General features: G+C 42.0%; 1 protein-coding gene and 1 pseudogene across 2 annotated transcripts; both read right to left on the bottom strand.

The window, feature by feature from the left end:
* Positions 1-1,957: 1,957 nt before the first annotated feature.
* On the bottom strand, positions 1,958-33,516 carry slc13a1 (solute carrier family 13 member 1). Its single transcript, XM_084186091.1, has 15 exons — positions 33,396-33,516; positions 33,172-33,300; positions 32,094-32,230; positions 8,214-8,398; positions 8,074-8,113; positions 7,789-7,852; positions 7,020-7,177; positions 6,348-6,467; positions 5,121-5,219; positions 4,874-4,978; positions 4,642-4,748; positions 4,336-4,430; positions 3,684-3,845; positions 3,224-3,361; positions 1,958-2,989 (listed from the first exon to the last, which is right to left on the bottom strand). Exons 2-15 carry the CDS (start codon positions 33,268-33,270, stop codon positions 2,846-2,848), a joined length of 1,653 nt encoding a protein of 550 aa, XP_084042217.1. The 5' UTR covers positions 33,271-33,300; positions 33,396-33,516; the 3' UTR covers positions 1,958-2,845.
* A 2,234-nt stretch (positions 33,517-35,750) lies between these two features.
* Positions 35,751-55,961, bottom strand: LOC311148757 (IQ motif and ubiquitin-like domain-containing protein; annotated as a pseudogene). The gene is made up of 13 exons: positions 55,940-55,961; positions 55,322-55,456; positions 55,074-55,236; positions 54,863-55,038; positions 54,603-54,750; positions 54,208-54,403; positions 52,067-52,196; positions 51,792-51,836; positions 51,443-51,623; positions 51,161-51,179; positions 50,704-50,915; positions 50,469-50,648; positions 35,751-35,834 (listed from the first exon to the last, which is right to left on the bottom strand). The product of its transcript is annotated as an IQ motif and ubiquitin-like domain-containing protein (transcript).
* Between the last annotated feature and the right edge of the window lie 4,987 nt (positions 55,962-60,948).

Raw genomic sequence — 60,948 nt, 5'->3', positions numbered from 1 at the left:
GTAGGATTTGAGTCCCTGGCGGCGTAGTGTGTTACTGATGGTAGGCTTTGTTACTTTGGTCCCAGCTCTCTGCAGGTCATTCACTAGGTCCCCCCGTGTGGTTCTGGGATTTTTGCTCACCGTTCTTGTGATCATTTTGACCCCACGGGGTGAGATCTTGCGTGGAGCCCCAGATCGAGGGAGATTATCAGTGGTCTTGTATGTCTTCCATTTCCTAATAATTGCTCCCACAGTTGATTTCTTCAAACCAAGCTGCTTACCTATTGCAGATTCAGTCTTCCCAGCCTGGTGCAGGTCTACAATTTCGTTTCTGGTGTCCTTTGACAGCTCTTTGGTCTTGGCCATAGTGGAGTTTGGAGTGTGACTGTTTGAGGTTGTGGACAGGTGTCTTTTATACAGATAACAAGTTCAAACAGGTGCCATTAATACAGGTAACGAGTGGAGGACAGAGGAGCCTCTTAAAGAAAAAGTTACAGGTCTGTGAGAGCCAGAAATCTTGCTTGTTTGTAGGTGACCAAATACTTAATTTCCACCATAATTTGCAAATAAATTCATAAAAAATCCTACAATGTGATTTTCTGGATTTTTTTTCTTCAATTTGTCTGTCATAGTTGACGTGTACCTATGATGAAAATTACAGGCCTCTCTCATCTTTTTAAGTGGAAGAACTTGCACAATTGGTGGCTGACTAAATACTTTTTTTCCCCACTGTATCTAGAAAAATCTTAAGTTCCAAAGACTGGACCTAAAATTGTGTATAAGCGTTCATAGAAGACGGGGGAGGTTTGTCACTGGGCTAACAAAGGGAAGGGGCCCTTCACAAAAACATACTATTGTTCTTCTCTAGGTTAAGACCTCTAGAGACTAAAGTGTCTAAGGAATGGATCCAGATGGTGTCTCTCGACCTTCAGTGTTTGTCAATGCAGCTTTTAATATCATTGATCGTTGCTGAAAAAATGTAGGTGTTATGGATTTACATCCTCTGCCTTATCATGGATTGAGAGATACCGTAAAGGTTTTCTTTAATGGAAGCCTCTCTAATGTGCGGTGTACTGCAGGGCAGTTGGCTTGGGCCATTATTGTGTTCTGTTTTTACTAATGACCATCTGACCTTGAATAAAGCCTGTGTGTCTATGTACGCTGAAGACTCAACCGTGTACACGTCAGCTAAGACAGTGAACTAAATAACTGACACCCTTAACATAAAGCGTCAGTTATTTTTATAATGGGTAACTAGCAATAGGCTGGCGTTAAATATCTCAAACTAAAAGCATTGTTTTTGGGACAAATCACTCACTCAGCCCTAAACCTCCTCTAGATCTATTACTGACTAATGTGGTGATTGAGCAAGTTGAGGAGACTAAACTGCTGGGTGTAATCCTAGATAGCAAGCTGTCATGGTCAAAACATATAAACTCAATGGTTGGTCAAATAGGAAGCGGTCTATCCATGATAAGGCGTTGCTCTGCTTTCTTGACATTTAAATCAACCAGGCAGGTCCTATAGACCCTAGTTCTGTCGCACCTGGACTACTGCGCAGTTGTGTGGTCATGTGCGACAAAGAAGGACATAGGAAAATTGCAGTTGGTCCAAAACAGAGCAGCACATATTGCACTTAGATGTACACGGAGGGTGAATGTCACTAACATGCATGTCAGCCTCTCTTGGCTCAAAGTTGAGGAGAGATGGACTGCATCACTATTGGTCTTTGTGCGAGGTGTTGATGGGTTAAAGGTACCAAACTGTATTTTCAAGCAGTTGGCACACAGTTCAACACTCATCGGTACCACACAAGACATGCAGCCAGAGGTCTCTTCACAGTCCCCAGGTCCAGAACAGAGGCTGGAAAAATGCACAGTATTTAATAGAGCCATGACTGCAAGGGACACTCTGCCACCCGAGGTAACGCAAGCTAGCAATAAAACCAGATAAAAGACATCTTCAGCACGACAGGGATTGTGAAGAGACAGACATTTTTATAGATTTTGTATTGTGCATCATTATGTACTGTTATGTATATTATGTATTTTATTTGTTGTGTTTTGTTTCCTGTTTGGACCCCAGGAAGAGCCTTGGTAGTGGCTTGTTGGGGATCATAATAAAATACTAAACAAACATCGATTCAGAGCATTGCAATTCCATGTTATTGTTGTCAAAAATAGCTTCTCACTGCCTTGCTCTGTCGTTGGGGTAATCAGGAGCTCATGATCTCTGTCACGCTTCAGCATTGAAAATAAAAGACATTGTGCACAAATGAACTGAAATCAATTCGTCCTTGGAGCAACAATGTCCTGTATTCATAATACAAAATTATATTTCCTATACAAAAACAATGATACATGTCGATTAATTTATTGTAAATATTTCCTGCAGAAGTTGATTTCTTTCTAAATGGTCTCCCCTGCTATTGTGTTAAAGGATCAGTGAGACGTCCAATAAATTAAACATTCTGGCACATGAAGAATCCTCACCTTTAGCCCCAACTCCCTATTAGAATGGATCCTAACATAGAACCCGAGAGGGAGGATGGTTGGGGCTGAGCTTGAGGTGAGGTTTAGGAGTGCAACTAAAGGATACATTCTGCCATTGACCATTTTAAGTATTTTCCTGACAGTAATGCTGTTATCATCTGTTATTGGACATTTTGTAATTTCTCCTGGAAAGCTCCATCCAACTTCACTTATCAGCTTCCATGTTGGAAATTCAATTGGGGAACATTGTGGTAATATGGTTGTACCTTGACTTTCCTTGTCAGATAGTACAGTGTCCAACTTCTGAAGAGTGCATGAACGCAGCATTAGACAAACACTCTACGGCACCGTATTTAGTGTTTTCCTGACTGACTTCACCATCCAGTGATGTTTGACGTGGGTGGAGTAGGTGCCCAATCAGGGTAGGTATCCATGTCAAACAGTGGAATTCCCCATGTTGTCACAGCCAATAACACTGCAAGGACACTGATTACATTCACACCAATCCCCGCCTTCACCTGAAATGACAATAATCAAGCAGCATTAGACAAGCATAAAGCCATGGTTAGCATTCATTAGCCTGGGCGCCAGACCTAGTGGTAGGTCAACAGGCTTTGACCTGTGTACTAATGAGGGTTTGTGTTGTATACCGGGTAAACTAAACCAGAACTAGCCCTTCTGGATTAATTCAACCTGGTTCTTTGAAACTGGCCTATGTGTAGTGCATATACTTTGAGGCGATGTGCACTCACCATATCCATGGTGGTGAGGTGGCCATAGGCAAACACAATGGCATTGGAAGGGTTGGATGAGGGAAGCAGGAAGGCAAAGGATGTGCAGAGGGTTGTGGGTATCAATATGTAGAGCGGGTTCACACGGATAGTTTCGGCCTGCCATTCATGGAGCATGGGAAAGAAGAGGCATTCAGATACACGTCAAAACAAGAAACCGTTTTTTGTTTTGTTTTTTGTATGTCTATTATAGTAGCAGAATAAGTTATTTTTGCAACATGTTCATATTGCAGCTAATGATCCCCCAACTGCAGTATCCGTTCCATTACATTAATGGTTTTTAGCCACTGAGAAATTATATTGCATAACATTTCTGTCATTTAGCAGACAATTTACAGTGGAACAAAGGGATAAACAGGAAATAAATAATATTGCAATCAAATAATTCATAACTCAGAGGAAAATATATCTCTGAACGCACCAGAGGGGCAAGGATGGGGAGGAAGATGGTGATGGTGGCTGCATTGCTGGCCAGCTCTGTGACTGAGGTGACAAGGACACAGGCAATGGTGACTGTTGCTATGATGGGGAGGCTCCCCATAGGAGATAGCAGGTTTGCCACCCAGGAGGACAGACCAGACACCTGCAGTTGGGACAGACAGACTGTAGGAATGCTGTAGATACGTTTTATTATTAGCGAGCGTCATGGGACATTTCCCCATACATTGACAGCGTGTGGATGTCTAGCCTTCGTCCTAGTATACATTCATCTATATTCATACAAATGACACAAAGAAATGTGACAGTAGCGTCAGACAACATCAGTGCGATAGCTACAAACCTTTGGCTGTATAAGTAGGGCATGGTCTATACGGCTGCGTTTAGTCAGGCAGTCCAATTCTGATATTTTTTCTACTAATTGGTCTTTTAACCAATCACATCAGATCTTTTCACATCAGATCTTTTTCAGATACTGATCTGATTGGTCAAAAAAGATCAGAATTGGGCTTCCTGTCTAAATAGCCTAAGAAGCTTGGAATACTTTTAACACAGGGGTGACTAATTTCCTTGACACATTGAAGCACTGAGATTATGATATGGCTGGAGCGTAAAGGTTTTAGACTAGATGGTACCTGGGTGCCCTCAGCAAGTGCAAAGCCCCCACCAACAAGTAGGGTGACTTCCCATGGCATACAGGCCTGGAACTCTTTCCACGAGATCATGGCCTCTAGAAACAGAGAAACCGAAAGTTGAACCATCATGAAGCCTGTGTTACGCTGCCACAGAAACACAATCTGTGCAATAGTTTATGCGACGACAAGAAAAATTGTGGGTGCACTGGGGAAACGCTTTACTGTTAAATTGTAGCCAGTTATCATTCTTATGAGTGACCATCTCTGTGAGTATGCCCAGGTGTAATGCTATTCGGGGTACCGTACCATATTTGATACCGTGTTTATCTGCAGAAGGCTTGTGTGCTGGCATGATGAAGAACACGAGCCCCAGCAGTAGGGCCACAGTGGCGTCACTGATATAGCCCGCATATCTATATGAAGAGAATGAGGACATGTGCCTTTTTAGTCCCATTTCACAAAACCTTTTTAAAACATGAGTTGCTGGGGAGTGGCGCTGCGCTGCAAAAGTTATAGTAGAAGAGGGTATTGAACTCACTGAGGGAGGAAGGTTGAGGCCCAGCCTGGCATAAATCCAGGGTCTCTGAAGACCCACAGCGCCACCATCAGGATGAACATCACCCCGGTCACAACCTCCTGGGGACTGAAACAAGGGGGAAGAAAACAGGTTGTTAGGATCGGATGTCCTGCAATACACAGACACTCTCAAACAAAAGTATGCGTGAACTTTCTAATCAACACAGATATTCAAACAAGAAAAGAGGGGGTAAAGCTTTAAGGGTCACCTCGTAGGCCCCAGCTTGTTGTAGTCCTCCTCTATGACCCTGGCTGTTGCAGTCTCTCTCTCGGAGCGCTCTCCACTAGGACGGAACAGCACCCTGAAGCTGCATGGGTTTATTGAACACATTACATTGTTGAAGGAAGACATGCCTGCAATGCAATTCATTTTTCAAAGCATACAAACATAGTTGTGCCATTCAGGGAAAACAACTGCTTCAAACAGGACAATTAACATGACAGTCAGCAATGCGTTAATGGGGCTTCCCCCAATTATGTAGACCAAGGGTTTCAAATAATTTTTGCCCACGGGCCACATTCGGTCGTGACCAAGGTCCGGAGTAGCCTCATCCTGATCTCATGAGCTCACATTCTGTTTCGCTATCCGTGTAGCGAAACATAATGTGAGCTCGCGAGATCAGGATGGTGTGTACGAGGCTAGGTCCGGAAGGCCGCACTTAAAATTGATTATATTTCCTCAAAATTTGCAAAACATTGTTCTTTATCCATCGCTTTTGGAATTTTCTATGCTCCCTGACTTTCTAGCTTTTGTTTAGATGAATGTTACCAATTTTCTATGCTCCCTGACTTTCTAGCTTTTGTTTAGATGGCTGTTACCAATTGTCGATGCTCCCTGACTTTCTAGCTTTTGTTTAGATGACTGTTACCAATTGTCGATGCTTCCTGACTTTCTAGCGTTTGCTTCGATGACTGTTGGCAAGCTGGACCGAGTGAAGAAACTATAAATGTACGTCCATTATGATTTCTACACAGTTTCAAATTGGTTTTAGTAATTTTAATGATCGTTTTTTCCAGAAAAAAAACAACGAATGTTGCCGCGGGCAGGATTAAATGGGCTCTTGAGTTTGACACGTGCTGTACAGATGATTAACCCATTCTCTCTTGTTGTATCATGAGTAAGCCTTTCAGTTAATAAATTACTCATGCAGGCCAGTCTGCCCTGTGGGACTGGTGGTTACCTTTACAGTGACAGGCAGAGAGCCCTGGTGTAAAATAGTGTTTGAGTGAGAAGTTAAGACATAAAAGAGAGAGTGATGGGAGGGAGGAATGGCAAGGAAAGAACACCGAACGGATAAGGTGTGATACTTAGGGTCAAGGATGAGGCCGATTTAGGTTAACGACAACAGTGATCTGATGAGACAAGCGAGAAACTGGAGTATTGAGTGAAGAAATGGTGAAATGCTCATTAACGCCTTGAAATGGTGTTTACTCACTCTGAGCCGATGAACATCCAGTGCAGCCATATCCATGACAACAGCAAAGCAATGATGCTGATTGGCAGACACAAGACGATCCAGTTTCCAAAGTTTACGGAGGTGCATTCTGGGTAAAACCTGTCATTGAATGGAGATGTTTCAAGTTTTATTAGTTGTATGTACAAGATACATGGTATACACCGTCCAACAAAATGCTTACTAAGAGGTTCCTACTCGACAATGCAACAACAAGAAATAATGAAATATAATAATACGAACATGAAGTAAATGGCTCAGTAGAATATAATAAACATTTTAGCATGTTCAAGTATACAGCAGTATTGCACCGTACAGAGTGCAACCCTTTCTATCATACTCTATGAATCATTGACCAAGCCACTTGTATTCCTCTGTTACGATGCATTCTCAAGATTTCTATTGCATACAGTATAGGGATATGTCACAGGAGGTTGGTGGCACCTTAATTGGAGAGAACGGGCTTGTGGTAATGATAGGAGCGGAATAGGTGGAATGGTATCAATACATCAAACACATGGTTTCGAAGTGTTTGATGCCATTCACTCCGTTCCAGCCATTATTATGAGCCGTTCTCCCCTCAGCTGCTTCCTGTGATATGCATTGTGTATATAAAGTCTGACCACCACTAGATATAGCTGATTAAGAACTCACTGATGGATGTACTCTGAAAAGATGAGATTGGGAGAGGTCCCAGTCAGGGTGGAAATCCCTCCTATAGAGGAAGCGTATGCGATGCTTAGGCACAGCCCCTTGCACATCATGTGTTCTCTCTTAGTCCGGTAGCGCCCCTCTATCTTTTGCCCAATCGCCTTTAAGAAGACAAAATAGATAGTAGTGTGTAATTTACTGTCTTTACCTTGTTAGCCCATTGTGATACAGTGATATGGCAGTGTTATAAGCTTTTGATAAGTGAGCCATCTACAGGTAACTGCCAAAATAAAGGAAACACTTAGGTAAACGAGGGATACAAATTATATTGAAAACAGATGTTAATTTTTTTTTTTGAAGAAAAACAAACAATTAACACCCCATCATGCTTAGAGTCATGTATAAAAATGCCCAGTTGCCCATTAATTTGGCTACCAGGGCTAGAAGAAGAGATCTGTGACTTTTGAAATGGGGGTCTCAAAAGAGCATAGGGGGTTTAAACCAGATCACCAGATCTCAACCCAATTGAACACTTATGGGAGAATCTGGAACGGCGCCTGAGACAGCGTTTTCCATCACCATCAACAAAACACCAAATTATGGAATTTCTTATGGAAGAATGGTGTCGTATCCCATCCTATAGAGTTCCAGACACTTGTAGAATCTATGCCAAGGCACATTGAAGATGTTCTGGCAGCTCATGGTGGCCCAACGCCCTAAGACACTTTACGTAGGTGTTTCCTTTATTTTGGCAGTTACCTGTACAACGTACATTGGTCTGAGAGGGTGCTTCCTCTGGAGTAGTGTACTCCGTTTCATCTGGTTCCTTATTTGCTCTACCAGAGGTAAAAAAGAGAATTACAAATGTGAAATTAAAGCAGGACAAGGTATGAGGACAATTGATACAATGCTAAAGAAAATGTTTACGTTATCAAACAGTTGTTGACAGTGTAAACAAATCAAAATCTTGGATTGCGGTCTCTCCTTCTTCATTGACTGCTTTTAAGGTAAGGACATTTTGAAGTAATTAAATATATGCAGAGGAATTCCAAAATACCTTATTGGTTCTTCATTTTTCTCACACGGTTCCTCAGTCTCTGTAGGAATAATGTGGAGTTCTGAATCTTCCAAATCTTAAATTCCTACCAATAACTAAGTTATGTGGGTAATGTATGGATCATTATTGTGCTTCCTCACCTTCCAGTTCTAGGCCAAGGTTGCTGGTGCCTGTCATTGCTCGCTGGCGCTGCTCACCTTCTCCCTCTGCATTCAAGATCTGCTGAATGATTGCCTCAACGATGGGCATCACCATGGCAACGGCGGATGTGTTTTGGACCCACATGGAGAGGAAGGCACAGCTGTTCATGAAGCCCAACATTAGCCTGCAAAGAGACATCCACATGGGCGCTAACCAATGAAAATGGGTGGTTCGCCAAATTACCCTTAGGCTGCGTTTACACAGGGTGCCCAATTCTGATTTTTTTTCTCCTAATTGGTCTTTTGACTAATCACATCAGATATTTTTCAGAGCTCATCTGATTGGTCCAAATACAAATTAGAAAAAAAATCAGAATTGCTCTGCCTGTGGTAGTGCCACTGCCATAGTGATTCAGATGATTCTAGAACTTGAGAAACAGCTCCTCTGCTGTGTTTAGTGTTGATATCTTTAAAACACATGGTCCTCCAAGATGGTGACACATTTGGTATTTTGGGTATTTTATTAGCATCCCCATTAGTTGTTGTGAAAGCAGCAGCTCCTCTTCCTGGGGTAACACACAACGTGAAACATGACATAATACAGAACATTAACAGACAAGAAAAGCTCAAGGACGGAACTACATAAATGTAAAACATCACACATAGCCTACATACCAGTACATACACACAAAACATCTAGGTCAAATAGGGGAGAGGCGTTGTGCCATGAGGTGTTGCTTTATCTGTTTTTTTAAACCAGGTTGGCTGTTCACTTGAGCAATCTGAGATGGAAGGGAGTTCCATACAATCATGGCTCGATATAATACTGTACATTTTTTAAAATTTGTTCTGGATTTGGGGACTGTGAAAAGACCCCTGGTGGCATGTCTGGTGGGGTAAATGTGTGTCAGAATTGTGTGTAAGCTGACTATGCAAACAATTGTGATGCAGTCAGTCTCTATTCTACATTTAGCCAAGAGAGATTGGCATGCATAGTATTGATATTAGCCCTCTGATTACAGTGAAGAGCAAGACGTGCCGCTCTGTTCTGGGCCAGCTGCAGTTTTTCTAGGTCCTTTTTTGCATCACCTGACCATATGACTGGGCGATAATCAAAATAAGATAAAACTAGAGCCTGCAGGAATGGCTTTGTGGTGTGTGGTTTAAAAAAAGCAAAGCATCTCTTTATCACAGACAGACCTCTCCCCATCTTTACAACCATTGAATCAATATGTTTTGACTGAATCGAATGTATTGGTCGCGTACACATACAGTGGGGGAAAAAAGTATTTAGTCAGCCACCAATTGTGCAAGTTCTCCCACTTAAAAAGATGAGAGAGGCCAGTAATTTTCATCATAGGTACACGTCAACTATGACAGACAAATTGAGGGAAAAAAATCCAGAAAATCACATTGTAGGATTTTTAATGCATTTATTTGCAAATTATGGTGGAAAATAAGTATTTGGTCACATACAAACAAGCAAGATTTCTGGCTCTCACAGACCTGTAACTTCTTCTTTAAGAGGCTCCTCTGTCCTTCACTCGTTACCTGTATTAATGGCACCTGTTTGAACTTGTTATCAGTATAAAAGACACCTGTCCACAACCTCAAACAGTCACACTCCAAACTCCACTATGGCCAAGACCAAAGAGCTGTCAAAGGACACCAGAAACAAAATTGTAGACCTGCACCAGGCTGGGAAGACTGAATCTGCAATAGGTAAGCAGCTTGGTTTGAAGAAATCAACTGTGGGAGCAATTATTAGGAAATGGAAGACATACAAGACCACTGATAATCTCCCTCGATCTGGGGCTCCACGCAAGATCTCACCCCGTGGGGTCAAAATGATCACAAGAACAGTGAGCAAAAATCCCAGAACCACATGGGGGGACCTAGTGAATGACCTGCAGAGAGCTGGGACCAAAGTAACAAAGCCTACCATCAGTAACACACTACGCCGCCAGGGACTCAAATCCTGCAGTGCCAGACGTGTCCCCCTGCTTAAGCCAGTACATGTCCAGGCCCGTCTGAAGTTTGCTAGAGTGCATTTGGATGATCCAGAAGAGGATTGGGAGAATGTCATATGGTCAGATGAAACCAAAATAGAACTTTTTGGTAAAAACTCAACTCGTCGTGTTTGGAGGACAAAGAATGCTGAGTTGCATCCAAAGAACACCATACCTACTGTGAAGCATGGGGGTGGAAACATCATGCTTTAAAGGGACCAGGACGACTGATCCGTTTAAAGGAAAGAATGAATGGGGCCATGTATCGTGAGATTTTGCGTGAAAACCTCATTCCATCAGCAAGGGCATTGAAGATGAAACGTGGCTGGGTCTTTCAGCATGACAATGATCCCAAACACACCGCCCGGGCAACGAAGGAGTGGCTTCGTAAGAATCATTTCAAGGTCCTGGAGTGGCCTAGCCAGTCTCCAGATCTCAACCCCATAGAAAATCTTTGGAGGGAGTTGAAAGTCCGTGTTGCCCAGCGACAGCCCCAAAACATCACTGCTCTAGAGGAGATCTGCATGGAGGAATGGGCCAAAATACCAGCAACAGTGTGTGAAAACCTTGTGAAGACTTACAGAAAACGTTTGACCTGTGTCATTGCCAACAAAGGGTATATAACAAAGTATTGAGAAACATTTGTTATTGACCAAATACTTATTTTCCACCATAATTTGCAAATAAATTCATTAAAAATCCTACAATGTGATTTTCTGGATTTCTTTTTCTCATTTTGTCTGTCATAGTTGATGTGTACCTATGATGAAAATTACAGGCCTCTCTCATCTTTTTAAGTGGCAGAACTTGCACAATTGGTGGCTGACTAAATACTTTTTTCCCCCACTGTATTTTGCAGATGTTATCGCGGGTCTAGTGAAATGCTTATGTTCCTATCTCCAACAGTGCAGTAATACCTAACAATACAAACAATACACGCAAATCCAAAAAATTAAAATAGAGGAATTAAGAAATATATAAATATTAGAACGAGGAATGGCAGAGTCTCGAATATATATGTACAGTTGAAGTCGGAAGTTTACATACACTTGGGTTGGAGTCATTAAAACTCATTTTTCAACCACTCCACGAATTTCTTGTTAACAAACTATAGTTTTGGCAAGTCGGTTAGGACATCTACTTTGTGCATGACACAAGTAATTTTCCCAACAATTGTTTACAGACAGATTATTTCACTTATAATTCACTGTATCACAATTCCAGTGGGTCAGAAGTTTACATACACTAAGTTGACTGTGCCTTTAAACAGCTTGGAAAATTCCAGAAAATGATGTCATGGCTTTAGAAGCTTCTGATAGGCTAATTGACATCATTTGAGTCAATTGGAGGTGTACCTGTGGATGTATTTCAAGGCCTACCTTCAAACTCAGTGCCTCTTTGCCTGACATCATGAGAAAATCAAAAGAAATCAGCCAAGACCTCCGAAAAAAATTGTAGACCTCCACAAGTCTGGTTCATCCTTGGGAGCAATTTCCAAACGCCTGAAGGTACCACGTTCATCTGTACAAACAATAGTATGCAAGTATAAACACCATGGGACCACGCAGCCATCATACCACTCAGGAAGGAGACTCATTCTATCTCCTAGAGATGAACGTACTTTGGTGTGAAAAGTGCAAATCAATCCCAGAACAACAGCAAAGGACCTTGTGAAGATGCTGGAGGAAACAGGTACAAAAGGATCTATATCCACAATAAAACGAGTCCTATATCGACATAACCTGAAAGGCCGCTCAGCAAGGAAGAAGCCACTGCTCCAAAACCGCCATAAAAAAGCCAGACTACGGTTTGCAACTGCACATGGGGACAAAGATCGTACTTTTTGGAGAAATGTCCTCTGGTCTGATGAAACAAAAATAGAACTGTTTGGCCATAATGACCATCGTTATGTTTTTAGAAAAAAGGGGGTCGCTTGCAAGCCGAAGAACACCATCCCAACCGTGAAGCACGGGGGTAGCAGCATCATGCTGTGGGGGTGCTTTGCTGCAGGAGGGACTGGTGCACTTCACAAAATAGATGGCATCATGAGGAAGGAAAATGATGTGGATATATTGAAGCAACAACATCAGTCAGGAAGTTAAAGCTTGGTCGCAAATGGGTCTTCCAAATGGACAATGATCCCAAGCATACTTCCAAAGTTGCAAAGGACAACAAAGTCAAGGTATTGGAGTGGCCATCACAAAGCCCTGATGTCAATCCTATAGAAAATGTGTGGGCAGAACTGAAAAAGCATGTGCGAGCAAGGAGGCCTACAAACCTGACTCAGTTACACCAGCTCTGTCAGGAGGAATGGGCCAAAATTCACCCAATTTATTGTGGGAAGCTTGTGGATGGCTACCCAAAACGTTTGACCCAAGTGAATCAATTTAAAGGCAATGATACCAAATACTAATTGAGCGCATGTAAACTTCTGACCCACTGGGAATGTGATGAAATAAATAAATAATTCTCTCTACTATTATTCTGACATTTCACATTCTTAAAATAAAGTGGTGATCCTAACTGACCTAAGACAGGGAATGTTTACTAGGACTAAATGTCAGGAATTGTGAAATACTGAGATTAAATGTATTTGGCTAAGGTGTATGTCAACTTCCGACTTCAACTGTATATGATGGTGTGCATAGACAGTATGAATAGTATATGAATAGAAAAGGCGTGTACAGCCGTAGTTTATATAGGATGAGCCTTGACTAGAATACAGTATATAGATATGAAGTGGGTAAAACAGTATGTAAACATTATTAAAGTGACCAGAGTTCAATGACTATGTACATAGGGCAGCAGTTTCTAAGGTGCAGGGTTGAGTACCGAGTGGTAGCCGGCTAGTAACAGTGACTAAAGTTCAGGGCAGGGTACTGGGTGGAGGCCGGCTAGTGGTGAATATTTAACAGTCTGATGGCCAGGAGATAGAAGCTGTTTTTCAGTCTCTCGGTCCCAGATTTGATGCATCTTTATTGTCTCCACCTTACATTTACATTTTAGTCATTTAGCAGACGCTCTTATCCAGAGCGACTTACAGTTAGTGAGTGCATACATTATTTTAAAAAAAATCGATTTTTTTTTATATTTTATTTAATTTTTTATACTTGCCCCCCGTGGGAATCGAACCCACAACCCTGGCGTTGCAAACGCCATGCTCTACCAACTGAGCTACCTCCCTGCCAGCCATTCCCTCCCCTACCCTGGACGACGCTGGGCCAATTGTGCGCCGCCCCATGGGTCTCCCGGTCACGGCCGACTACGACAGAGCCTGGATTCGAACCAGGATCTCTAGTGGCACAGCTAACACTGCGATGCAGTGCCTTAGACCACTGCGCCACTCGGGAGACGATGTCACCTTCTAGATGGTAGCGGGGTAAATAGGCCATGGCTCGGGTAGCGGAGGTCCTTGATGATTTTCTTGGCCTTCCTGTGACACTGGGTGCTGTAAATGTCCTGGAGGGCAGGCAGTGTGCCCGTGGTGATGCGTTGGGCTGACCACACCACCCTCTGGAGAGCCCTGCGGTAGCGGATGGTGCAGTTGCCGTACCGAGCGTCTGCTAAATGACTAAAATGTAAAAATGTCCGTGGAGCTCCGAGACAGGATTGCGTTGAGGCACAGATCTGGGGAAGGGCACCAAAACATTTCTGCAGCTTTGAAGGTCCCCAAGAACACAGTGGCCTCCATCATTCTTAAATGGAAATAATTTGGAACCACCAAGACTCTTCCTGGAGCTGGCTGAGCGGCCAAACTGAGCAATCGGCGGAGAGAAGGGCCTTAGTCAGGCAGGTGACCAAGAACACGATGGTCACTCTGACAGAGATCCAGAGTTCCTCTATGGAGATGGGAGAACCTTCCAGAAGAACAACCATCTCTGCAGCACTCCACTAATCAGGCCTTTATGGTAGAGTGGCCAGACGGAAGCCACTCCTCAGTAAAAGGCACATGATTGCTTGCTTGGAGTTTGCCAAAAGGCACCTAAAGAACTCTCAGACCATGAGAAACAAGATGCTCTGGTCTGATGAAACCAAGATTGAAGTCTTTGGCCTGAATGCCAAGCGTCACGTCTGCAGGAAACCAGGCACCATCCCTACGGTGAAACATGGTGGTGGCAGCATCATGCTGTGGGGATGTTTTTCAGTGGCAGGGACTGGGAGACTAGTCAGGATCGAGACAAAGATGAACGGAGCAAAGTACAGAGATATCCTTGATGAAAACCTGCTCCAGAGTGGTCAGGACCTCAGACTGGGGCGAAGGATCACCTTCCAACAGGACAATGACCCTAAGCATACAGCCAAGACAACGCAGGAGTAGCTTCGAGACAAGTCTCTGAATGTCCTTGAGTGGCCCAGCCAGAGCCTGGACTTGTACCCGATCTAACATCTCTGGAGAGACCTGAAAATAGCTGTGCAGCGACACTCCCCATCCAACCTGACAGAGCTTGAGAGGATCTGCAGAGAAGAATGAGAGAAACTCCCCAAATACAGGTGTGCCAAGCTTGTAGCAGCATACCCAAGAAGACTCGAGGCTGTAATCGCTGCCAAAGGTGCTTCAACAAAGTACTGAGTAAAGGGTCTGAATACTTATGGAAATGCTGTATTTAAGTTTTTTATCTTTAATACATTTGCAGAAATTTCTAAAAACGTGTTTTTGCTTTGTCATTATGGGTATTGTGTGTAGATTGGTGAGGGGGGAAAAAATATCTCATCCATTTTAGAATATACATCCATTTTAGAATATGGCTGTAATGTAACAAAATATGGGAAAAATTAAGGGGTCTGAATACTTTTTTTAAATTTTTTATTGGGGGGGTAGATCAGCTTAATATTGCAGATAGATTGTAACTTCCATCAATGTAATTGTCTGCATCACTTCCAATCCCCCATGTTATTTATATACAGTGGGGGAAAAAAGTATTTAGTCAGCCACCAATTGTGCAAGTTCTCCCACTTAAAAAGATGAGAGAGGCCTGTAATTTTCATCATAGGTACACGTCAACTATGACAGACAAATTGAGATTTTTTTTCTCCAGAAAATCACATTGTATGATTTTTTATGAATTTATTTGCAAATTATGGTGGAAAATAAGTATTTGGTCACCTACAAACAAGCAAGATTTCTGGCTCTCACAGACCTGTAACTTCTTCTTTAAGAGGCTCCTCTGTCCTCCACTCGTTACCTGTATTAATGGCACCTGTTTGAACTTGTTATCAGCATAAAAGACACCTGTCCACAACCTCAAACAGTCACACTCCAAACTCCACTATGGCCAAGACCAAAGAGCTGTCAAAGGACACCAGAAACAAAATTGTAGACCTGCACCAGGCTGGAAAGACTGCATCTGCAATAGGTAAGCAGCTTGGTTTGAAGAAATCAACTGTGGGATCAATTATTAGGAAATGGAAGACATACAAGACCACTGATAATCTCCCTCGATCTGGGGCTCCACGCAAGTTCTCACCCCGTGGGGTCAAAATGATCACAAGAACGGTGAGCAAAAATCCCAGAACCACACGGGGGGACCTAGTGAATGACCTGCAGAGAGCTGGGACCAAAGTAACAAAGCCTACCATCAGTAACACACTACGCCGCCAGGGACTCAAATCCTGCAGTGCCAGACGTGTCCCCCTGCTTAAGCTAGTACATGTCCAGGCCAGTCTGAAGTTTGCTAGAGTGCATTTGGATGATCCAGAAGAGGATTGGGAGAATGTCATATGGTCAGATGAAACCAAAATAGAACTTTTTGGTAAAAACTCAACTCGTCGTGTTTGGAGGACAAAGAATGCTGAGTTGCATCCAAAGAACACCATACCTACTGTGAAGCATGGGGGTGGAAACATCATGCTTTGGGGCTGTTTTTCTACAAAGGGACCAGGACGACTGATCCGTGTAAAGGAAAGAATGAATGGGGCCATGTATCGTGAGATTTTGAGTGAAAACCTCCTTCCATCAGCAAGGGCATTGAAGATGAAACGTGGCTGGGTCTTTCAGCATGACAATGATCCCAAACACACCGCCCGGGCAACGAAGGAGTGGCTTCGTAAGAAGCATTTCAAGGTCCTGGAGTGGCCTAGCCAGTCTCCAGATCTCAACCCCATAGAAAATCTTTGGAGGGAGTTGAAAGTCTGTGTTGCCCAGCGACAGCCCCAAAACATCACTGCTCTAGAGGAGATCTGCATGGAGGAATGGGCCAAAATACCAGCAACAGTGTGGGAAAACCTTGTGAAGACTTACAGAAAACGTTTGACCTGTGTCATTGCCAACAAAGGGTATATAACAAAGTATTGAGAAACTTTTGTTATTGACCAAATACTTATTTTCCACCATATTTTGCAAATAAATTCATAAAAAATCCTACAATGTGATTTTCTGGATTTTTTTTTCTAATTTTGTCTGTCATAGTTGACGTGTACCTATGATGAAAATTACAGGCCTCTCTCATCTTTTTAAGTGGGAGAACTTGCACAATTGGTGGCTGACTAAATACTTTTTTCCCCCACTGTATATACTAACCTTTATTACTTTTCAACCCCGCCATCCTTTCCCTACTTGGGGTAAATTAGTGAACAACAATGCCCAGGCCTCTACACCTTATGGACATAGTCAATTTTACAATAATTCTATTTTATTTGTTTTTGCTCCTGAACTTCTTCTACTCTCAACCTCTCCGATCATTTTCATGATGTCCATCCGGTTTGCTTCTATATGCCATATCTTTCTAACTGTGCTCTTTCCCAAAAGCTCCCAACATACAACCTATATACTTATTATGGACACAGTATGCTTACATTATTAGTTATCTTGTTATTATTTGTTGTTATTTGTTATTAGTCCCATCCTTCAACTCCATTCAACACCTCCCATCTATCTCTTAACACCATCCATATAGGATTTCTATTTGCCATATATATTTCAACCGTACTGGGATGTTTTACAAAAGTTCTGAACCTTTCTATTCTCATTGCTTCTACAGATTGTGAATTTAAAAAAAATTGTTTTGCTAAAAGTATTATTATATTATTGATCGATTGACTATGACTTTTCAGATCACCCAGTAATGCTATCTGCAGGGTTAGCTCCAGGTAAATATTGCAATCCTTTAGCCATTCCTGGACCTGTGTCCAAAAACAAGCTACAAATGGACAGAACCAAAACAAGTGATCTAATGATTCTGTCTCTTCACAGCAAAATCTGCAGAGCTGGGAAGATTGTATCCCCCATATAAATAATGTTCTATTGGTAGCAAGAATTTTATATAATAATTTAAATTGAAAGATTCTAATTTTTGAATCCGTTGTCGTTTTGCGTGTCAGTTCATAAACACTATGCCATGGAATTGGTACGTCAAAAATCTCTTCCCAACTATTTTGCAATCTATATGTGATGGCTGTCAATTCTTTGGTCCTTAAGTGAAACTGATATACTTTTTTATTTATCACAGTTTTCCTTAACCAATTATGTTCTTTAATGCAAGGCTGACAGACAAGTTCCTTACTTTCTCCCCCTTCCACTTTCCTCTTCCACTTTTGCGGTAAGGCTGCAATTATTTGGTTGTAATTTTGTGTAGAGCAGACATTTCCATATGTTTTTGTTAGCTGCATGTGCGACATAACTCCACCAGTCCTACCGATGATATCATTTACGAAGATTATACCTTTTTTAAACATTCTGTCAAAAAAATAAAGTTTTTTTGTCAATTAGTATATTTGAATTTAACCACAATATTTGTTGCATTATTTATTCTGTCGTTTCTGGAGGATTCAATTGAAATTGCAACCAACTTTCTATGGCTTGTTTTAGAAATAGTGATATTTGGGAGATGATTTCCTTTTCAAATAACTGAAAATGAGTGGTTGTAATCTGAATAAAGGGAAAAAGGCCATTCTTGAACATTGGGTGAGACAATCTTACTAGTTTGCTTGAGAACCAGTTCGGATTTAAGTATAACTTTTGTATGACTGAAGCTTTTAGTGATAGGTCTAATTCTTTAATATTTAATAATTTCTGTCCTCCTAATTCATATTCATTATATAAATAGGCCCTTTTAATTTTGTCTGGCTTGCCGATCCAAATAAAATTGAATATTTTTTTCTCATATAATTTAAAAAACTGTTCGCTAGGTGTAGACAAGACCATAAGCAAATAGGTAAACTGGGATAATACTAAAGAGTTAATCAGGTTGATTTTCCCACAAATTGACAGGTATTTACCTTTCCATGGTAGCAAGATCTTATCTATTTTTACTAACTTTCTATTAAAATGTATTGAAGTGAGATCATTTATTTCCTTTGGGATATGTATTCCGAGTATATCCACATCACCATCAGACCATTTTATTGGTAAACTACATGGTAATGTAAAAATTGTATTTTTTTTTGATCCAATACGTAATATAGTACATTTGTCATAATTTGGTTGTAATCCAGAGAGGTTAGAAAATGTATCTAGATCCTCTATGAGGCTGTGGAGGGATTCTAGTTGTGGATTTAAAAGAAAACATGAATCATCAGCGTACAATGACACCTTTGTTTTTAAGCCCTGTATTTCTAATCCTCTGATATTATTATTGGATCTGATTTTAATAGCTAACATGTCGATGGCCACAAGAAATAGATATGCCGATTGTGGACAACCTTGTTTCACTCCTCTTGACAGTTTAAAACTTTCTGAGAAATAGCCAATATTTACTATTTTACAGCTAGGGTTACTATACATGATTTTGACCCATTTTATAAGAGATTCTCCAAAATTGAAATGCTCCAGGCATTTATATATAAACCCCAGTCGTACTTTATCAAATGCCTTTTCGAAGTCTGCTATGAATAGCAGGCCTGGTTTCCCATATTTTCCATAGTGTTCTTTTGTTTCCAATACTTGCCTTATATTATCTCCAATGTATCTTCCATGTAAAAAATCATGTCTGATTAGAATGAATAATATCCGACAATACCTTTTTAATTCTATGCGCTATACATTTTGCTAGAATTTTTGCATCACAACACTGAAGTGTAAGGGGCCTCCAATTTTTTTAATGGACTGGATCTTTATATTTTCCACTTGTATCCTGTTTCAGTAATAATGAGATCAGACCTTCTTCTTGAGTGTCAGATAATCTACCATTTATATAGGAGTGGTTAAAACATGTAAATAACGGTCTTCTTAGTATATCAAAAAAGGTTTGGTATACCTCGACTGGTATGCCATCCAAACCTGGAGTTTTCCCGGACTTAAAGTCTTTAATTGCATCCAGAAGTTCCTCCTCTGTAATTTCCCCTTCACATGAGTCTTTCTGTATGGCTGTTAATTTTACATTATCAATAGAAAAAAATCTCTACAATTAGCTTCAGTTAGAGGAGATGGAGGCGACTGAAAAGAAAACATGCTTAAAGTACTTTGTTTCCTCCTTCAAAATATAATTTGGTGAATCATGGGTGACTCCGTCAATTGTAACCAGTTTCATTAAGTTATTTTTGGTAGCATTCATATGTTGAAGATAAAAAAGAATTTTGTGCATTTTTCCACATATTCCATCCAGTTTGCTTTGTTTTTATAATATATTACACTTGATCTTTCTTGAATAAATTTCTCCATTTCTTTTTGTTTTTCCTCTAATTTATTCTGAGCCTCTATGTTACAGTTTTTATTGCCATCTATCTGTTCTGTTAGACTTTCTATTTCCTTTGTTAGTATAAACTCTTTTGACCTAAATTGCTTTTGTTTTCGAGATGAGTACTGAATTGCATGGCCTCTAAAGGCACATTTAAAGGTGTCCCATACAATAAGGGGATTTGCTGTACCTATGTTATGTCGGAAAACGTCAGTTATAAATTCCTTTGTTCTAATTATAAATAAATTATCATCCAATAGGCTTTGATTAAATTTCCAATATCCTCGCCCACGTGGAAATTCAGTAAGAGTAATGTACAGTGGGGGAAAAAAGTATTTAGTCAGCCACCAATTGTGCAAGTTCTCACACTTAAAAAGATGAGAGAGGCCTGTAATTTTCATCATAGGTACACGACAACTATTTCAGACAAAATGAGAATTTTTTTTCCAGAAAATCACATTGTAGGATTTTTTATGAATTTATTTGCAAACTATGGTGGAAAATAAGTATTTGGTCAATAACAAGTTTCTCAATACTTTGTTATATACCCTTTGTTGGCAATGACACAGGTCAAACGTTTTCTGTAAGTCTTCACAAGGTTTTCACACACTGTTGCTGGTATTTTGGCCCATTCCTCCATGCAGATCTCCTCTAGAGCAGTGATGTTTTGGGGCTGTCGCTGGGCAACACAGACTTTCAACTCCCTCCAAAGATTTTCTATGGGGTTGAGATCTGGAGACTGGCTAGGCCACTCCAGGACCTTGAAATGCTTCTTACGAAGCCACTCCTTCGTTGCCCGGGCGGTGTGTTTGGGATCATTGTCATGCTGAAAGACCCAACCACGTTTCATCTTCAATGTCCTTGCTGATGGAAGGAGGTTTTCACTCAAAATCTCACGATACATGGCCCCATTCATTCTCTCCTTTACACGGATCAGTCGTCCTGGTCCCTTTGCAGAAAAACAGCCCCAAAGTATGATGTTTCCACCCCCATGCTTCACAGTAGGTATGGTGTTCTTTGGATGCAACTCAGCATTCTTTGTCCTCCAAACACGACGAGTTGAGTTTTTACCAAAAAGTTATATTTTGGTTTCATCTGACCATATGACATTCTCCCAATCCTCTTCTGGATCATCCAAATGCACTCTAGCAAACTTCAGACGGGCCTGGACATGTACTGGCTTAAGCAGGGGGACACGTCTGGCACTGCAGGATTTGAGTCCCTGGCGGCGTAGTGTGTTACTGATGGTAGGCTTTGTTACTTTGGTCCCAGCTCTCTGCAGGTCATTCACTAGGTCCCCCCGTGTGGTTCTGGGATTTTTGCTCACCGTTCTTGTGATCATTTTGACCCCACGGGGTGAGATCTTGCGTGGAGCCCCAGATCGAGGGAGATTATCAGTGGTCTTGTATGTCTTCCATTTCCTAATAATTGCTCCCACAGTTGATTTCTTCAAACCAAGCTGCTTACCTATTGCAGATGCAGTCTTCCCAGCCTGGTGCAGGTCTACAATTTTGTTTCTGGTGTCCTTTGACAGCTCTTTGGTCTTCGCCATAGTGGAGTTTGGAGTGTGACTGTTTGAGGTTGTGGACAGGTGTCTTTTATGCTGATAACAAGTTCAAACAGGTGCCATTAATACAGGTAACAAGTGGAGGACAGAGGAGCCTCTTAAAGAAGAAGTTACAGGTCTGTGAGAGCCAGAAATCTTGCTTGTTTGTAGGTGACCAAATACTTATTTTCCACCATAATTTGCAAATAAATTCATTAAAAATCCTAAAATGTGATTTTCTGGAGAAAAAAAATCTCAATTTGTCTGTCATAGTTGACGTGTACCTATGATGAAAATTACAGGCCTCTCTCATCTTTTTAAGTGGGAGAACTTGCACAATTGGTGGCTGACTAAATACTTTTTTCCCCCACTGTAGCTGTACCGTGATATTTGCATTGCTACTGAGTAACCCTTCAATTGTTCTCCACTAATTCCCCCGCTAAAGCCCCTCCCCATCCCAAGTTGAGCCGTCATCCCATTGATCGGCATCCCACCCACGTCCCTCCGGATCCCTAAGGCCCCGAGAGGCCAGGACCCATCCATCGAAAACAGCACACAGTGCCACCCACAAAACAGGTATATAACTGTATATATATGTATATAACTATTTAAAAAAAAAATGCATATCCTATTTTCCATCATTATCTTTTAATATGCGTAATAATGTCGGCAATTCATGCGTAGGATTTTAACATATAACCCGGATTGCCATTGTATTACATTTAATTTATTGACAAGCAATTATTATCCTAGCAAATAATTCCCGTGGTCCATCCCATAACAACATGTGAGATTTGATTAATCTACTTAATCTATGTCAAGTCCTAGGTGATGGAGATCAGATCCACCCTCTTCACCTGAGACACAAACACTCTGATCCCCTGTTGTAACCATTTTCCCAAGCATCTCCGTACAGCCAGACCTTTGATTATTTTGTGCCACCTGGGCCACAATGATAAACCCCCTCTCTGATTGTCTGAGTGTGACCCCCTCCCCATGGGTTACTGCAGCCAGTGTTGCCAGCACTGCCACTACCTGGGTGGGGGTACCCCACCGGAATCCCCACCGGCTAGGTAAAAGGTCGTCAAGGTTCTCATTAGCAGCTTTGAGAATTTCCTTGTATATAATGCTCTCCCATCAGGGGGCTCTGGCTTTGTAGAACCAACCCTGCCAGGCAGGCTCAGAATCTTGAGGGGGCAGTGCTGCTCAAGTAGGTCTCTGACCGCATTTATTTATCTGTTTAGGCTGCATACTCACAGCAGGTCCATAAAAGAGATGGGAACTTCTCTTTGGTGTATGGGTCGCTCAGGTGGGTGTCCAGGATATAGGGTTAGGGATCTTTCCATCATGATAGGACAATAAAAAATTAGATTAGATGTATACTATATTTAAAAATGTATATCCCTCATCTACACAAAATTGAAAGCTCTCTCTCACTACCCCTGCTCATAGACCCCCGTCGGCTCTGGGATATGCAACCATTTCCCCTCTCACTCACTTAACGCCGCACCTTTTCAAACACAAAAATGCACACCACATGGTTGACTGCGGAAGAAATGGGCCGAGCGTGCAAACGCACCCGCATCCACACCTGCCGCAAGGGGGAAAGGACGCCAGAGAGAACACAGGACCAACCACAACAACCATCCGCCAAAACAACAACCGCCCGCCAAAAAAGCCATGTTCTAATTATTTGTATTTAAAGATGTATTATTCTGCTTGTTATCTTTTCTTGTTATATCGTTTCAACACGTTTCCCTTTTAATCTGTTTTCCTTGAAGATTGGATACAGAACTTTGCGCCTTTCTGCAATCTCCCTCGGGAACTGATCATTCATGCCTATTTTCGTGCCAGCAAGTCTTTTCCCTAGGCTTTTAACCATTGCTTTATCCTTAAAAAATGCAAATTTGGCAACGATTGGGCGCTCGTATTTCTGTCCTCTTTTTCCGAAACGATGTACACGTTCGAGTTGGATTTTATCGACAGCCTCGAGTGGGATTTGTAGCACTGTATGCAGGAAGTCCTTCATAATATTCTCTGTTATTTCTCCCTCCTTTTCCTGAATACCCGTAAGTACTAGATTTTCTCTCATCGATCTAGTTTGGATGTCTAGTAAGGCTTCTCTCAGAAGGTTGTTCTCCTTTTTAAGTTCCCTAACATCCGTTTCCATCTTAGAGACTGTCACTTTTAATTTTTTGGTTTCTTTCTCCATTACCAAAGTTTTTTCGTCACTCATTTGAAGACTCGCTTTCAACTCTTTTACGTCTGAATACTTTCTGAATACACTGTATGTCTTGTGTCTTATCCGTTGAATTGCGACTCCACTTTGTCTCTGTACTGACGTTTTGCCTGTTTGATGCCATACGGAGGGCATAGCTGGACTGTTTGTACTCGTCCATGTTCCCAGTCACCTTGCCATGGTTAAATGCGGTGGTTCGCACTTTCAGTTTTTTGTGAATGCTGCCATCTATCCACAGATTTTGGATAAGTTCTAATCGTCACAGTGGGAACAACATCCTCTATGCACTTCCGGATTAACTTGGTCACCGAGTCAGTGTATACGTCAATGTTATTCTCAGAGGCAACCCAGAACACATATATATTTTGAAGCATAGATTCCGATTGGTTAGATCAACGATGAACAGTCCTTACCACGGGTACTTCCTGTTTGAAGTTTCTGCCAATAGGAAGGGAGGAGTAGAATGGAGGTGTGATCTGATATGCGGGGGGGGGGGGGGGGGGGGGGGGGGGGGGGATGGGTAATACCAAGTAATTTAGTCTCCTCAACTTGCTCAACAGCCACATTATTCATTATCAGATTCAGCTGAGGTCTAGATCTTAGAGAATGATTTGTACCAAATACAATGCTCTTAGTTTTAGAGATGTTCAGGACTAGCTTATCACAGGCTACCCATTCTAAACTGACTGCAAATCTTTGTTTAGGGTTGCAGGGGTTGTTTAGGATATAGGGTTGAATCATCGGCATATATGAACACACAGGCTTTGTTTAATGCCAGTGGCAGGTCATTAGTAAAAATAGAAAAAGGGCAGTTGGCCAAGAGAGCTGCCCTGTGGTACACCACACTTTACATGTTTAACATTAGATAAGATTCCATTAAAGCCCTCTGTGTTCTATTAGATAGATGGCTCTAAATCCATGATATGGCTGAAAAGCCAAAACCCATACTGTACGTTTTTTTCAACAACAGGTTATGGTCAATAATATCAAAGGCTGCACTAAAATCTAACAGTACAGCACCCACAATCTTTTGATCAATTTCTTTCAATCAATCATTAGTGTCAGTGCAGTACATGTTGAGTGCCCTTCTTAATAAGCACGTTGAAAGTCTGTTGTTAATTAGTTTACAGAGAAATAGCATTTTATCTGGTCAAACAAAATGTTTTCCCAAAGTTTAAGAATCTGCAGCAAGCTGATTGGTCGGCTGTTAAAACAAGTAAAGGGTTCTTTACCATTCTTTGGTAGCAGAATGACAAATAGGAGTGGCAATATAGTCCGCTACCATCCTCAGTAGCTTTCCATCTAAGTTGTCAATAGCAGGTGGTTTCTCATTATGGATGGACAACAATAATTTTTCCACCTCACCCACACAAACTTTACAGAATTCAAAATTACAATGCTTTTCTTTCATTATTTGGTATTTTCTGCATGAATATGAAGGCTCACAGTTTGTGGGCATTTCATGCTTAAGTTTGCCTACTTTGCTAATGAAATAGTAATTAAGGTAATTGGCAACATCAAAAGGTTTTGTAATAAAGTAACCATCTGATTCAATAAAAGATGGAGTCTTTGCCCACAATTTCATTTAAAGTATTCCAAAGCTTTTTTTCCATAATACTTTGTAATTTATCTTAGTTTCATAATACCATTTCTTATTTTCTCAATTTACAGTAAGTCTGCCAATCTGATGTGCAGCCAGACTTATTCACCACTCCTTCTGCCTCCTCCCTCTCAACCAAACAGTTTTCAATTCCTCATCAATCCACAGGGCCTTAACAGTTCTAACAGTCAGTTTCTTAATAGGTGCATGGTTATCAATAACTGGAAGAAACTATTTCATAAATGCATCATGTGCAGCATCTGGATGCTCCTCATTACACACATCAGACCAAATATGTTTTTTATCTTCAACATAGGAATCAGTACAAAAAACGTTTTGTATGATATTTTAAGCCCGACCTTTGGAACTTTGGCTTTTCTAGATATGGCTACTATATTATGGTCATTACATCCAATAGGTATGTATACAGTTTTAGAGCGGAGTTCTGCAGCATTGGTAAACATGTGATCAATACATGTTGATGATATAGTTCCTGTACTGTTTGTAAACACCCTGGTAGGTTGATTAATAACCTGAACCAGATTACAGGCACTGGTTAGTGAACAGTTCCCTCTTGAGCGGACAGCTTGATGAAAACCATTCTATATTCAGGTCACCCAGAAAATAGACCTCTTAACATTGCACACATTATCAAGCATTGCACACATAGTATCCAGAAAATGTTAGCACTTGGTGGCCTATAGCAGCAACTCAAAAGAAGAGGCTTTAGATGAGGCAAGTGAACATGCAACCACGACACCTCCACCGTAGGCATTCCTGTCTCTTCTGTAGATGTTATATCCCTGTGTTGCTACTGCTGTATGATCAAAGGAATTATGTAAGTCTCAGAGATGGCCAACATATGAATGTTATCTGATTTTAGCAAGTTATTGATAATAACAACTAACAACAAATAATAACAAGATAACTAATAATGTAAGCATACTGTGTCCATAATAAGTATATAGGTTGTATGTTGGGAGCTTTTGGGAAAGAGCACAGTTAGAAAGATATGGCATATAGAAGCAAACCGGATGGACATCATGAAAATGATCGGAGAGGTTGAGAGTAGAAGAAGTTCAGGAGAAAAAACAAACAAAATATAATTATTGTAAAATTGACTGTGTCCATAAAATGTAGATAGTAAGTATAAGCTGGAAGTAGAGGCCTAAGCATTGTTGTTCACTAATTTACCCCAAGTAGGGAAAGGATGGCGGGGTTGAAAAGTAATAAAGGGGAGTATATATATAAAAAACATGGGGGATTGGAAGTGATACAGACAATTACATTGATGGAAGTTACAATCTATCTGCAATATTAAGCTGATCATGACAAGAACATTGTTTTGCTGAGAGTCATTCAATGAGTGTGTGTGTGTGTGTGTGTGTGTGTATGATGTGGGGATGAAGCTACTGACCCGGAAGCTAGGCTTTCTCACTCCTCCCAGTCTTTTGGGAAGAAGGGTGGACAGTGGCCGTGTCCGAATACCCAGACTTGCGTCCTAAATAGTAGGCCGTTTGAGTATGCGAATTAATTTAGTTTAATAGTATGCGACATTTCGAAAATCGAGTATACTTTAAATGCCAGGATGTCATACTCATTTCGGCTTTGACAACAACAGCTGATCAATTAAATATGGGGATGCGCTACCGAAATCAACGAATAGCGGGAAACCACGCAATCACGCATGATGCAATCTCAGTATGCAAAAGTAAAATGTTTAATAGTATACTAATTTTGGCTCTTCATCTAGTAGAATTCAATGCACACTTTTCCACAATGCATTGGAAGAGGTGGGCTGCGAGTGTTGGGCCCTAATTCTCTTCAAGTAGCCAAACAACAAAACTAAGCTACTTAATTGGGAAGATGCCCGAAGCTCCTGCGGTGGTGTTCAAATGTAGACTAAGTTCTCCTTAAAATCTTGGCAAATATTTTTATATTGTTTTACCCAAAGTGGATTTCTGTTATCTCACTGAAAAGTGTTTCTTGTTCTCTTGGCTTTTGGCAGAGTTTTTAGACTATACTGAACAAAAACATGAACGCAACATGTAAAGTGTTGGTCCCATGTTTCATGAGATGAATTAAAAGATCCCAGAAATGTTCCATGCTAACAAAAAGCTTATTTCTCTAAATTTTTTGGCACAAATTTGTTTACACACCTGTTAGTGAGCATTTCTCCTTTGCCAAGATAATCTATCCACCTGACAGGTGTGACATATCAAGAAGCTGATTAAACAGCATGACCATTACACAGGTGCACCTTGTGCTGGTCACAATAAAAGGCCACTCTAAAATGTGCAGTTTTGTCACACAACACAATGCCACAGATGTCTCAAGTTTTGAGGGAGCATGCAATTGGTATGCTGACTGCAGGAATGTCCACCAGAGCTGTTGCCAGGTAATTTAATGTTCATTTCTCTACCATAAGCCGCCACCAAAATCATTTTAGAGAATTTGGCAGTATGTCCAACCGGCCTCACAACCACAGACCAGGTGTAACCACGCCAGCCCAGGACCTCCACATCCGGCTTCTTCACCTGCAGGATCGTCTGAGACCAGCCACCCGGACAGCTGATGAAACTGTGGGTTTGCACAACCAAATAATTTCTGCACAAACTGTCAGAAATGGTCTCAGGGATGCTCATCTGCGTGCTAGTCGTCCTCACCAGGGTCTTGATCTGACTGCAGTTCAGAGTCGTAACCAACTTCAGTGGGAAAATGGTCACCTTCGATGGCTGCTGGCACGCTGGAGAAGTGTGCTCTTCATGCATGAATCCCGGTTTCAACTGTACCGGGCAGATGGCAGAAGGCGTATTTGGCATCATGTGGGTGAGCGGTTTGCTGATGTCAATGTTGTGAACAGAGTGCCCCATGGTGGCGGTGGGGTTATGGTATGGGCAAGCATAAGCTACTGACAATGAACACAATTGCATTTTATCGATGGCAATTTGAATGCACAGATACTGTGACGAGATCCTGAGGCCCACTGTCGTGCCATTCATCTGCCGCCATCACCTCACAGCATGATAATGCACAGCCCCATGTCGCAAGGATCTGTACACAATTCCTGGAAGCTGAAAATGTCCCAGTTCTTCCATGGCCTGCATACTCACCAGACAAGTCACCCATTGAGCATGTTTGGGATGCTCTGGATCGACGTGTACGATGGCGTTTTCCAGTTCACGCCAATATCCAGCAACTTCACACAGCTATTGAAGAGTGGGACAACATTCCACAGGCCACAATCAACAGCCTGATCAACTCTATGCGAAGGAGATGTGTTGCGCTGCATGAGGCAAATGGTGGTCACACCAGATACTGACTGGCTTTCTAATCCATGCGCCACGCCCCTACCTTTTATTTTTTAAGGTATCTGTGACCAACAGATGCTTATCTGTATTCACAGTCATGTGAAATCCATAGATTAGCGCCTAATGAATTTATTTTACTTGACTGATTTCCTTATATGAACTGTAACTCAGTAAAATCTTTGAAATTGTTGCATGTTGCGTTTTATATTTTTGTTCAGTGTAAATACTAAACCATCTTTTGATTTCTGAATGTGTCGGCACAGGGGACTCAGGATGTGGCTGCGTTATTGATGTCATGTTAATCAGGCCTTTTGATTTGAACATATGGATTGTTTTAGTTTATTAGGTTAGGTTACCTATTTAATTATTTAATTTATGGATGAAGCCTTCTGATCTCGTTTCCAATTATCAGTGCTTTAGTTTATGTTGCTGTCCAGCGGTTCTGAATTTGCGATGCAACCGACTGTCCAAATTCTTCTGTGCAATAGCCTTTTGATTTGAACATTTGAAAAGTTTTGGTGTGTGTAATAGACTATTTGATTTAATTTATATATGTTAGAGCACTTTTGGTTCACTAATAAATATGTTGAAATGGAACCAAATTCAGTTTCTGTCTTCAGTCCTTTTTAAATAGGATAGATGGGCTAAATAGTATCCTATGGTATAGGCAGTGTGAGCTGAGAGGGGTTGAGCTGGGGAGTAGGCAGTGTGAGCTGAGAGGGGTTGACCTGGGGAGTTCCGAGGTACCTGAACGCATTAAAAAAATAATCACCTTTATGATAAAGCATTGCATGCATATCATCGCATTTGCGTAGTGGCATAGAGCAGTATAGGAGCTTACAGAAGTTGCACACATGGGAAACATCTTTAGTAGCCTAGGATCTGGGAAAAATGTGGCCTTTTATAAATGGATTTCATGCAATTCTGCATCATTTTACATGACTGGAGACTTTTGCAGAATATTTTTTTAATACCGCACAAATGATCGAAATGGCAGGCTACTTTGACACTGAAAAACTGAGAATCTGAGATCAATCAAAACGACCTTGTCTTTAATCCATCAATAGCCTAGGCCTAGGTGTGTGGAGACACATATTGTAGGCTACAATATGAGTATGAAATTGTAGTCCTAAAAATGCTTTCCAGTTTCACTGACCCACCCAATGATGTGCAGCTCACTCACCGGTGATGGCCGATGCGTTCGTGCCAAAGCCTATATCTCTTACTTTGTGAAACAACATTTGGAAGTTGGTCAAATATTTTGGTAGCCTACATCACAGATTACAGTCTTCTCTTTTCAGCAGGAGCCATTTGCTTTCCAACCTGTATTTTCCCGCGATTGTATTTGAAATATTGGGAAAGGCCTGTTTTGTCTGCATGCTGTTCACTGACCAATTTACTGCGCGTTCCTGACTGTAGGCCATGCCTTGTTATTGGGCTACACACAATCCAGCTAGGCTGTTTTTTAAAAGAAGGCATTGATCGTCTGTGGCCAAATTATAGGCCTTCATGGTGTAGAAGGCTATTCTGAATTATTTAATTTCTTTCTGATTAGACCGCAGTAATTCTATAACTTTGGCAAATTTATTTCAATTGATCAGGGTTGCTGCAGCTCCTCCAGAGCCCTTCACGCGGCTATGATTCTATAAGGAAATAAATGATGAAGTGCAACACTGGAGAGATTAATTGCAATCTCATGTCTATCAGAGGAGAGAGGGATCATAGAAAGTGAATCTCACTCTAGTTCTGTGAGAGATACAATCTCGCTTCTCACACAAGTTGCAATGTTGCGCAAACCATAAGCCCGACACAACCAGAATCAACTCGAGAGAAGAATTAACGAAGAGGCAACTTGAATGAACTTCGATCGCTTTTATTATAATTTTTACATTGCAAAAAATAGTACCGGATCTAGCCAAATAGGTTCCGTAACGAAACAGTCCAAAACGGAGAGGTGCCGGATCCTGTTCCTGCAGAATCCGGCTCAAATTATAGGTTGAATGTGATAGTCTGCCTATAACCAGCCTGAGTATGCCTATAACTACATTCCTGTTCTATTTAGAGTTTAAAGAAATGAATCAAATTGTAAATGAGCTATTATCAGGCTGGTTAATGCGATGCATGTCTGTTGAATTTGGAAAAAATCCACTCTGCCCCACCCCACCTACTCAGCCAATCAGGAGCCGCTACTGCTTTTTACTAAATGGTACGTGCTAAATAGTATGCGACGATGAGTAAATAGTATGCAGTTTAAGTATGTAGCACACTAGTTTGGGTATATGCACTCGGCCAGTTTGCCTGTCCTAGCGGATGTAAGCAATGTCCCCACGCTCTCTGGCAGCTTTCATGGCTGGGATAAGTTCTTTCCGCATCTGGCGCACAGCTTCCGAGTAGTCCTCGTTAAAGAAGATGTTTCCTCTCAAGTTCTTGGCTCGCTCCAGAACAGCCATCTTGTCCTTAAACCTTAGGAACTTGACCACTATTGGCCTAGGTATGTCACCTGGGCTGGTTACAGGTTTTCCAGACCTGTGGGCACAATCCACCTCAATCTTCCTATTATCCATCTGCAGCTTTTCAGTGACCATTTATCTTACTTTCTCCTTAGACTCAGCCTAGTTCTCATGTGAAGACTCTGGTATGCCATCCACAACAATGTTATTCTTCCTTGATTGTCCCTCTAGTCTGTTTTCCCAGTCATTGTTAATAATGATTCACTGACTGTGCTGAGGTCATCTTGCGTGGACTTATAGTTTGTTGTCATATTGCTGCAAGTCTCTTTCAGGACATATACCTCTGCAAACTGTTCTTAAGATCCTGGACCTCTCTGGTCAGATCGTGCATTATTTTGTTAGTTGTATTTGGACAAAGCTCTTGAAGCTATTTTCCTGTTGTTATAACAACTGCTTGTAGAACCCTTTTTGTTTGTTTAAAAGATCCTTCACCTGTGATAGAGAAACACTGTCCTCTCCGTTACTCCAACTGGCTTTGGTTTTGGATGTCATGGTAGCAACGTAGGCTAACGCTGGTACTCCACTCAGTTCCAGACAGGGCAGGTTGCAGGGCAGATGGAAACAGCAACAAACAGCAGGGATTTAGACAGCCACAAGCCTGGGACAATCCGTGGTCCCAGCCAAAAGGGCTAACCGCGTCGTGGGCTGTGTTCAAGCTTTCAGGAAACATTCCTGGAAACTTTCCTAGCTTGATAGCAGCTAGCTTAGCTGGTAACTAGCTACGGAAAGCAGCTCTTCAGACTTTTGGTTGGCAGGATCCCTGGACGGATAGTAGCGGTCCCAGCAACTGAGGCTAACCACGTTGCTGGATCCAAAGTCAATAGGTAGCTAATAACTTTTTCAATATAACAATTTTTCAGAGACTTTAAAAACAACAAACAAGCTCTCCCTCCTTCCGCTTTCAGTGCGTGTCACCTGTCATTGTAGCCACACATCTGCAAATGAGGCCTGGAACAGAGGATCTATTTGTAAGTCGCTCTGGATAAGAGCGTCTGCTAAATGACGTAAATGTAAATGTAAATGAGAGAGGGGCCGGCAGAGAGAAAGTTCTCACCATCCAGGATTGACACCGACCAGAGAGACCAGCCTCAGTGATATCCTCCGGTGGAGACCCCACTTCTCTATAGACGTTGCCAGGCAGATGACCCCAATCAACAGCAGGTGAAAGTCTTTGAAGTACACCCCAGCCACCTGGACATGAGAGAGAGATGGAGGGAGAACAGCAGGAAAACAGAGAGGTGGAAGATCTTAGACATGTCGATCAATATGCCAATAAAGCTGTCAGATTTGACATTTTCAAGATAAGCAGTCCATTTTGACACCTATCAACATGTTAAGAGGACATTTCATGATAAGTAGTCCATTTACACACCTATCAACTTGTTAAGAGGACATTTCATGATAAGCAGTCCATTTTGACACCTATCAACTTGTTAAGAGGACATTTCATGATAAGCAGTCCATTTTGACACCTATCAACTTGTTAAGAGGACATTTCATGACAAGCAGTCCATTTTGACACCTATCAACTTGTTAAGAGGACATTTCACAAACAATACTGACTTTTTATTTGTCTAGGAAGGAAGGAAAGAACATTATGCCGTCTGTTTCATTTCGCCAAGCCATTAAAACCATACAGTGCCAGGCACTGAGATTGTTAATAATAAATAGATAATAAATATGCTAATGCCGCGTTCACGTCATGTCTGAAACTCGGGTCCTCCAAATTAAAATGAATGTAAGTTATTTGTGTAGAGCTTCCTATTGGTTGATTCTGGTACCTCCCAAGTGGGAATCTCGGGATCCGACTCTTCCGCCTAGGTTAGCAAGTTGGACATTTCCGAGTTTCCAACATTACGTGAACGAGGCATAAGGAGTTAGGAGCTGACTGTGATATGATTATAATGTAATAAATGCTCCTGCATTCATCAATTTATGGATTTGTTAATCAAACCAGAAGAGAGTTTTATCAGATATGTTTTATCAAACATGAAAGCGAGATGGAGAGCAGCCAGGTTACGTAACGCCGGCTTCCTGGAAAATCCATGCATCTCAATATTTGCTGATTTTCAATACAATTTATAGTAGTTACACACACATAATTAAATACAATAAAATTGTGCAATGTTCACCTGAGAGGACTTCATGATGCCAAAGAGAGGGAAGAGCAAGGCTGGGAGTAGAGCTGTGGCTGCCAGCGGCAGGGCTTCTGTCAGCCAGTACACTGCCATGACACACAGTACGAACGAACATTCTGACACCTAGAAGAGGGCAAAAGGAAAGAAACAACATCCTTAGGATTGGAAGGAAATATGAAAATGAGCTTCATGTCAAATTAAATATCCATTAGTCTCACGTGGAATTGTTGTCTCGTCCCATTTTCGTCAACTAAAATGAAAAGTAATTTGTAATAGTTATTGTTTTTTCCCAGGGCGTCTCATTATCATCATAGGCTGTGTGTGTCCCAATCCAAAGGCAGCTGCCTACCTGCCTCCAAAGGCATTTGGGACGGGATTCAAAGGCAGCATCACGTGACAACACATTCGCATTCCACTGAGCGGGAGACGTTTGTTTACGTTGTAGCCACTGTAGCAGTTTGAGCAACTAGTGCTAGCAATTTAGTGAACAACTATCCCAAAATGGAAATATCTGACACGAATAACAAGTAACAGAATTGATCTCCTCAGTACCTGTTCATGAATTAAGTTGACACCGACCAGAATAATTATCCTACGGTATAGGGTCCTCCTCTCGCATATTGCTTGGTCTGCAGCTCCATCGTTGTGGACAGACTTGCATGCATGATACAGGATAAGATTTTTTGAGATGGCTAAATAAGCCATTTTACTGACTGTTTAAGAACCAGACTAGTGGTGTTTCACTGTGAAGCTAATATTGCATTAGAGCTGCCAATGTTTTTTCTATGAGTAGGCTTACATTGTGATTAATTACATTTTAGTCATTTAGCAGACGCTCTTATCCAGAGCGACTTACAGGAGCAATTAGGGTTAAGTGCCTTGCTCAAGGGCACATCGACAGACTTTTTCACCTAGTCGGCTCGGGGATTAGAACCAGCGAACTTTCGGATACTGGCACAACGCTCTTAACCACTAAGCTACCTGCCGCTCCATACGTCATGTCTGCATATTATTAAATGACACTGCATGTTCAGGATAACATGGTTTTATATTAGTTGATAACTAATATTGAAAGGTGATATGATGCATTCTAACTATACTGAACAAAAATATAAACGCAACATGTAAAGTGTTGGTCCCATGTTTCATAAGCTGAAATAAAATAACCCAGAAATGTTCCATATGCACAAAAAGCTTGTTTTTAATTTAAAGTCCATTCAATTTCATAGAAAACAGCAAAGTGAAAAAATATTTGCTGTAGATTGTACAGACAAGGTCCCTGAACTAATAACAGTTGGTTTTATTCATGAAAGTCCTTACGGGTCGAAGTTATTGAAGTTTTAAGCAAGTATTTTGGACATATAATGAAATGAAATTAATAAAAATAGCCAAAGTAAAGAAAATACAACAGTAATCACCATAGATTGGACAGGCGAGGTCCCTGAACCAGTAACAGTTGGTTGTATTCATGTAAATCCTATGGGGTGCAAGCTATTTACGTTTTAAGGAAGTATTTCTCTGTAAAGTGAAATTAAAATGAATTGATAAAGTAAAAATAAAGCTAAACTAATTGCTGTGGATTCGAGAAAAGAGGTCTCAAAACAATGTCAAATTGATTTGAGAGCGATATGTCATGTGGTTGAGAAGCTATTGACATTTTTCATTAACACGCAAAAGTAAGCGTTGCAGTTTTAAAACGGTCCCTTGACCCTCAGCAGAGGAGAGCTACGTTTTAGCTACATTTCGACTCCAAAAAGAAAATATGACACCGCTTGCTCGCTATTGTCAGCTGATTCAGAATATGTCATGTATATCATTCTTGCACGTTACGTTTAGGTATTAACGAGCAAAGTCTGAATCTTTAATGTAAAGCTAACTACACCACAGTATTTGAGTGTACCTTGGGATTGGGACATGCCAATTTTGAAGTCCTGCCTAGAAATGCTGCCTCAAAAGGCTGCGTCCTTGTCGATTGGGATACAAGCCATACATTTTGTCAGGAATAATATAGGCCATTGACAAGTATTTTGTGTTATAGTTATTGTTGACAAAATTAACAATGCCATGTCAGCTAAACATTTTTTGATTGGTAAATTAGTCTAGTCAGCTATCTTGTAGTAATCATGGTCGAATTACCGACCGGGCACGCAGGGCACATGCCCAGGAGCCCTGACCTCCAGGGGGCCCCCATTGATTTTGTTAGTCACTCTCACTCAGATGTCAAATTGACATGGCATAAGTCATGGCAAAATGTGTAGAATTGCAGGAAATTAGCTGTAAAACTGCAAATGAGTAGAATCCATAGCTTCAGAAAATAGGTGTGCTGGCCTCCTGAGTGGCGCAGCGGTCTAAGGCACTGCATCGCAGTGCTTGAGGCGTCACTACAGATCCGGGTTCGTTCCCAGGCTGTGTCACAACCGGCCATGACCGGGAGTCCCATAGGGCAGCGCATAATTGGCCCAGCGTCGTCCGGGTTAGGGGAGGGTTTGGCTGGGGGGGCTTTACTTGGCTCATTGCGCTCTAGCGACTCCTTGTGGTGGGCCGGGAGCCTGCAGGCTAACATTGGTGTCGGGTTAAGCTAGCGGGTGTTCAGGAGCGCGGTTTGGCGGGTCATATTTCGGAGGACGCATGACTCTCCCAAGCCCGTTGGTGAGTTGCTGCGATGAGACAAGATTGTAATTGGATCGCAATTGGATATCATGAAATTGGAGAGAAAATTGGTTTAAAAAATAAAATAAATCATTAATAATAACGTAGGTGTGGTGGAGGTGCTGCAGCACACCCTGATAAGTAGAAACAATTAAAACAATTATAAAGATTTATTTTGCCCAAATTATGATTTATTTAAATTCCCAAAATTATACTACTCCAGCATAATTTAGCCACAGAGGATCAATAGCTTCAAAACAATTGCTGTAGATCAAGTTTTATTACATGCACTTACAGTCGTGAAGGCCGCAATTTGGGCAGTGAGCATGCCAAATACAGTATAGAACAAATTGTTGCATTGTGGCCATAGACATATAATCCATAGAATGATTTTGGAACCTCTAACCCTGCCACTTTGACTGTTAAACTCATGGGTACACTAGCAATGGCTGCCAGTCCTGACTTGAATGGGAACTGCCATCTATGGATTATATTTCTATGGTTGGTTGCGGCTGTCAATTTGCCTTTCACAAATTTCTGAATACAATCCCGAGAAATACAATCCTGAGAAAATTTAGGCATACCGTTTGGAAAGCAAATGCCTACTGCTGAAAAGAGAAGACAAATCTTTCTGTAGAAGCCCCCAAAACAATTATCGACAACTTTTTAGCGATTCTGAGCAAACAGCACTGTTTTACAAAGTAGCTTATATTGAGATAGGCTATTGGCACGAGCACATTGGCCATCACCTGTGAGTAGCCTAGGCTTCATCTTCATCATTGGGTGAGCCAGTGTCACTGGAAAGTTTATTTTGTAGCCTACTTTAGCCTATATACAGTAAGTGTACAAAACGTTAGGAACATTAATATTAGTTGCACCACCTTTTGTCCTCTGAACAGCCTCAATTCGTCGGGGCATGGACTCTACAAGGTGTCGAAAGCGTTCCACAGGAATGCTGGCTCATGTTGACTCCAATGCTTCCCACAGTTGGGTCAAGTTGGCCAGATGTCCTTTGGGTGGTGGACCATTCTTGATTCACACTGGAAACTGTTGAGCGTGAAAAAACCCAGCAACGTTGCAGTTCTTGACACACTCAAACCGGTGCACCTGGCATCTACTACCATACCCGGTTCAAAGACACAAATCTTTTGTCTTGCCCATTCACCCTCTGAATGGCACACGTACACAATTTACATCTCAATTGTTTAGGCTTAAAAATCATTCTTTAACCTGTCTCTTCCCCTTCATCTACACTGATTGAAGTTAATTTAACAGGTTACATCAATAAGGGATCATAGCTTTCACCTGGATTCACCTGGTCAGTCTATGTCATGGAAAGACCAGCTAAACCTATGTTTGGTACACTCAGTGTATATACTGTAGGCTAGGCTATATGAATCAAGAAATGCCCTGAAATATCATGTGGAACGTGGGAGAGAGAGACTGAGAAAATAGCAGTTCAGGTCAAACCATATCCTGGGAATGGTTAATTTCGAAATTCACATCAATTTGAGCCAGTCAATACCATTCAGTACCCCTGAGACAAATGTCCTGGATTCTGTAGTTGGTTGCTACTGTACACAATAATGATATCGCATTTTTCTGGGCTATTGTTTCTGACGAGACATGACTTGTATACTCAATCAGTTTTTTGTTCAAATCATTGTAAAATACAAAGACTTTAATAGATGCAGTAGAATTAAATGATTATGTTTGTGTTGTTGGTTTTCGATGCATGCCTGGTTTTCCATGTTTAGTTTTATTTTGTATACATGGCAGCTAAAACCTGAGTTGCGTATACAAGTACAAACAAAGATAAATCAATAAATTGTGAGGAACTTGACATGTTCTGTACCTCTGCATGTATTCATTTGTTTGTGAATGTGTCAGTGTTACAGTATGAGAATGTGTGGTGACTACAGTATGTAACAACATTTGTACCTGAAAGGCTTTTCTGTGTGGGTGTATAAATGGTCTGTCCTGTCCTGGGAATGTGGTGTGTATGCGGTTCTGGGTATGTGGTGTGTATGCGGTTCTGGGTATGTGGTGTGTCTGAAACTCTACCTCTTTGAAGAGTATCTTAGACAACTCTCACAGGCCCCGACGCTCCCCTCAAAAAATAAAAGTAACTAGTCTTTTCCTACTAGCACTGACTTTGCTGATAAATACTTTGAGGGAAAATGTACTTTGATATGATTGTGACGTGTTGTTGTCTCACCTTGCTGTCTTAAAATGAATGCACTAATTGTAAGTCGCTCTGGATAAGAGCGTCTGCAAAATGACTAAAATGTAAATGTAAAATGTGTGTGTGTGTGTGAGAGAAGGGTATGCTCTCCCTCACCTTTCCTTGGATGACCAGTGGAAGAGGCAGCAGCAGCAGAGGGGTGAGGATGATGATGAGGAGATTGTGGTAATTCCAGACAACTCTCAGAAACCTCTTCATCATTTCAAACAGCTTAGTCATCCCTGGTGAGCATTGAATTGACTCAAGGCATTTGTTCAGGCACTCACCTCTCTCTTATCCTGTCTACTTGGCCATAAATCTTTATTGTTTAACGGTCTGCCACTGGGCATGCCCAGAGTGGGGCCTTGAGAGAAATGTGAGACCTGTGTGTAGTAATGTACAGTGCCTTCAGAAAGTATTCACACCCCTTTACTTTTTCCACGTTTTTTTGTGCTACAGCCTGAATTTAAAATTGATTACATTTAGACTTTTTGTCACTGGCCTACACACAATATCTCATAATGACAAAATGGAATTATGTTTTTCAATTTTCTTAAACGAATTCATTAAAAACATAAAGCTGAAATGTATTTTATTTGATTAATTTACTTAACCTTTATTTAACTAGGTAAATCAACAAATTCTTATTTACAATGACGGCCTACCAAAAGGCAAAAGGCCTCTCCTGCGGGGACAGGGGCTGGGATAAAAAATAAATAATACAATAAAATAGGACAAAACACACATCACAACAAGAGAGACCTAAGACAACAACATAGCATGGCAACACAACATGACAACAACATGCTAGCCACACAACATGGCAGCAGGACAACATGGTAGCAGCACAAAACATGGTAAAAACATTATTGGGCACAGGCAACAGCACAAAGGGCAAGAAGGTAGAGACAACAATACATCATGCGAAGCAACCACAACTGTCAGTAAGAGTGTCCATGATTGAGTCTTTGAATGAAGAGATGGAGATAAAACTGTCCAGTTTGAGTGTTTTTTGCAGCTCGTTCCAGTCGCTAGCTGCAGCGAGCTGAAAATAGGAGCGACCCAGGGATGTGTGTGCTTTGGGGACCTTTAACAGAATGTGACTGGCAGAACGGGTGTTGTATGTGGAGGATGAAGGCTGCAGTAGGTATCTCAGATAGGGGGGAGTGAGGCCTAAGAGGGTTTTCTAAATAAGCATCAACCAGTGCGTCTTGCGACGGGTATACAGAGATGACCTGTTTACAGAGGAAAGTATAGAGTGTAGTGATATGTCCTATAAGGAGCATTGGTGGCAAATCTGATGGCTGAATGGTAAAGAACATCTAGCCGCTCGAGAGCACCCTTACCTGCCGATCTATAAATTACGTCTCCGTAATCTAGCATGGGTAGGATGGTCATCTGAATCAGGGTTACTTTGGCAGCTGGGGTGAAAGAGAAGCAATTACGATAGAGGAAACCAAGTCTAGATTTAACCTTAGCCTGCAGCTTTGATATGTGCTGAGAGAAGGACAGTGTACCGTCTAGCCATACTCCCAAGTACTTGTATGAGGTGACTACCTCAAGATCTAAACCCTCAGAGGTAGTAATCACACCGGTGGGGAGAGGGGCATTCTTCTTGCCAAACCACATTACCTTTGTTTTGGAGGTGTTCAGAACAAGGTTAAGGTCAGAGAAAGCTTGCTGGACACTAAGAAAGCTTTGTTGTAGAGCGTTTAACACAAAATCCGGGGAGGAGCCAGCTGAGTATAAGATTGTATAATCTGCATATAAATGGATGAGAGAGCTTCCAACTGCCTGAGCTATGTTGTTGATGTAAATTGAGAAGAGCGTGGGACCTAGGATCGAGCCTTGGGGTACTCCCTTGGTGACAGGCAGTGGCTGAGACAGCAGATGTTCTGACTTTATACACTGCACTCTTTGAGAGATGTAGTTAGCAAACCAGGCCAAAGCCCCTCAGAGACACCAATTCTCCTTAGCCAGCCCACAAGAATGAAATGGTCTACCGTATCAAAAGCTTTGGCCAAGTCAATAAAAATAGCAGCACAACATTGCTTAGAATCAAGGGCAATGGTGACATCATTTAGGACTCTTAAGGTTGCAGTGACACATCCATAACCTGAGCGAATACCAGAGAGAATACTATAGACATCAAGAAAGCCAGTCAGTTGATTATTTACAAGTTTTTCCAACACTTTTGATAAACAGGGCAAAATTGAAATTGGCCTGTAACAGTTAGGATCAGCTTGATCTCCCCCTTTAAATAAAGGACGCACCGTGGCTGCCTTCCAAGCACTGGGAACCTCCCCAGAGAGGAGAGACAGGCTAAAAAGGTCAGAGAGAGGCTTGGCGATGATAGGGGCAGCAACCTTAAAGAAGAAAGGGTCTAAACCATCTGACCCAGATGTTTTTTGGGGGTCAAATTTAAGGAGCTCCTTTAGCACCTCGGACTCAGCGACCGCCTGCAGGGAGAAACCTTGTAGCGGGGCAGGGGAAAAAGAGGGAGGAGCATCGGGGCTAGTCGCATTAGAAGGGGTGGGAGATGAGGAAATGTTGGATGGGCAAGGAGAAATGGCTGAGTCAAATAGGAATCCTGACTTAATGAAGTGGTGATTTAAAGAGCTCAGCCATGTGCTCCTTGTCAGTAACAACCACATCATCAACATTAAGGGACATGGGCAGCTGTGAGGAGGAGGGTTTATTCTCCAGGTCTTTAACCGTTTTCCAGAACTTCTTGGGGTTAGACCCACAGAGAGAGAACTGCTCCTTAAAGTAACTAACTTTGGCCGTCCGGATAGCCTGAGTGCACTTATTTCTAATTTGCTTGAACGAGAGCAAGTCAGCCTGAGTATGCATGTGCCGAGGCTTTCGCCAAATGGAATTCTTGAGGTGAAGTAACTCTGCCAGATCAGGGTCGAACCAGGGGCTGAACCTGTTTTTAATTCTCATTTTCTTTATGGTGGCGTGTTTGTAAACAAAGCCACTGTCTTGAGTAAATAAGTATTCAACCACTTTGTTATTGCAAATTTGCTTAGAAAGTCACAATTAGTTGCATGGACTCACTCTGTGTGCAATAATCTCTGTACCCCACACATACAATTATCTGTGAGGCCCCTCAGTCGAGCATAGAATTTCAAACAGAGATTCAACCACAAAGACCAAGGAGGTTTTAAAATGCCTCGCAAAGAAGGGCATGTATTCGTAGATGGTGTGGCAGATCAGGGGGTTGGGTCAAGACGTTTACACAGATCAGACACGGACAGAGTATGATTAGCTCGGTTTCAAGGGTGTTTATTAATAAAATAATCAAAACAAAAGGTTAGGTCTCCCCCATGAGATCCTCTCCAGGATACCGTCTCCAACTACACAGACGTTACCTTACTTCCCCAAGTCCTCTCTCATGTGCTGCCCTTCTGGCAGCTTTATGGGCCTTCCACCGCTGGTGAGCAATCCACCCTTAATTATTCACCAGCTCCCAATCAGCCCCAATTAGTCCTGTCCGGGGAGCCCTTCGAGACCTGGCACATCCAGCAGATGGGGCCACCGCCTCGTGATGTATATTCCATCTGTTACCAGGCCTCGACGAGCCTTCCGCTGGTGGCTGAACTGCTGTACGCCACAATGGGTTAAAAAAAAAAGTAGACACTGAATATCCCTTTGAGCATGGTGAAGTTATTGACACTTTGGATGGTGTATCAATACACCCAGTCACTACAAAGATACAGGTGTCCTTTCTAACTCAGTTGCTGGAGAGGAAGGAAACCGCTCAGGGATTTTACCATGAGGCCAATGGTGACTTTAAAACAGTTTAATGGTTGTGAATGATCAACAACATTGTATTTACTCCACAATACTAACCTAATTGACAGAGTGAAAAGAAGGAAGCCTGTACAGAATATTCCAAAACATGTATCCTGTTTGCAACAAGGCACTAAAGTAATACTGCAAAAAATGTGGCAATGCAATTAACCTTTTGTTTCTAATAGAAAGTGTTATGTTTGGGGCAAATCCAATACAACACATTACTGAGTACCACTCTCCATATTTTCAAGCATAGTAGTGGCTGCATCGTGTTATGTGTATGCTTGTAATCGTTAAGGATTGGGGAGTTTTTCAGGATAAAAAATGAACGGAATGGAGATAAGCACAGGCCAAATCCTAGAGAGAAACTTGGTTCAGTCTGCTTTCCACCAAACACTGGGAGAGGATTTCACCTTTGAGCAAGACAATATCCTAAAACACAAGGCCAAATCTACACTGGAGTTGCTTACCAAGAAGATGGGAAATGTTTCCCAGTGTCCAATTACAGTTTTGACTTAAATCTGCTTGAAAATCTACGGCAAGACCTGAAAATGATTGTCTAGCAATGATCAGCAACCAATTTGACAGATCTTCAAGAATTTTGAAAATAATAAATGGGCAAATGTTTCACAATCCAGGTGTGGAAAGCTCTTAGAGACTGACCCAGAAAGACTCACAGCTGTAATCACTGCTAAAGGGGATTCTAACATGTATTGCGAGCAGTGTGTCAAGAAGCAGTGCTGCTTGGCAGGGTCGTGTTTCGAAGGACGCGTGGCTCTCGACCATCGCCTCTCCCGAGTCCGTAGGGGAGTTGCAGCGATGGGACAAGACTGTAACTACCAATTGGGGAGAAAAAGGGGTAAAAGTACAACAACAACAAAAAGATATTAGTGTATATATTTTTCATGATTTATTTTACTAATGTTAGAATTTTTCTTCCACTTTGACATTAGAGTATTTTGTGTTAGATTGTTGACAAAAAAGGAAATCCATTTTAATCCCACTTTGTAACAACAAAATGTGGAAAAAGTCAAGGGGTGTGAACACTGTATGTGTTATCTCTGAAACGGTGATATTTATATACGTGTGATTATGAACTCCATACTGTTTCTGCTCCACTGATGAAATGTTTATTATTGTAGGTGAAATGCTACCTCTCCACATGTAACCTTTCCTTCAAATGTCAATCAATTACGTCATCAAACACTTTACTCAGAAGTCCCAGTTGTGTATCTCAATGAAGGATTTGGCCCTGTGAAATTATTGTTGGAAGCTGTAGAAAATATTAAACATATATTGATCGGATGAACATTCAGGAACATTTTGGGAATGCACTATTAATGATCTCAAATGGTAATATCTATGTGTTTAAAATAGTCAATGTTAAGACACACATCTGAAGCAAATATTAGCTTTAAGCAGCATCTAGATTATATAGCGTGCTGAGGGCATAATCTTTTTCCTTTCTTGAGATAATGAACATTCTCCTAGAGACCTCTGGCCTACGGAAAGTATTCAGACCTCTTGACTTTTTCCACATTTTGTTACATTACAGCCTTATTCTAAAATGGATTAAAGAGAAAAAAATCCTCAGCAATCTACACACAATACCCCATAATGAGAAAGCGAAAACAATTTTTGCATATTTATTAAAAACAAAAAACTGAAATACCTTATTTACATAAGTATTCAGACCCTATGCTATGAGACTCGAAAATGAGCTCAGGTCCATCCTGTTTCCATTGATCATCCTTGTGATGTTTCTACAACTTGATTGGAGTCCACCTGTGGTAAATTCAGTTGATTGGACATGATTTGGAAAGGCACACACCTGCCTATATAAGGTCCCACAGTTGACAGTGCATGTCAGAGCAAAAACCAAGACATGAGGTTGAAGAAATTGTCCGTAGAGCTCCGAGACAGGATTGTGTCGAGGCACAGATCTGGGGAAGGGTACCAAAACATTTCTGCAGCTTTGAAGGTCCCCAAGAACACGGTGGCCTCCGTCATTCTTAAATGGAAGAAGTTTGGAACCGTCAAGACTCTTCCTAGAGCTGGCCGCCTGGCCAAACTAAGCAATCAGGGGAGAAATACCTTGGTCAGGGAGGTGACCAAGAACCTGATGGTCACTCTGACAGAGCTCTAGAGTTCATCTGTGGAGATGGGAGAACCTTCCAGAAGGACAACCATCTCTGCAGCACTCCACCAATTAGGCCTTTATGGTAGAGTGGCCAGACGGAAGCTACTCCTCAGTAAAAGGCACATGACAGCCTGCTTGGAGTTTGCCAAAAGGCACCTAAAGACTCTTAGACCATGAGAAACAAGATTCTCTGGTCTGATGAAACCAAGATTGAACTCTTTTGCCTGAATGCCAAACATCACGTCTGGAGAAAACCTGGCACCATCCCTACGGTGAAGCATGGTGGTGGCAGCATCATGCTGTGGGGATGTTTTTCAGCGGCAAGGACTGGGAGACTAGTCAGGATCAAGGCAAAGATGAATGGAGCAAAGTACAGAGAGATCCTTGATGAAAACCTGCTCCAGAGCGCTCAGGACCTCAGACTGGGGCAAAGGTTCACCTTTCAACGGGACAATGACCCTAAGCACACAGCCAAGACAAAGCAGGAGTGGCTTCGGGACAAGTCTCTGAATGTCCTTGAGTGGCCCAGCCAGAGCCCGGACTTGAACCCGATCAAACATCTCTGGAGAGACCTGAAAATAGCTGTGCAGCAACGCTCCCCATACAACCTGCCAGAGCTTGAGAGAATCTGCAGAGAAGAGTGGGAGAAACTCCCCAAATACAGGTCTGCCAAGCTTGTAGCGTCATACCCAAGAAGACTCGAGGCTGTAATGACTGCCCAAGGTGCTTCAACAAAGTACTGAATAAAGGGTCTGAATACTTATGTAAATGTGATGTTTTATTATTTTATAAAAAAAAAAAAAAAATTGCTTTGTCATTATGGGGTATTGTGTGTAGATTGATAAAGGGAAAAAACAATTCAATCCATTTTAGAATAAGGCTGTAACGTAACAAAATGTGGAAAAAGTCAAGGGTGTGTGCTGAGTTGATGTGCACGTGTCTGCACAACAAACCCATTTTTTTTACTGAACATTACCACCCATTAGATTTCACCTTTGAAGATAGACACTTCTGCCGAAGCCTGAGGAAGCAGCTTGGGTTCTTTTGAACTCTTGACTCCTTTCCCTGTGCTGTTGTCACAGAAACAGATCCGATAAAACATTCCTATTTATCTCTTTAACACCACCTTTATCTGTAGCTAGTTCTTTAGTGGGCTGTTAAATAGTAACCTCCACATTTATAACCTTTAACCCCCAGGCTTATACACTGGCTAATGATGCATAGCATTAAATACCGATCTACTTTGTTTGCCAATAAACTGGGCTTGTTTACATTGGAGATGTTTGTGTTATTGTGTGGGAAGGGTTGTCATTTCTATCCGTGTTCGGCTTTTGCGGTGTCCTTGAATTAAAGGGTAACCCTGGAAACCGAAGTACAGTGAGGGAAAAAAGTATTTGATCCCCTGCTGATTTTGTATGTTTGCCCGCTGACAAAGACATGATCAGTCTATAATTTTAATGGTAGGTTTATTTGAACAGTGAGAGACAGAATATCAACAAAAAAATCCAGAAAAACGCATGTCAAAAATTTTATAAATTGATTTGCATTTTAATGAGGGAAATAAGTATTAGACCCCACTGAAAAACATGACTTAGTACTTGGTGGCAAAACCCTTGTTGGCAATCACAGAGGTCAGACGTGTCTTGTAGTTGGCCACCAGGTTTGCAGACATCTCAGGAGGGATTTTGTCCCACTCCTCTTTGCAGATCTTCTCCAAGTCATTAAGGTTTCGAGGCTGACTTTTGGCAACTCGAACCTTCAGCTCCCTCCACAGATTTTCTATGGGATTAAGGTCTGGAGACTGGCTAGGCCACTCCAGGACCTTAATGTGCTTCTTCTTGAGCCACTCCTTTGTTGCCTTGGACGTGAGTTTTGGGTCATTGTCATGCTGGAATACCCATCCACGACCGATTTTCAATGCCCTGGCTGAGGGAAGGAGGTTCTCACCCAAGATTTGACGGTACATGGCCCCGTCCATCGTCCCTTTGATGAGGTGAAGTTGTCCTGTCCCCTTAGCAGAAAAACACCCCCAAAGCATAATGTTTCCACCTCCATGTTTGACGGTGGGGATGGTGTTCTTGGGGTCATAGGCAGCATTCCTCCTTCTACAAACACGGCGAGTTCAGTTGATGCCAAAGAGCTCGATTTTGGTCTCATCTGACCACAACACTTTCACCCAGTTCTCCTCTGAATCATTCAGATGTTCATTGGCAAACTTCAGACGGCCTGTATATGTGCTTTCTTGAACAGGGGGCCCTTGTGGGCGCTGCAGGATTTCAGTCCTTGACGGCGTAGTGTGTTACCAATTGTTTTCTTGGTGACTATGGTCCCAGCTTCCTTGAGATCATTGACAAGATCCTCCCGTGTAGTTCTGGGCTGATTCCTCACCGTTCTCATGATCATTGCAACTCCACGAGGTGAGATCTTGCATGGAGCCCCAGGCCGAGGGAGATTGACAGTTATTTTGGGTTTCTTCCATTTGCGAATAATCGCACCAACTGTTGTCACCTTCTCACCAAGCTGCTTGGTGATGGTCTTGTAGCCCATTCCAGCCTTGTGTAGGTCTACAATTTTGTCCCTGACATCCTTGGAGAGCTCTTTGGTCTTGGCCATGGTGGAGAGTTTGGAATCTGATTGATTGATTGCTTCTGTGGACAGGTGTCTTTTATACAGGTAACAAGCTGAGATTAGGAGCACTCCCTTTAAGAGTGTGCTCCTAATCTCAGCTCGTTACCTGTATAAAAGACACCTGGGAGCCAGAAATCTTTCTGATTGAGAGGGGGGTCAAATACTTATTTCCCTCATTAAAATGCAAATTAATTTATAACATTTTTGCCATGCGTTTTTCTGGATTTTTTTGTTGTTATTTTGTCTCTCACTGTTCAAATAAACCTACCATTAAAATTAGAGACCGATCATTTCTTTGTCAGTGGGCAAACATACAAAATCAGCAGGGGATCAAATACTTTTTTCCCTCACTGTAATTAACCTTTTCTCAGGTAGTTTTGTTTTAATGCATATTTGAAAAACTTGGGGCCCCCAATCTCTCAACAGGAACTGACGAGAGGGAACGACCACTTGGCCTTTCTCTTAATTACTACTACATCTACAACTACTACATCTACTACTGCTACTGCTACTGCTACTACTACTACTACTACATCTACTACTACTACTACTACTACTACATCTACATCTACATCTACTACTACTACTACTACATCTACTACTACTACTACTACTACTACTACATCTACTACGACTACGACTACTGCATCTACATCTACTACTACTACTGCATCTACTACTACTAATACTACTACTACCTCTACATCTACTACTACATCAACTACTACTACATCTACATCTACTACTACTACTACTACTACTACTACTACATCTACTACTACTACATTTACATCTCTGACATGTTCATCTTTCATCCTAGGGCTATTTTCCTTTCCATTCCACACTATTTAGAATCCTTTCAACTTTTCCATTTAGTGCTGAAATAATCCTGAAATGAATATTCAACAGAGTTCATCTTTGTATTATTAAGTATGTTCAGCCTGGATAGGTCAACGAACAGGTCTAGCAGGAAATTACACTTTTGTCACCTCTTGAATAGGTCATCATACCTCAATGACAAATTTGACTTTGGAGGTGATGTTCCCTCGCCTAACAGAATTAAAGGTGTGTCACCATGTGTCAAGGTAATGTGTGTATGCTGTAGCTGTCTGTGACTCATGTCCTGAGAAGGACAAAGAGGGGTATACCTAAGTAAGTAAGTGAGTGAGTCTTGTACATCAGTAATTCAATGACCAATCTCCTATCATTTACATGTGGTGAATTGGGGATCAACATTCAAGGATATAGTGGTTAATATGTTTAAAAACAGACCATAACTAACTGAGTATATTGACTTTTACACAAAGCTTTCAAGGTAACATGAATCGTTGGATGGAGGTGTGATTTTATGCAGAAGTGGAAGTAAAGCCAACCAAGCTGTAATGAAAAAAGAGCCAACTTTAGCATTGTAAAGAGTATATTGCTGATAAAATATATATACTGAAAAAATTGTCTTATAGCTATTGTAGTCTTTTAGCTTCGTACGACCATCCTGATCTCGCAAGCTTACATGTGGATCAGGGTAGCATAGTACTATTTGACCATACAGTACAAAGCACAGAGAATTACCCTATGCAACCTGACGGTTAATAACTTAGATAATTGATTTATGGCTCAATAAATGATAACAAACAGACAAGAACACAAAGTTGTGGAAGTTCAATGTGATGTAATAATTTACATTTTAGTCATTTAGCAGGCACTCTTATCCAGAGCGAATTACAATTATTGCATTTATCTTTAGACACTATATATACAAATGTATGTGGACACCCCTTCAAATTAGTGGATTCGGCTATTTCAGCCACACCTGTTGCTGACAGGTGTATAAAATCGTGCACACAGCCATGCAATCCCCATAGACAAACATTGGCTGTAGAATGGCCTTACTGAACAGCTCAGTGACTTTCAACGTGGCACCCTCATAGGATGCCACCTTTCCAACAAGTCAGTTCGTAAAATTTCTGCCCTACTAGAGCTGCCCCGGTCAACTGTAAGTGCTGTTAATTTGAAGTGGAAACGTCTAGGAGCAATAACGGCTCAGCCGCGAAATGGTAGCTCGAAGAACGGGACCGCCGAGTGCTGAAGCGTGTAGCGCGTAAAAATCATTGACTCTGGAGCAGTGGAAACGCATTCTCTGGAGTGATGGGCCCCGTGTAGCTCAGTTGGTAGAGCATGGCACTTGCAACGCCAGGGTTGTGGGTTCGATTCTCAGGGGGGGCAGTATGAAAAAAAAATGAAAAAAAAATGTATGCACTCACTAACTGTAAGTCGCTCTGGAAAAGAGCGTCTGCTAAATGACTAAAATGTAAAATGTGATGAATCACGCTTCACCATCTGGCAGTCTGGCGGATGAATCTGGGTTTGGTGGAATGCGAGGAGAACGCTACATGCCCCAATGCATAGTGCCAACTGTAAAGTTCGGTGGAGGAGGAATAATAGTCTGGGGCTGTTTTTCATGGTTCGGGCTAGGCCCCTTAGTTCCAGTGAAGGGAAATCTTAACTCTACAGCATACAATGACATTCTAGACGATTCTGTGCTTCCAACTTTGTGGCAACAATTTGGGGAAGGGCCTTTCCTGTTTCAGCATGATAATGCCCCCATGCACAAAGCGAGGTCCATACAGAAATGGTTTGTCGAGATCGGTGTGATAGAACTTGACTGGCCTGCACAGAGCCCTGACCCCAACCCCATGGAACACTGTCAGTGCTAGTAGCGTGAATACTCTTTTATATACTTGTGTATTTATGGATTCATTAATCAGACCAGAAGATCAGTTTATCACACATGAAAGGAAGCAGTCCAGTAAGGTGATTATTGTACACTATCACATTGGACTCTGAAAATTCTGAATTCCTGGTAAAAAAAAAAAACTTGACCCAGGATCTTTAAGGATCCTTTTTGGGATCTTATGGTTTCCTAAAGGATCTTCTTAACCCATCAGTCTAAGCCAGGGGAGTGTGTGGGGGTGGGGGGGTTCTACTAAGCTATATGTAATTATTTTAAGAAGGTCAGACCAAGGATCATTTAGCTATTTGATTTTGAATTTTAAGACCCCTTGAAGTCGTTTTTTTAGGTTTATTAGCCCATACAAACGAATTGAATAACAGATTCACTACATGGAACAACAGATAGTCCCAAAAAAATATCAGAAGGAAGTTTGTTCTGAAGTGTCTATGAGAAAGATCAGAAAAAATATATTATTTTTTTAAACATGTAATTAACCCCTTATTTTTGGCACTAAACAGTCTCCATATATACAGTACCAGTCAAAAGTTTGGACACACCTACTCATTCAAGGGTTTTTCTTTATTTTTACTATTTTCTACATTGTAGAATAATAGTGAAGACATCAAAACTATGAAATAACACATATGGAATCATGTAGTAACAAAAAAGTGTTAAACAAATCAAAATATATTTTATATTTGAGATTCTTCAAATAGCCACCCTTTGCCTTGATGACAGCTTTGCACACTTTTGGCATTCTCTCAAGCAGCTTCATGAGGTAGTCACCTGGAATGCATTTCAATTAACAGGTGTGCCTTGTTAAAAGTTCCTTTGTGGAATTTATTTCCTTCTTAATGGGTTTGAGCCAATCAGTTGTGTTGTGAAAAGGTAGGGGTGGAATACAGAAGATAGCCCTATTTGGTAAAATACCAAGTCCATATTATGGCAAGAACAGCTCAAATAAGCAAAAAGAAACGAAGGTCCATCATTACTTTAAGACATGAAGGTCAGTCAATCCAGAACATTTCAAGAACTTTGAAACTAGGCAGTTCTGTATTTTAAACCCTCAAAAGAAAATCCTTCAAAATAACTGGTTCCTGTGTGTGTGTGTGTGTGTTTACCTTGTCAATGTTCTCCACTTTGATGTGAGCTTCGTTCTTGATGAGCAGGATGCAGTTCCAGGGGCGCCACTCCCACAGGCGGTCCCACCTCACCATCACCAGGTCATGCATGTTGCTCCAAGCACTCAGGGCAGACTGGGCCCCCCACACTACATCTATCAGGTACCGCAGGTCCTTGTCCTGTAAGATACACACGACCACAGTTACACACACACACTCACACACACACGCACACCTGCAGCAGGTAGGTCATCTTGGCCTGCTTGTTGATCTGGGCCTCAGTCTTGCGGAGGATGATCTTGTAGTGGGAGTCCTCACGGCGGCGAGCCTTGTTCTCCAGCTCTGAACAGCTACTACACTGGCCCACCAGGTGAGCAATGGTCATCAGGGCAAAGTCGGAGACAGCAGGTAGATGTTTTTCCGTAGCTAGGCTGGATCCTGGAGGACCTAAAGGAGTAGAAAGGGGGAGGGGCGAGGGGGACGAGGGTCAGACTCAGACACACTCACAAGTTGTTTTCTTACATAACAACGTTTTTTAATTGGCTTAAAGCTGCAACACGTAACTCTTTTTGCGACCCGACCAAATTCACATAGAAATGTGAGTTATCAATCCATCATTCTCATTGAAAGCAAGTCTAAGAAGCGCTATTTCTATGCTTCCTGTTCTTAAGTTGAGTTTTTGCATCTTTTACTTTCGGTTTCGTACACCAGCTTTAAACAGCTGAAAATACAATATTTTTGGTTATGGAAAATATATTTCATAGCGGTACAAGTATTCTCTACACTATACATTGCTTGTTTTGTCACATAAACTGAAATTAGGCGAACTATTCAAATTTTAGCAACCAGGAAATGGCGGAGCGATTTCTGAATAGTGCACCTTTAAGTGAAGGTTAAATAATGTTGAATTTCATTGACAATAAAATCCATCATATAACACCTAAACACTATACAGTCTCAGAGATATACTATACCTTAAGCAGTTTGGCCACCTCAGGGTTAAAGGTGGGGGTTTTGACATAATGGAGGAAGAGGGTGGAGATTCTCTTCCTTAGCCCATCCAGAAGATTGGTCTCCTTCACCCCCCCTCATCAGGAGGTCCGCCTCCCTGTCAATCAACTCCACAATGTCCTGGGTTAGCTTACAGTCACACTCCTGTCCAATCACACAAAAGCATCATGACAATGAAGCATTTTTATGATTAATGAATGGAAAAACAATGGGCAGTTGTCAATTCACAATCAATCAGTATGTATATTTCACATATCTAAAAACATCTAAAACATATTTCAGTCAGTATGGGCTGAGGGTAAGTGTTCTCACCTTAACTGTGTGTTTGAGTATGAGCGGCGCATCCAGCCTCTCCTCCTGGTTGCGGTAGCGCAGGTTGAAGCTGGCGTACAGGACTCTCCTCCTGGATGAGGTAGTGCAGGTTGATGATGGCGTACAGGACTCTCCTCCTGGATGAGGTAGTGCAGGTTGATGATGGCGTACAGGACTCTCCTCCTGGATGAGGTAGTGCAGGTTGATGATGGCGAGCAGGTCTCTCCTCCTGGTTGCGGTAGTGCAGGTTGATGATGGCGTACAGGTCTCTCCTCCTGGATTAGGTAGTGCAGGTTGATGATGGCGTGCAGGTCTCTCAGCTCCTTGGCTCTGATGGTGTAATGGGTGTCCATCTTCCCATCAAATGCACGCCACCTCTTTGGGGCAACACATCGGCAAATCATGCTTTTTTATTTAAACTAATAGAAGCCTATTTATTTTAGGTGGGGGGCAACAGAGCTAGGCAGAAGTGCCTGCATTGCCTATACAATGATAAGGGAAACACTATGAGAGATCTAAGGGGATACCACTACAGTGAGGGAAAAAAGTATTTGATCCCCTGCTGATTTTGTATGTTTGCCCACTGAAAAAGACATGATCAGTCTATAATTTTAATGGTAGATTTATTTGAACAGTGAGAGACAGAATAACAACAACAAAAATCCAGAAAAACGCATGTCAAAAATGTTATAAATTTATTTGCATTTTAATGAGGGAAATAAGTATTTGACCTCTCTGAAAAACATGACTTAGTACTTGGTGCCAAAACAGAGGTCAGACGTTTCTTGTAGTTGGCCACCAGGTTTGCAGACATCTCAGGAGGGATTTTGTCCCACTCCTCTTTGCAGATCTTCTCCAAGTCATTAAGGTTTCGAGGCTGACTTTTGGCTCTATCAAACCTTCAGCTCCCTCCACAGATTTTCTATGGGATTAAGGTCTGGAGACTGGCTAGGCCACTCCAGGACCTTAATGTGCTTCTTCTTGAGCCACTCCTTTGTTGCCTTGGCCGTGAGTTTTGGGTCATTGTCATGCTGGAATACCCATCCACGACCGATTTTCAATGCCCTGGCTGAGGGAAGGAGGTTCTCACCCAAGATTTGACGGTACATGGCCCCGTCCATCGTCCCTTTGATGCCGTGAAGTTGTCTTGTCCCCTTAGCAGAAAAACACCCCCAAAGCATAATGTTTCCACCTCCATGTTTGACGGTGGGGATGGTGTTCTTGGGGTCATAGGCAGCATTCCTCCTACTACAAACACGGCGAGTTGAGTTGATGCCAAAGAGCTCGATTTTGGTCTCATCTGACCACAACACTTTCACCCAGTTCTCCTCTGAATCATTCAGATGTTCATTGGCAAACTTCAGACGGCCTGTATATGTGCTTTCTTGAACAGGGGGACCTTGCGGGCGCTGCAGGATTTCAGTCCTTGACGGCGTAGTGTGTTACCAATTGTTTTCTTGGTGACTATGGTCCCAGCTGCCTTGAGATCATTGACAAGATCCTCCCGTGTAGTTCTGGGCTGATTCCTCACCGTTTTCATGATCATTGCAACTCCACGAGGTGAGATATTGCATGGAGCCCCAGGCCGAGGGAGATTGACAGTTCTTTTGTGTTTCTTCCATTTGCGAATAATCGCACCAAATGTTGTCACCTTCTCACCAAGCTGCTTGGCGATGGTCTTGTAGCCCATTCCAGCCTTGTGTAGGTCTACAATCTTGTCCCTGACATCCTTGGAGAGCTCTTTGGTCTTGGCCATGGTGGGGAGTTTGGAATCTGATTGATTGATTGCTTCTGTGGACAGGTGTCTTTTATACAGGTAACAAGCTGAGATTAGGAGCACTCCCTTTAAGAGTGTGCTCCTAATCTCAGCTCGTTACCTGTATAAAAGACACCTGGGAGCCAGAAATCTTTCTGATTGAGAGGGGGGTCAAATACTTATTTCCCTCATTAAAATGCAAATCAATTTATAAAATTTTTGCCATGCATTTTTCTGGATTTTTTTGTTGTTATTTTGTCTCTCACTGTTCAAATAAACCTACCATTAAAATTATAGACCGATCATTTCTTTGTCAGTGGGCAAACATACAAAATCAGCAGGGGATCAAATACTTTTTTCCCCCACTGTATATCCCAAAACAGTGGGAGAGAATATAGGGGGAGGGGACTTCTGAGCTTGTCAAGGAAGGCCTGCACGTCTTGTCGTAGTTCCTCTCCCCAGCTGCAATGCGGTGGTGTTCGATGAGCTGGGTTTCCTACACCAGCAGTGGACACATAGCAGGCTTCTTCTCAGCACCATCTAGAGTGGCATCGATGTGCTCTACCTCCTCTCTCCTCCACTCTGTTACAAACACATATAGGATTTAAACACACACACACACAAATAGAAATAGATCAGGCAGCAAAGGGAGGTCCCTGCTTAGTTTCCAGGGCGCTGTAGATCAGGGTGAAGTCATCTCTGCTCTGAGGGTTCAACCTCCTGTGGTGCTCAGCCTTGATCCTCTTTCTCCCCCTTCTCTCTCCATCCAGGCCAGACACAGCTCCCCGTCCTGCCTCGGCTGGTCCTTCATCCGCTTGGCCTGCCAGTGCCGCGTGTATGTCTGCAGAGTGATCACCTATAGGTGGTGGATAAAGGTGTGAGCACAGAGATACAAAGGCAGATCTATCTATCTATCTATCTATCTATCTATCTATCTATCTATCTATCTATCTATCTGTCTATCTGTCTGTCTGTCTGTCTGTCTGTCTGTCTGTCTGTCTGTCTGTCTGTCTGTCTGTCTGTCTGTCTGTCTGTGTATAGTTCAGAGAATGTACAGCTCTGTCCCTTGTCGTGGTACTGGGTGACGGTGACGTAGGAGCAAGAGGAGATGAGCTTGTCCTCCATGTTGGACACGTAGCAGCCGATCTTGGTCATCTGGGTGGATGTGCTGTTGGTGCACTGCTGGGACTGGCTCGTCACTGTCTGAGGGGGAGGAAAATAAGGTTGTTCGCACACCTTTTGCAGCTCCAGGCGCATAAAACAAATTATGTTTGAAAAAGACTGTGTGTGTGTATGTGTGTGTGTGTGTGTGCACCTGTGTGTCGCGGATGAAGGTCTACACCACCCTGTGGGGTTTCCTCTTGGCCATGGTCTGTACGGCGGCATGGTGGTACTCTGCCGCTGTTGCCTTGTGTTTGTAGACTCCCAGGAAAGCCTTCCTACGGGTGGCCCTCTCAATCTCCACCACCACATCCTGAAATGTCTCTGTCTCTGGGAGAGAGGAAGAGCTAGAGAAAGACTAGGACCTGTCTGGACTCGGACGGGATGACGACAGGCATATTGTAGTCCTGCTGGGGCTTGACAGGAGGATGGGGTGGTTGTCAGTGTCAGAAGAGGTAATCTACTGGATGGTGCCATGAGGCTGCACTCCCGGCTCTATCAGGGTCTCATGGTTCTCTACCTCCCTGCCTGGATGGACAAAGAAATAGATCATAATAGATAGACCAAGAAAGGCATGGCCTCAGAAGCATTAGCAGTTAGTTGAAAGGCTTGTCGCTCAGAGAGATCTGTATTACTTCTGATGGCACTTTCAGCTCATTTGTAAAGTGATACTTCAACTCCTTGATGGTGAGCCCAATATCAAAGGCAACTGTTATCATGTGTCCCTCAGGCATCAGCATGATTTTCACTGCAATAGAAAAGATAAACAACATTTCCAATACAGAATATGATTGAGAGGTCTTTTCCCCAGCATCGCTATTTTGTACATCTGGAGGCGGTTCTTCTGTGGCGTTGCTTTTCACCTGAGATTCACCTAATTCGGATTATGGGGCTTTTTCCTCTTCTTGCACATTTTGCTCATCAGGACATGGTTGTAGAATTAGCTATAGCCTCTGACAGCAGTAGGAACATTTTTTGTTTTAAAACGTCAATAAAAGTGAGTGGATTTGGAATGAAATCATTTGTTGCCAGTTACTCTCAAAATTGCGATAAGCAAGCTGGATAGAAGCAAGCTACCATTAATTTTCCTATGTCTTTTCGGCTGCAGCCTGCAAGAAGCCTACTGTCTGTGCAGCAAATGTTGCTCGCTGCCATGGTACCTGCCAAGTGAGCTCTGCTAAAATGTAGCCAATGAAATGTAACCATGAAATGTTTAATCTACAAAAGTTACCGGATACCACGTGGGGGACCATTGCAACTTTATGAACAATGTAACACAATCCAATCCCTTGTGAAATCATCAGTGAAATCTTTGAACTTTAATTTATTTCAAATAATTGGTAGCAGTAGATATTATAATTGTATTAGTGTGGTAGTTATCAGGCAGCACTACACAATGTTTATCTTGGCAAGCCAGCATTTATAAAGTTGACCAAAAAATTGGCACCCAAATAAATGAATGGCCTTTATCAGGGTTTACAGAGAGAGAAATTAAGGAAGCATTTATATATTTCAAAATGGCCCCCTATGGGTTCAGGGATCAGTCCAATCAAAATGGGAATACGACACAAAACATGATGTGATTTGGTAAATGAGTTGCAAAATCCTGACATAGGAGGTCATTTTGAAAAATATACAAGGCTCCTTCATTTGTCTACCTGTAGAAGCTGAATATTTTGGAGCCTATGCAACCAAGATGGTCGCAAATTATATTCCAGAGTGTGATTTAGGCCTACACTTCAAATTCCAACAAGACTCTTTGGTCTGGTCTGGTCAGATATGACTAGCCTGGATGACGCGACCCACGTGAAGAGCTGAGTTAGGTGTTAGCCAGACTAAGATACGACAGCTCTGCTAAGGTATTTGTTATTATGGAATACCGTAGCAAAGCTTGAAGGGGTCCATTGGGTGATCCGGATCTGGAGTATGCGAAATGATGGCCTCTCAAAAGCCATGGGAATCTAACAGCTCAATGGTGGCCGGCTGCCTCAGCACTACTGGGATAATCCACAATTCAGAACAAAGTAGCCACTGCTATGTGGTTACAGACACGGGAGCTTATAGGAATTCATAAGATACTGCACTTCAGAGGCCTTTTGTCTGCACAAACACACACACGCCACAAAAGAGAATAATCCATTGCATGAGTCGATGGGCTTCATCTCTGATGACATGAATGGTGTGATTAAAACCAAACATAACATCGAGCAGGCTTAAAACACACCATGACATAATGTAACTGTGCTATATTTATGATAGACAGCCAGGTGTCTGAAGTCCTCGCATATAACCTGCTTTGTTTTTACTGTTAGTTACAACAATCACAAAAATAGACAGATATGTGAGTTGTAGGGCATGGCTGCATTCCTAGAATTTGTGGTGATGAAACCAGGTCACCCCTAAATATAAAAACATTGTCCCTGGTCTGCTAGTGTGTGACTTGTTAGTGTGACCGCACACATGCTTTACAGGTGAGAATACATTTGTCTTACATGTGATCTAGAATTGTTTGGTAGAAATGATGCTAGGAGCATTACAATAACAACAATAATTGGTTTTGAGGTAATTATTTAGAAGTATTTGAGTTTTATGGAATATATGGACAAAACCATAGACTTGTTAGTAGTTCATAAACTTTTTCAAACCCTTTTTCATCAGTATCTTGCATGTCATTAACTACTGGAACGTCTTTCTCTCTAAAAGCAATGAATTTGTTTGAAGACGTGTGAATTCATTCAACTGAGTATACAAGAATCTTGTCAAGATGCCTTTATAAAATTACAAGCCAGGTATGGAAAACATGCATTTGAGTTTTTACTAAAATGTTTACAATTTGTTTTTCTCATACCTGTAGTTCAGATGTTGGTAGATTTCTAACAATGTTATTGCCATTCTACTTCCTCTCACAAGAGACAGTGATGGAGTTCTGACTGCAATAGAGCAAGGTAAGTAACAACATTATTGAGTGATAGCTCTTGCTCTTGTTGTTTTGCATGTGTACTGCTGTGGGCTCTTCCAGTGTCACGGTCACAAGGGAATCAGTGCTGCACAGGAATTGCCAGACCCTACTAACCTGTTAAACACACAGAGAGATGAGGGGGGAAGGTAAAGTGACAGTACTCGATAGATGGGCAAAGGTGAGTGACAATTTGATTGATTTAAAATAGATACGAAACACATTTAATGCCATTTCGACCTGATTAGTCCTGGAGGAGCATGATGCATCACTTGTAAGTCTTAATTCATGGTCTCCAGGCCAGGTGTCTGTGCTCAGGAAGATGCTGTGCTACTCGTCTGCCTTCAGAGAAGTGGACAGCAGAGGACGGCTACCTCTCCAAGGAGCTGCAGCACAGCCTACACCAGGAGTGTTGGAAACTGTTCTGCACGGTGAGTTATATCCATACTTCTGGGTTATGCTTAATTTTACAGTCTGCTACACTGAACAAAAATATAAACGCAGCATGTAAAGTGTTGGTCCCATGTTTCATGAGCTGAAATAAAAGATCCAAGAAATGTTCCATACGCACAAAAAGCTTATTTCTCAAAAATGTTGTGCACAAATTTGTTTACATCCCTGTTAGTGAGCATTTCTCCATTGCCAAGATAATCCATCCACCTGACAGGTGTGACATATCAAGAAGCTGATTAAACAGCACAACCATTACACAGGTGCACCTTGTGCTGGGGACAATAAAAGGCCACTCTAAAATGTGCAGTTTTGTCACACAACACAATGCCCCAGATGTCTCAAGTTTTGAAAGAGCATGCAATTGTCCACCAAAGCTGTTGCCAGAGAATAACACGTCTCCAACATCATTTTAGAGAATTTGGCAGTACGTCCAACCGGTCTCACAACCGCAGACCACGTGTATGGTGTCATGTGGATGAGAGGTTTGCTGATGTCAACGTTGTGAACAGAGTGCCCCATGATGGCGGTGGGGTTATGTTATGGGCAGGCATTAGCTATGGACAACGAACACAATTGAATTTTATCGATGGCAATTTGAATGCACAGAGATAACATGATGAGATCCTGAGGCCCATTGTCGTGCCATTCATCCGCCGTCGTCACCTCAAGTTTCAGCATAATAATGCACGGCCCCATGTCACAAGGATCTGTACACAATTCCTGGAAGCGGAACATGTCCCAGTTCTTCCATGGCCTGCATACTCACCAGACATGTCACTCATTGAGCATGTTTGGGATGTTCTGGATTGACGTGTATGACAGCGTGTTCCAATATCCAGCAACTTCGCACAGCCATTGAAGAGGAGTGGGACAACATTCCACAGACCACAATCAACAGCCTGATCAACTATATGCGAAGGAGATGTGTCGCCCTGCATGAGGCAAATGGTGGTCACACCAGATACTGACTTTCTGATCCACACCCCTAACTTTATTTTTAAGGTATCTGTGACCAACAGACGCATACAGTGGGGAGAACAAGTATTTGATACACTGCCGATTTTGCAGGTTTTCCTACTTACAAAGCATGTAGAGGTCTGTAATTTTTTATCATAGGTACACTTCAACTGTGAGAGACGGAATCTAAAACAAAAACTCCAGAAAATCACATTGGATGATTTTTAAGTAATTAATTTGCATTTTCTTGCATGACATAAGTATTTGATCACCTACCAACCAGTAAGAATTCCGGCTCTCACAGACCTGTTAGTTTTTCTTTAAGAAGCCCTCCTGTTCTCCACTCATTACCTGTATTAACTGCACCTGTTTGAACCCGTTACCTGTATAAAAGACACCTGTCCACACACTCAATCAAACAGACTCCAACCTCTCCACAATGGCCAAGACCAGAGAGCTGTGTAAGGACATCAGGGATAAAATTGTTGACCTGCACAAGGCTGGGATGGGCTACAGGACAATAGGCAAGCAGCTTGGTGAGAAGGCAACAACTGTTGGCGCAATTATTGGAAAATGGAAGAAGTTCAAGATGACGGTCAATCACCCTCGGTCTGGGGCTCCATGCAAAATCTCACCTCGTGGGGCATCAATGATCATGAGGAAGGTGAGGGATCAGCCCAGAACTACACGGCAGGACCTGGTCAATGACCTGAAGAGAGATGGGACCACAGTCTCAAAGAAAACCATTAGTAACACACTACGCCATCATGGAATAAAATCCTGCAGCGCACGCAAGGTCCCCCTGCTCAAGCCAGCGCATGTCCAGGCCCGTCTGAAGTTTGCCAATGACCATCTGGATGATCCAGAGGAGGAATGGGAGAAGGTCATGTTGTCTGATGAGACAAAAATAGAGCTTTTTGGTCTAAACTCCACTCGCCGCGTTTGGAGGAAGAAGAAGGATGAGTACAAGCCCAAGAACACCATCCCAACCGTGAAGAATGGAGGTGGAAACATCATTATTTGGGGATGCTTTTCTGCAAAGGGGACAGGACGACTGCACCGTATTGAGGGGAGGATGGATTGGGCCATGTATCGCGAGATCTTGGCCAACAACCTCCTTCACTCAGTAAAAGCATTGAAGATGGGTCGTGGCTGGGTCTTCCAGCATGACAACGACCTGAAACACACAGCCAGGGCAACTAAGGAGTGGCTCCGTAAGAAGCATTTCAAGGTCCCGGAGTGGCCTAGCCAGTCTCCAGACCTGAACCCAATAGAAAATCTTTGGAGGGAGCTGAAAGTCTGTATTGCCCAGCGACAGCCCTGAAACCTGAAGGATCTGGAGAAGGTCTGTATGGAGGAGTGGGCCAAAATCCCTGCAGCAGTGTGTGCAAACCTGGTCAAGACCTACAGGAAACGTATGATCTCTGTAATTGCAAACAAATGTTTCTGTACCAAATATTAAGTTCTGCTTTTCTGATGTATCAAATACTTATGTCATGCAATAAAATGCAAATTAATTACTTAAAAATCATACAATGTAATTTTCTGGATTTTTGTTTTAGAATCCGTCTCTCACAGTTGAAGTGTACCTATGATAAAAATTACAGACCTCTACATGCTTTGTAAGTAGGAAAACCTGCAAAATCGGCAGTGTATCAAATACTTGTTCTCCCCACTGTATCTGTATTCTCAGTCATGTGAAATCCATAGATTAGGGCTTAATGATTTTATTTCAATTGACTGATTTCCTTATATGAACTGTAACTCAGTAAAATCTTTGAAAGTGTTGCATGTTGCGTTTATATTTTTCAGTATATTTTCTTGGTATTTATCTTGAAATTGCACTTCATAATAATTGTCTCATGGTTACACAC

The sequence above is a fragment of the Coregonus lavaretus genome, assembly GCF_964263955.1.
Source record: "Coregonus lavaretus genome assembly, chromosome: 21".
NCBI classification, from domain to species: domain Eukaryota; kingdom Metazoa; phylum Chordata; class Actinopteri; order Salmoniformes; family Salmonidae; genus Coregonus; species Coregonus lavaretus.
The sequence above is the reverse complement of the archived record's forward strand: the minus strand, read 5'-3'. Positions and strand labels throughout refer to the sequence as shown.

Bases quoted from the DNA above. Each gene is read 5' to 3' on its own strand.
- slc13a1 (XM_084186091.1), bottom strand. From the start codon at position 33,270: ATGGCAGTGTACTGGCTGACAGAAGCCCTGCCGCTGGCAGCCACAGCT. The intron at 7,178-7,788 runs GTACGTTGTACA...GTCTTCTTAAAG, and splicing joins AAGCACCCTCTCAGACCAAT to GCGATTGGGCAAAAGATAGA. The intron at 5,220-6,347 runs GTGAGTAAACAC...AAACCCATGCAG, and splicing joins TGGATGTTCATCGGCTCAGA to CTTCAGGGTGCTGTTCCGTC.